Here is a 72,089-nt window from a genome sequence, read left to right on the forward strand (position 1 = left end):
AAATGTGATCAGCAGATCACTACAAGGAAGACCTGGGACATGTAGCTTTGTCGTCCCCCCTGTAAGCGTAAGTGGAGTGGGCTGGCCTGGCGTATGCCAGTCCAACGTAAGGGTGTGAACAATGACCCCGGGGCTCTGGGCGTGGTTCCGTCCTGAGCTGAATGAGGAAGTAACTGATGCAGGTGTCCCTGTTGTGGTGCTACTGCCACCCGGACCACAATCGGCAATGTGTCACCCTGTGACCCAAGTCCCACAACATGATCAACATGGACGTAAGGGGAAATCACTGACCCTACATACATCCATACTTCCACACGTCAAAGATCGTGGATATGACACATCTGTGTGAATGATTATTAATGCACATTCAGTGGAGAGTTTTAACAGGAACAGTACAGGGCCATGGAATCCCCACTTTGCATTTTTGGGCCATGGAGGGCCAGCTAGAGTCCTTCAGGGAATGACCAGTCCAACGGATGGGGAACAGCTCACTCTGCAGCCTGAATGCTCTGTCATTGGTGACCAATCGGAATACTGCAGTCCATGTCGAGGTCAAAGGTAAGTGTCACTGAGCGTATCGGGGGACAGTGGAGAGTGATGATGCAGAGGGCAGAACCAGGCAGCAACAGTGCAAATGGCGGAGATCATTGCTACTTGTTTTTTCTTACCAGGAGGTCATATTAATCCACATCTTTATCCACTGCTGTTTCATGTGCCTCACGTGCGGGCTGTGGTGTTCTGGTTCCAGCAGTCTGTGGCAGTGACACCTCAGGGGGCAGAGATGTGGATGTGGTGGTAGCAGCAGCAGTCATCAGCGCCAGGACTTGTTGAAGCAATGCCATGAGGAGGATCTTCATGTCATTTTGGAACCCAGCTACCTCTCGCTGGTGTGCACTGGGGCTGACGCTCTTTCCGCCTGCGTCAGCTCTATCTTCTCCATCAACCTCCGCATGTGTCCTAACTCCCGGGCGACATCACTGGAGCCACTCGGACTAGACAGTTGTGCTTGCCCCCAAGTCAGGACTCCAGCAATGTCGGCCATGGTTCGTTGGAGGGCATGGAGTGAACTGTGGGTGTCTGTTAGGGACTGTGAGAGGTCCCAGATGGGACACAGACACCCACGTATGGCCTCTAGTTTGTCTGCCATGCTGTCAAACCCCACCCACACCTGTTAGCCAGCTGCTCCTGGCACACCAGCACATGCCCTTGGAAGGCCATGTGGTCATTGTGTGGGTCCTGGGAGGCAGCCCTGGTGGTGGGTTCTGGCGGCTGTGTGGTGTGTGCAGGGGGTTGGGTTTCTTCGTGGCAGCTGGGTTACCTTGCATCTGGAGGAATGCAGCGGAGGTCGTCCACGAGCTGTAGGATGGCTTTGTGGTTAAATGTCTGGTGGTCCTCTTCGACATCAGAGAAGAAAGTGTCAGACAGTTCAAGAGGAGGCTTTGTATTTCCCTCTGCAATGTGATGGGGAGATGCATTTATTAGGTCTCACCTACGCAGCGCACATGCGCTGCATGCGCTGCATAGAGAGACACCTAATGCCATCAGCACAGCTTTCCCAGAAAACTCGTGCATGCTTTGCATTGCTTGCAATGGCAACGCGTGCACGTTTGGTGATTTCCTAGCGGGAGCGCGCGGTGCGATATGGTTGCACGCTCCCGCTAGGAAATCGCGCATGCCCTCTCCCCTGCTGCTGAGGCGCGCGCTTGTTTTTTTTTGCCAAGGACCTAACATGGACGACCCAAGCCTCTGTGTACAAGTTTGCACCAGACGTGAACTTTCGTGTGCAGCCACGCACTGTCTCAGTGCAAGCGCTGCAGGCAGAGAGTGCAAGTGTGGGCACCAGTGCCGTTCTTACTATGCTGCTTCGGCGCTCCTCTCCCGGCTGTGTTGTGACACTTTTAGAGGGGTTCCTCCGGTCCTTAAAGGGAAAGTTGGATCAGCCTCTCACGGCTCCGGGGGAGGTGCCAAGGCGGGCGGCTCTGTCCTGCTCTGTAGCAGCGGCTCCAGCTCATCCTTTCACGCTCCGGGGCTGAGCGTTGTTTTAAATGAAACTTTCTTCCTCTGAGGGCAGCGCTGCATACCGAAACCCAGGCCACACACCCTCTGTGACACAGGCTCGGCCCCCGCGCGATGATGGACAGGCAGTATGTTTTTAGGAAGAGCAGTACCAAGGAAGCAAGAGCGATGCTACGACCTGCGACCCTACTGCTCCCGGCTTCAGCAGTTGCGCGGGCTGACAGTGTGGCACAGGCTGCAATTATTTTTTTCCTACCTCTTTCCTAAAGTAGTATTTTTTTAAACTAAACTCACCGCTGTTAAAAGTGAGCACATAGAAATGAAAATATGTGTGTACAAACTGCAGGCGTCTTGTGCTTTTGAGGAGTGCTCTTAGGGAATAACGCTGGGCACATGGTTGCTTGGTGCAAGTCCTTTTTGTAGGGATGTTACACATAAAGGTATTTCCTCAGCATCAACCTTTGTGAGTGGTGGTCTGTGACTATCGCGAAAAACAGGCGAGAGCAGTGCAGAGCAGTTACCTCTTATCAGATTTTTTTGCGTAAAATGCCCAGCTGCACTTCAAGGGCCTTATTTATGAAGGACTTGCGCCACCGATGTGTCACTTTTAACATGGGAAAAAGTGACGCATCGGTGGCGCAAGGCCTTCATAAATAAGGCCCCAAGTTTTTTAATTTTTAACTACTGGTAACGTAACAAAAATACAAGTTGTCAAACCGGAGCCGTCCGTCTCCTCGCCCGGGGCTTCTCCCCGTCTTCAACGCCCTTGCACGCCTTCCCAGCTCTCTGCCGCAGTGGCTGGCCCGGGGGTGCGCTGAGCACTGTAAAGAAAAGCACGCCCCCTCCCGCCCCTGCACCTGACCGAGGCTGCCTGAGATCCAGAGGGGCTGAGGAGGTGCAGGGGGCCGAGGGGCATGAGACAGTAGAGCTAGCACTCCATGTCTGGGACTGCGACACCCTCCGTCTCTCCCAGACTCCCTCTCCTCCGTTCTATCTCATCCTCCCACTCTCCTCTAAACCTCACTCCATTCCTATCTCTCTTTTCACACCCTCTTTCCACATTTGCACATTTCCATTCTTCCTCTCCCCTAAACCCTTCACCCCTTTCCCTTCCCCCTCCCGCTTCCTATATCTGCTCTAATGTTTGTATCCCTCTCTCTCCTTCCCCTCTTGTGTTTCTATAGCCCTCTGCTCCCATTTTTCTACATCTCCCAAGTCACCCTCTTAGTTACTCCCTACCCCCGCCTCCTTCGACTGGTGCGGCAACCATGGTGCTGGTGTTGGTGGTGAGGGGAGTCTTCTTCCCAGGGCTATTCCTTCTCTCCTGGCGGGGGCTCCGGGAGCTGGCAGGGCTTTGATGGGACAAGCCGGACGCGGTCATTGTGTCAGCCAGGTCCGGACCTTCCTTCCCCCATCCTTGAATCCATCAGACTTCTTTTGCAATGGACCTCGACCCTTGCTGACTCCCCACATCCCTGAGACCAACCCAGCCTACCACTGAAGCACCACGCCTCCGAGCAACCCACCCGTAACACCATGTCCAGCAACCATGCACCCCACCGACAGCCTAACCGAAACCACAGCCTCTGCACCGTATCCCCTTAAAACCAAGGGTGTGGCTACCATTGGTGCAGAAGGTGCAGTGGTGCCGGGGCTCAGAGCCCCGACGGGCCCAATGTGCCTAATAATTGCTGTATTTTACTGACCTAACAGTTGTCTCATTACAAATGGCGAAGGCCTCAACTGCGTGTGCAGCATTTTGTGTGAGTCGGCCCTCCTGCTCTGATTTTGCTGCCCCTTCTCCCTTTCATGGCGTATGCCTTTGACTTCTGTGCCTATTTTATTTTATTTTTGTGTTTTATAGAGCACAAACTTGACCCGTTAGGGTATCAGAGCGCTTTACATAGTAATAGATTTGTACAAAAGGCATGGAATCACAAGAGTATACCATAGATTGGGAGGGTGGGGGATGCTGAGTACAAGGGGGATGGAAGGACAGAAAGTACAGTTAACATTACAGTTGCTGAAGACAGGCCCCAGGTTTCTTGTTGGGGCGAGAGGTCGATAGAAGGAGGCAATAGCCTCTGTGGACGTTGAAGGACAGGGTTTTAGACGGGGAATTTGCTCATAAGGAAGGATTTGGCCTCCTTTTTGAAATGTGCAAGAGAGGGGATTTTTCTGATGGCGGGTGGGACGGAGTTCCACATTCTTGGCGCAGCCCCAGCAAACTCCCAATTATATATTTTTTTTTTCGAAAGCGTGCAAGCTGGAGTAGGAGGTCTCTGGCGGACCGTGAGTTTCTGATTCCTCCAGATATCACAAGTTTCTGTGCAAGATATGCAGGGGAGTTTGAGTGTAAGGCCTTGTGCGTGATGCATGCAAGCTAAAGATGAATTCTGGCCTCGAGAGGAAGCCAGTTCAGCACTTTCTGGTGTGGAGAAATGTGATAAAATGTCCTTGTGCCGGTAAGTAGTCTGGCGGCCGCATTGAGGCAGGCTTTTAAGGGTGCGAGGGAGATCTTGGGTAAACCTGAGAGGGTGGAACAGCCATATTCCATTCTAGAAATGATTAGTGCTTGGACTGCCATTCTTAGGTCGGGAGCGTCAAGGAAGGGTTTCAGTTTCCATAGGTAGCTCAGGTGGAATCGGGCAGATTTGGCCTTCGAGTTGATGTGGTCTCGCATGTTCAAGTTGCAATCCAAGGTTATTCCCAGTGATTTGGCTGAGTCCACAATGGTCGGTGGACAATTTACGGCTGTGATGGCCTTAATCCATATATGAATCTCAGGGTCGGTTTTTGGAGGGGAAATTAGAAGAAATTCTGTTTTGTTTGCATTGAGTTTGAGTTGATTGGAGGAGAGCCATTGGACGATCTGCTTCAGGGCCTCATTCAGGGAGAGAACATCCTCGAGAGATGAGATATTGATGTAGATCTGAGTGTCATCAGCGTACATATGGTAGGATATATTTGCGGTGCGAAGGACTTTGGCAAGCGGTTCTAAATAAATGTTGAAGAAGGTGGGGGACAGCGTTGAACCTTGAGGGACTCCAACCCTGACTGAAGAGTGAGCTTACAGGTTGCCGTTGATTAGGAATTTCTGAGATCGGTTTTGGAGGAAGGATCTAAACCATTCAAGAACGGGGCCATCTAGTCCCATCCTGAGTTTGAGACGTTTGAGTAGCTTCCCATGGTGGACCGTGTTGAAGGCCAAGAATAGGATTAGGAGACAGGTTTTGACTTGGTCAATGGCTTGGAGGGCATCACCGACGTTGTGGAGCATAGTGGTTTCAGTGCTTTGTCCCGGTCTGAATCCAGATTGGAAGTCATCGAGTAGGTGGAAGTTGTTGATGTGAAGACTTAGCTGCAGTTGCACACACTTCTCCAGTACTTTAGCAAAGAGAGGGATGTTGGAAATAGGTCTGAAATTGGTAGGGGAGGCTGGATCCAGAGACTGCTTTTCCAGAATTGGGAGGACTTTGCCCACTTTCAGAGAGTCAGGAATTGATCCATGCCGGAGGGAGGCGTTAATTATCGCAGTTCAGCTAGGAATAATGGATTGGGCAACGGTAGCTAGGCAGTTAGAGGGGAGCGGGTTGTTGAAATGGTTGTTGGGGTTTAAGGTAGATAGGATTTTGGAGAGAGAGTCTTCGTCGTAGAGTGTGAAGTCGGTCCAGTGTGCTTGATTCTTAGGTGAAGCCTGTTGGGGCGGCGTAGGTAGAGGAGGCAGGTCAGGGGGGGTAGAGCATATGAGGCGGAACTAAGTTTGTTACTTAAGGTTTTAATTTTGTCTGCAAAAAACGAGGAGAATTCCGCGAATGAAATTAGCGACTTGGGGTTTTCATTCGATGTTTTGGCCAGTTTGTTGGATTGGTGTTTGAACAGTTGTGGGGCCTGTTCTGAGCGTTCCCCAGTTCCGATCTGAAGAATAATTTTTTTGAGATGAGGATGTTCTTTCTGTATGTATTTTTGGCATGGTGTAGAAGTTTTAGGTGAGCGGCAGAGGGGTGCTGTCTCCAGATTCTTTCGGATTGTCGCAGGGATCTCCTCTCAATGTTAAGGGATCCAGTGAACCAGGGGTTTCTATCTTTGATTTAAGTTCTTTTTAGTTTTAGTGGGGCTAGGTCATCCAGAATGTTGGACATAGTTGCAGAATAGTGATTGTGAGGTCACTGACCGTTGTGATATGCGAGGGGGACGTCAGATATGCATCGAGCCTCGAGTTCCTTGTGGTCTAGGTTCTTAGTGTCTCTAACCCAGCGTTTAGGAAGCACCGGCTGTGGAGCCCTTGTCTTGTGGGTGCCAGGTAGTAGGAAGGCAATGGTGTGGTGGTCAGACCAGTCACAGGGGTCTATAGAGATAAGCTTGACCGTTGCTTCCCTAGAGATGAGCCAGTCAAGAGTGGCCCCTTTCGAGTGAGTTGGGAGTAAACAAGATTGGGTCAGGGCTTGATCGGTCAGGAGGTCTTTAATGCCGTTGACATGAGGATCCTTGGGGTCATTCCAGTGTAGGTTGAAATCGCCGAGGAAAATGTCTTTAGCGTTGGAGGAACTCTTTGCTGTGGGAAGTTCCATGAGGAGGTCAGTGAAGGAGTCTGAGGGGTGGTAAAAGATATGCAGGTTGCACAGTTTGGTGGAGTTATTGCAAATTGAGAGGGCGAGGTATTCGCAGGAGTTGGTGATATCCGCCAGAAGTTCTATTATCCTCTTCCGCACTCCGACTGCATTCACCTTGTCCACAATGGACTGCCATATTCCTTTTTTAGTTGCCAATGACACAGTGGAGGTGATGAACAGTTGTTGATGGTGTTCTACCACCTCCGTTATCAGGATCATGTTTTTCTGCGGACCAAATCACTTCTTCCTACACTTCTTCTCCTTGGCCTTCCATGACCCTGATGATCTAGGCTGTTCCTCCGGGGTGCTTATGGGGGTATGGTTGTCCCCTGGACTTGCTCCTTCTGTGTCCATTGTGCTTCATTGTGGTTTGTCTTATGTTGTTTTTTTTTCACTTTTATAGTTTTTCCCGCCTGACCTGTGTAAATTGCAGGCCTGGGGAGATTTTTGCAGCCTTTTTTATCGTGGTTGGGCCCATCGCAACTTTTTCCGTGTTGGGGTTTGTTTTCTTATCATAGAATAAAAGAAAAAGTTTTCCCTTTGGTTTCAATCGATATGAAGGCCAATAGCGCCTCACAGTTACATTCACATCCAACGCACCTCTTGTGCCATTCCCAGCATATTAAAGCACTTGCAAATAAAAAAGACTATTATTTTTTTTAATTAAAAACAAATACCATAGCACAATATTTCATTGTAATTTCGAAAACTATTGCATAAAAACACATACACAAAAAGAAATCATATCATCTGGCTACAACAGTCCTCCAGGAGAAAAGACATAGACAATACATTTTGGGGCAGATTTGCAAGGACTTGCGCATCCCTGCATATCAGCAGGGATGTGCCAGGTAAGATGCGGCACGCAAGTTTACCCTTGCGCCTCCACAGATGCGCCGCATTGTAAAAAGTTCAATCGGGTCGGGGACAATCGATATTTGCCCGGCGGTATTGCCTCTGTGACCCTCTAGTTATTTAAAATCAATGAAGAGGCAGGCGCTGGAGACTGGAAAGCAGGAAACAAGGTTTTTTTTATTCTCTCCGGAGGAGAACACAACGAAACGGACAGAAGGTATCGTTCTGAGGTGCTCTAACTGTATTCCTGAGGCCTGGCCTCTTATACACACATTTATGACTTTATTGTAGATTACACATACATGTTAAAGCTTTGATGTACGGAAAAGACATTCTCGGAACTCCCCTTTGGGCCCGTTCCCACACACATTTACAGTTGAAGTCCCCACCCTAGTCACAACAGGTGATGAGCATCGCGCAGCTGGATAATCCGCCGATTCACGGAATGTGGGGGGTTTGATCGGATCTCATGGGGTGGGGGCTTTGATCAACCCGGGGATTCTTTGACGGGGGAAGCTTTCTATTGTACGGGGAGGGGCAAGGATGGTATCGGCAGAGCTGGGTGTCGGCTTGGGAACGGGGAGGACAAAACGGGCACACGGGAAAAAAGGGTTTTGCATCTAAGGGCCGGAGATCATGAAAGGAAAGCAGGGAGGTGTCGCGCTGGGAACAGGATGAGGGCCTGGGGCAGAGCAGCGCCGAAGAGGGGTTTATGACTCAAGGCAGGTGCAAGCAGGGGGTGGTCAGCGTGCAGGCTTAGCGAAGGCAAAAGGGCTGTGTCAGGGGCCAGCGGCATGCAAAAGGGTTCGTTCTGATCGGGGCATCTTAAAATGGCGGGCGCGCACGACAAAAGTGTGGCATCAGGGGAAGAGGCAAGATGGCGCAGATAATGTTCACCAAAACGTACTAATTTTCAACAGTCCTCCCTTTAACATATTCAAGACATCTTGCTGGTTCATTTTCTACTTGGTTCTACTGTGGTGGGCATGAGAAGGAAAATGGTAGGAACCCTAGATAAAAAGAGTTGTAAACGATACATTTTAACTTTTCTAGTTTTCAGGAGGCGGGCCTATTTGATAAACTTTGATAAACTTGTTCAGCAGGAAAGTCATAGGAATGTAATACAAAAAATGGTTCTGTAGTGAGCAGCAAGTACATATCATAACGTGAACTGGCAGGTTAATACATATTTCAGATTCGGATTGGAGCAGGATCAATACAATGGCGGCTGGGAGAGAAATGAGGCATAAAAAAACGGTGATTGAGGATGTCAAATGTTCGAAGTTTCACGAGTTCTCATTGTTCTTTGTGGTCTTTCGTTGGCGCTGTTGAGCACCGGCGGTGGAGCTACAAGTCCAGCTCTGTTCTAAGTTCTGCGTTGCAGGGCACGACCCTTTCCTCGCGTTTCTGGTCGGAAAGGTCCTTTTCGCCCTGTGTCCTTTGAGGTGATTGTCAGAAAGTTCGGATGGAAGAAGAGCGTACAAAATAGTCCATAGGGTAGGTCAGAGGGAAAGGGGGATGGAGCAAGGCCAAATTAGGAACAAACTAGGGGAACGAGAGACTTCAAATAGGCGGGCGTGTGACCGAATTCAGAGAGCGGGGACTTGTCGACAGGCATTGGACATCGAGCAGGGGCATCAGGTCGACCCTTTCTTCTCATGTTGTCGAAAACAGTGCCTCGTCCTGCAGCTCTTTTCAGTCGTGGTCTCGCCTTGGCTAATGTCGCAGGTGTTCCTTAGTCTGCAGTCGGGCCTCGTGCTCCCACATCCGGTCCTTTTCTCCTCCAACAGCGGTACCCTTAAACAAGTTTGAAAAGACAGTCTTTAGAAAATTTGCAGATGAAGATAATCAAAAAGTCTATTTCTCTCCCAGCTCCAGGCAAAGAATGAAAAATGCCCGTTTATATTAGTATTCACAACTGGCATATGAATGACCAGTGACGGGTTCTGTTGGATTTACTATGACTTTCCTTCATAATTATTTATTACAGGCATGGCAGTTCATCTGATGGTAACCCACCCTTGTGAGACAAATCTGGCGAAGATATGCCGTTCTCTAGAGTTTTACATTTACAAAAGGGTGCAGTGAGTCGTCAACATGGTACTACACAGGTATTTTGCTGAGAGACGAACATGGCTAAACATTTCCTTTCTATCGGTGCATCCTGTTTTGCAACTACTGCGGGGTTCATTTCGATGATTTTTTTTTTTTTACCTTGAACTAGTCTGTTAACCTTGTAAAACATCATTCTGGGTCCTACGTAACCTTTTACAGCCCGATTACTTAATTAGGAAGGACAGGGGTTTTACGGGAAACAACCAGGGACATATACAGGGGAGGTAACGGGGGTGGTCATTTTTCCGGTTTGGGTATTGCGACAATTCGGGGAGGGGAGGGTCGCGTATTCTGAGGTCCTTGTCTTATACTATAGGAGCCGTTGACATGTAGTTCCCTTATTTTGGGTCAGATTAGGGAACCTCTGTCGTCTTACCTGTCCTTTCCCTTACGGCCCAACCTGGGTTCATTGACTTCTAGCGGAAAAGGAGAGGTAACGACGCGGTCTCAGGGTGATTGTATTAAAGACAAGTTTTTGTGCAAATACTGACGGTATTTGAAGCCAATTAGGTGGGGTGCTAGGGGTGGCAGTCTGCCAATTTCGGGGCTAACCACTCGGAAGAGTGGGAGTGCAGAAATAGAGAGAGAGAGAGAGAGAGAGAGAGAGAGAGAGAGAGTGAGAGAGAGAGAGAGAGAGAGAGAGAGAGAGAGAGAGAGAGAGAGAGAGAGAGAGTGAGAGTGCAACGGCAGGCTAAATAGTACACGTGCAACAGAGAGGGTGGCAGTGTATTCAAGAAAGGCTATTTAGTGCATTACACAGTAAAGGGCATTCACGGGTCTGCGTTAGGATCTTGTAATCATGCAGTTTGAGCATTAAACAGGGTAGAGGGGACATGCCTTGAGAAAAAGGAAAGAAGAAAGGAGGTACCATTTTGTCGCACTTTCTCGCATTCTCGGTCCTTCGACCAGTTGGGTCAACATCTCAGTCACACACACACATTCCCTCATAGTTTCGCATCATACGTGACATGGGTTCATTCGTCCGGTCTGGTTTAAGGGTGATCACTTTTTTATATCAGGTTGTGCTAATTTTTCGGGTTTGTTCGGTACGTGAGCAGTTTGCAGGCGTGCTTAAACACCACCTTGCGGCGCTAGTCCGCTTCGTGTATTAGACATGGCAAGACTTCAGATCTTCGCCACACCTCGGCTGTAATTTCTGATGTAACCTGCAGAGGGAGAAAAAAGGGGGGTGGGGGAGACAGCATTCGCGCGCATTCAAATACATGGATTCATAAGTCCTTTACTTACCTCTTACTCGTCTTTCCTCCTCGGGGCAGGGTCCCCGGGGATATGGTTTCTGGAGTCGGGGGGGGGTAGTGTGTTCATGTAGGGCGTGTGCGGGGAAACATAAAAAAGGAAACCAGAGGTGCCTAGTGCGAGGTATCTAGTCAAAGGATGTATCTCACTATCGGGGTCCTTAAACCTCTTTCAACGCTGTGGCGTTCTAAGGTTCTTCGGTTCTTGGGTCCCTGCTACTTTGGAACGTTGTACTTTATAATATTTACATTATTTCATTTCACCCTCCTTTTACATTCCCTCATTTACACCATTCGTTTTACCCATCCTTGGAAGTCAAGGTCTTCCTCTACGCGAGAGTTCATGGGTCAGTTGCGTACTTTGAAGGCGGAGTGTCGTGTTGTTGATCCGATCCGTCCTCCAGGGCTGGGTAACCATCTTCTTTTAACCTTAAAGAGAGAGCAGAGTAGGGTGCACAGAAAAGAACTTTCCCACCCATCCCATATTTTTTTAAAATAAAGCATGCAATACCCGTCCATAGTTTCAAAGACTTTATTTTGCAAAATCATTTCAGCATATGGATTATGAGGGTGCGGTCGTATTTGGCCGGTCGTGGCAATGGCTAAAGGGCATACAGTGGGGGGTTTCGCTTGCAGCAATAAAAACATCGGAAAGTTTTACTCGTTCATTTGTAAGTAACTAAAACGTCTATTAATTGGCTGGGGGTTCGGGGGCATTTAATTTCATAATTCAGAAGCATAATCACAATAGTTGTAATCAGATTTCCTATATGCATACCGTACGTGTGCGTCGTAAATGAGGTTTACATCGGTTATAAAAATATAATACATTGTACATTCGTAATCAACATTTGTAACGGGGATCTTTTCATACTGTTCGTCGAGTAAGTTCTCCTTGTCTTTTCTAGCCAAGTGTACAAAGGATCATATAAAATCTCAGAACATCAAGTTTATATTAGTGCGAAGGAACACCACGAGGTGTTCGTAAGTTCCGATTGATACCAGCGCCATTTTGGGCGGGGCCGGCTCAGTCCGGAAGCAGCATCAGGGGGAAATGTTTCCATTACTGGCAGTTTGGACCAGAGTCCCTTTCGGCAGTTCTAGAATTCACGCTAACAGAAGGAGTGGCAATGTCATGTTTGTTTCGTTGGCGATCAAGGCAGCCGTCCCTTACCGGAAACCTGCAAAGGCCGAAGGTTCCGCCGGGGACCCTTGTAGGATCTTCAAGGCTGTGGAGATGCTGTCGGAGATGGGGGCTCGTGCTCCAGAGGGCAAATGTTCGAGTTATATTGCTGGTCAAAGTTACTCTAGTGGCCGGGGCCCACCTTCCAGCGGACCCAGACGCCATTTTGAGGCCCTACCGGGGCCACTCTCGTCGAGTTTGCAAGAGTGGAAGAGACCCTTCGGAGTGAAAGGAAGAGGTCCCTGTTTTGTGAAAGCGGGACGTTCGGCTGGGGTGCGGCTGTGATGCCCCCACCTGGGGGGGCGAGGGAGACTCGTTCACATCGTCTCCTTCTCCCGGTGCACTCCATGCCGCTCCTTTTCATCGCCCCGCATGAAGGTCTCTCCACATCCGGTGTTCCCCAGGTGCCACCATTGTACGTTCGGTGCTGCGCAAGTACTGGGGTGCCACCATTGTACGTTCGGTGCTGCGCAAGTACTGGGGTGCCACCATTGTACGTTCGGTGCTGTGGAAGTATTGGCACCATCGCCTGACTGGGGGTGTTCGGCGTCGGGCGGGGGGCTGGGAAACCTCCTATCGGTGGAGGTGGGAGAGGCTCGTCCGCGTCGCCTCTCCCTCCCAGCCCAACTTGGACAAATTGTTGTGGAGGTACGTGCAGGACATCCCGCCGTCCAGGACTGCTGCGGCTGTGACGGAAGAGAAAAGGAAGAGGTGCCTTGTTCTCCTCTTGACATGTGGCGGGACTACCTTAGTCTTTCCAGGCCCGTTGCGGCCGGCCAAGGAGACATGTGGCGGGACTACCTGCAAATGCCCAGACTGCGGGCTCCTGCCTCTCCTCCGGCTCCCCCATACGTTAAGATTTCCTGACCAAGAGTTGGCGGCCGGGCTCGCCTTATATGGGTTGCCGTTGGTTGGGCGTAGCCGTAACCCTGCCCTACTTTGGAAGGTTCCAGAATGGGGGGGGGCGAATGTTCTGTTTGACTTTCATTTTCTACAGTTTATCGTTATTATTCCTTGTTTGTTGTGTTAAATTAAAAGTTCAAGTTCATTAATGGTCTACGGATTTTGTTTTACCATTTCTTTCTTTCCAGGTTGCTTTTATGCTAAGTTTCTGCTAACAGAGGTCGAGTAACACGGAAACACGTGTAGAGGGATGACGCAGATTTGCACATTACATACACACAAACTCAGACAGGGGACAGTACAAGTACGACATACAAAGACCCAAGACAAATATAAAAACAGTTATTGGTCATAATTATCTCTTTCCGTCTGTGAATTTTTAAACGAGGCTGGGTTCCCGTCTTGACATTGCCCGACCTAGGAGAACTTGAGCATGCCGCTGAGATTTTCCTGGCGAAATCTGTGCCATCGGGCATAATCAAACGTGGTAGTTCTGTCTGGTCTGTCTATGTAAGTCGGGTTCTTCTTTGTCTCGCGCCTTTTCTCGTACTGTCGGTCTGTCGTTCTTGTCGGCCCTTTGCCTTTACTCACGCTCAGTAGAGTCGGGCATTGGGCTTTCCAGTGTCCGACATACCTACAAAAAGCGCATTGGTCTGACCCTAAGTCTGGTCGTCCTTTGCATAGTGTCGGGGGATAAGTTGTGGGTAGCGGTGTCCTGGGGTTGTCCTGTCGGTATATTTCTCTACTTGGTTTGTCCTCGTCTTTTCTCTGTCGTTTCGTAGCCTCTCTGCGCCACATACCGAGACTGTCGAGCATAATTGGCGTTGTCTTATTATTTCGAAGGGCTATTTCTAACGTTTCTATTTTATCAAGGTCAAAGGATCCTGCCAGTGGCCACTGTTTGTCTTGACTCTCTTCGGTATACCTGTGCCATAATTTATTATAAGCTATGGTGACTAACCCATAGTTTATGAACATGTCCTTATTAGGGGTGCCTTCTAGTGGAGCTATATGGTCCACCTCTAACACCCGGTCCGGGCTAAACAGGCTATTTATCAGTGGGGAGAAGACAGACATGACGGCTCGTAACGAGGGACTAAAAAAAGTCAGCACTGCCTATCTTATCACTAGGTGCAAAGACTAGACAGAATATTTCTATTCTACGTTGTTTGCAGGTAGTGAATACCTCATGGATCAAAAACCAAAAGACCAATAAATAACAATGGGGAGAATGAGTAGGTCCGCAAAGATCTGCGTTACCTACCCTTTTCACTATCTGCAAAAAGGGTGGTCACTTCCCTGTTTGCAGACAGGGAATCTCCAGGAAACAATATTTTTGCGAACAACAGTTCAGTTTCAAGCAATTATTAAGTGGGGGAGAAAGAAAACAAGCACGGCTGCTACCCTACCTATCCTCCACTGCTTGCAAAGAGAGAGAGCCTGTTGTTTCTCTGTTTGCAGACAGTGAATCTCCAAATAAAAAAAATAAAAATAAAAAGGGCAATACTAGTATTTTGTACAATCAAGCAATCAAACACATTTTTTTTCGCAACTTGTCGTGGCAACACGACCTTACCCGGACCATGTGGACAGTTTCTTGTCTTCCGAATCCAGCGCCCGATCGTCCTCTTTTTCTCGTATTTCTCACGGCACTCCTGATGGTTCCCAGTCAGGACCGTAGATCACTCGAGAGAGGTCTGTTCGGAACTAGTGAAGTTCGGATGATCGGCTGCCAGACGAGGGTCTATTGGGCAAGAGCTCTCCCGATCGTTGCAGTCGTTCACTCTGTCGTCGGGACCTCTCCCACTGGATCCACGAGTCGCTGATGGGCCCCACGCTTGGGACGCCAATTGTAAAAAGTTCAATCGGGTCGGGGACAATCGATATTTGCCCGGCGGTATTGCCTCTGTGACCCTCTAGTTATTTAAAATCAATGAAGAGGCAGGCGCTGGAGACTGGAAAGCAGGAAACAAGGGTTTTTTTATTCTCTCCGGAGGAGAACACAACGAAACGGACAGAAGGTATCGTTCTGAGGTGCTCTAACTGTATTCCTGAGGCCTGGCCTCTTATACACACATTTATGACTTTATTGTAGATTACACATACATGTTAAAGCTTTGATGTACAGAAAAGACATTCTCGGAACTCCCCTTTGGGCCCGTTCCCACACACATTTACAGTTGAAGTCCCCACCCTAGTCACAACAGGTGATGAGCATCGCGCAGCTGGATAATCCGCCGATTCACGGAATGTGGGGGGTTTGATCGGATCTCATGGGGTGGGGGCTTTGATCAACCCGGGGATTCTTTGACGGGGGAAGCTTTCTATTGTACGGGGAGGGGCAAGGATGGTATCGGCAGAGCTGGGTGTCGGCTTGGGAACGGGGAGGACAAAACGGGCACACGGGAAAAAAGGGTTTTGCATCTAAGGGCCGGAGATCATGAAAGGAAAGCAGGGAGGTGTCGCGCTGGGAACAGGATGAGGGCCTGGGGCAGAGCAGCGCCGAAGAGGGGTTTATGACTCAAGGCAGGTGCAAGCAGGGGGTGGTCAGCGTGCAGGCTTAGCGAAGGCAAAAGGGCTGTGTCAGGGGCCAGCGGCATGCAAAAGGGTTCGTTCTGATCGGGGCATCTTAAAATGGCGGGCGCGCACGACAAAAGTGTGGCATCAGGGGAAGAGGCAAGATGGCGCAGATAATGTTCACCAAAACGTACTAATTTTCAACAGCATTTACAATGCGGCGCATTGTGGAGCAAGGATAAACAGATGCGTGACGCATCTGATGGAGTAAGGGCGGTGCATTGCTGGAGTTGTGTCGCAAGCGCGACTCAACTCCAGCAATGCTCAGGGGCTGCCCATAACTAACATGCTGCGTCATGCCTTACGCCTGCTTCAAACAGGCGCAGGGTTTTGACGCAGCGGCGTCGAAAAAGTGACTCAGTGAAATCTTGTAGATTTCACTGCGTCACTTTTCCGAAGCTTTTTCCAACGGAACGCCCACCCTGCATAAATTAAACCTGACGCAGGTTTAATGTGGCGCAGGGATTTACAACGTGACGCATCTCCCTAGATGCGTCACATTGTAAATCCGTCGCAGCATGGAGCTACTTTTACACCGCCACTGCGTCACAGAAGTGATGCAACGGCGGCGCAAAAGTGGTGCACGGGCTTGTAAATCTGCCCCTATGTTTTGTGGATGTTAATTTGGATTTTCTTAGCACAGCAGAGGGCATAGATCTTAATTCCCTGTCATCAGAACACTGTTGAACCTTCCAAATTTAACAGAAAGTGAAGCGTTGACGCGTTTCTTCTTAAAAACGGTTTTAGTCTCACCTAATACAAGATAAAAGCGAAACATTCTTTTTATTTACTATCTTTTCTACAAATTTTTTTTGTGCAAAACTGCATCTCAATTTAAATTCATAAAGCAATGAACAATGAAAGAATTAAAAACAATAATCAATGACATAATCAATTCAGTATGACACAATCAGTTCACTATCCGCGCATTAAACCAGTAATCACAAAACCACATAATGGTAATAAATAGATACTCAATACTATGTAAATACACGTTGTATCACAGCTATGTGATTATGACGTCATATTCTTTTGTCTTCTCAATATTCTTTGTAATGCTCCAACCATTCACTCAATCACTGTAAGAACCATCATTCTATCTTTCATCCCGCTTACAATCATATATCATTTTGTGACTCACCCGTGCAACCGCACATCTGTGAGAATCCTCCCAATCTGTTAAGGGGTATTTAATCCCAAGTTTGGAATCTGTTGAGTATAGCAGACAGGCTATTTAGGGATCCGTACATGATAATTACAGAATCTCACATCTAATTAATACTCACAAAAATGATTTTAAAGGATAATACCTATTCAGGCCGTCAAGGATTGCCTTTCACTGATCTTCACTTGGTGCCAAAGTTGAGCAATATTTAAAACTACCCTATGAGCCAAGGATAAACACCACGGGCCTCATTCATGAGAAATGACTCATCACTAAGGGGAGTAGCTAGAGCTTGTGGTGCCCGGGGCTATCCCTCAGATTGCCGCCCCTGGTGGGGGAAGGGGGTGCTGGGGAAAAAGGACGGCAAGCACTTGAAAGACGTCCGAGAGACACGTAGTATTGCCGCTAATGGTTACCTCGATCATGCAAGTTACATGCACATACATGACATTTTTAAGACAATAACTACCACCCAAAGAGCTACTGACTTCGCTTTCTCTGTTGCCCTTCTAGCTTTGGGAAAGGGGAAGGACTTTGCTTGTCACAACTTTAAATGTAGATGCGGAAAATTCAGGCTGAAGCATGGGTCAAATTATGTAGCAATGTTGACTAAATTGTGCAACAAGAAAAAGCAAACTATGCAGCATAATGTATCACATTCTGGGATAGTATTAGTTCATTATTTTGATATTTTTACGCTTGCTAACACTAGACAGAGATTATGTGGCAAATGCGGCAAATCCAGAGCTATGCGAAAAATGCCACGCCTGCACAATCACATTTTTCCAGTGGCCCTGCCCATAGGTCCCTGCTCAAGGAATCCTTCTATCACTTGTAACAATCGACATACAAATTATTGTGGTGTGAATTAATGATGAGTAGAATGTCTTTTCATTTAGCCAATGGAAAGATAAAACTTTTTTTGTTTTACTTTTTCCATTAATTAATTTATTTTTATGTAATACTGCCAGTTAGTAATGGTCTCAGAGTACGAAGACATTTTTTAAAAACCTGAGTAAATCTATATGCTAATTATAAACACATTTTCACTAACTTTATTGGGAAAAGGAAATCCTTTGCAAAGCGTTTCTGTCATATCACTCTTTGCTACTCCTAGGTACCTTGGGGCTCATTTATGAAAAGTGACGCATCGCTGTTTTCTCGCAGCGATGCGTCACTTTTCATTGCGCCCTCCTTGCGACCCCAATGATGCGTCAAAGTTACAATATGACGCATCATTGCGCAAGGACTTACAGATACGTCAGATATTTCTGACGTATCTGGAAGCGCAAAAGTGAAGCATTGCTGGAGTGTGTCACAAAAGTGACACAACTCCAGAAAGCCCCATGTGAAAGGGCTTGCGTCAGTCTTACGCCTGCTGTGAGGCAGGCGCAAGATTTTGACGCAACAGCGTCCTAAAAGTGACGCAGTGAAATCTCATAGATTTCACTGCGTCACTATTACGAGGATTTTTGCGGGGGAACGCCCCCTCTGGATACATTATACCTGGCACAGGTATAATGTAGCGCAGGGGTTTACAAAGTGACGCATCTGCTTAGATGCGTCACTTTGTAAATAGTGCGCAACAGGAGGCATGGTATATGCTGCCGATGCGTCACAAAAAGTGACGCACCGGCGGCGTAAAAGTGACGGACGGCCTCATAAATGAGGCCCCTTGTGATTGGAGCCTGCAGCCTCTTTAGTGTGAGTGAAAGTGTTCAGGATGGCTGTGCGGTTCATTTGCACATCATAGCAGTTATTATCCCTGCTGATTTCACGCCTGTCCCCAGGCCTGAAACTAAAGCATGGCAATGGGTAATAATTAAATAAAACAACACAGCAGGGCACACTGGGGCTTCAAGGCACTGTGAGACATTAGGATGAAAAACGCACATTTTCCAGTTCACAATGGCCTAGGGTGGGCCAGGGCAATCCTTGGGTGGGCCTGGCCCACCCTCTAGAACCAGGCCTGGTTGTATGTATGATGTTACTTGCTGTATCACATATCTGGATGTAATGACAGAAACAGCAAAATACAAGTCAGGCGGCACACAATGCTAAACACAGATTTTTAGCGTTAGTGTTTTAAATCCACACCATTAACTAAACTGGTAACCCCCCTTTGAGAGACCCCCCAGTTTTTTCATTCCACTTAAAGCCCTGTTGGCAGCTATGCTGCCACTCTGCCACTCACTAAATATCCCCACCTCACTCGTGACTCGCTCCAGGGTCTCTACGCCAGGCAGGGGTGGTTGGTTCGAACTTAAATCAACAGCCACACCAGTCTCCAGAGCCAGCAAATCGCCCAGAGAGCAGCACTGCAACGACTGCTTCAGGCCAAAATGTGTGCGAGAACGCGTTGCGGTGAAGCGCGTGACTGCTACGTCGTTCTCATAGCGAGGGCAGGGCTGGCCAAAATATTTAAACCATTTAATGTCGCAAGGGCCGTCATTGGTAGCGCTCACGCGCTACAAGATTGATTGATGGCCCTGGAGGCTGGGACGGACCTGCGGGCCAACAGTTAAGAGCTGAGCTCAGCAAATACAAACGCGGGACGTCGTGGCTGTAATTTTGGAAGCACTGGGTGACTGCCGCTGGCCGCTGGCACACTAGCAGTAAACAACAGTCAGCAGGTCAGGTGCACGCAGCGTGCAGCACGCACTTTCAAACTAGGCCACGCACAGCATTGGTGCCCCGTTGCGGGCGTGGCTGCCTTTACAGTTTATTTGTGGACACAGTGTTCCCAAATAAATGATGAAGGGGTCCGCGACGGGCCACCAGTGCTGCGCGGATGCCACCAAAATTGTGCCGCTTGGGGCGGACCGCCCCCCCTAGCTACGCCACTGTATTACACTGAGACTCCTGCAAGTACAAAGTCTCACACCTCTTAAATACAGTGTAACACAAGTTAAGTGCCTCATACAAGAGTCACCTTCAGGTAAAGCCTGTCTCTACCTCCAGAACACACAATCATACTCACAGAGACAGATATATATGAATAGTGTTGTACTCATACACACGATTCTCACGCAGGCAGAGTCCCAGACTGACAACGAATCCCATAAAGGCAGATAACAGCATCACGATTTAAGAGTCTCAAACTGGAAGCATCTCAGAGAGGGGAAGTATCATAGAGAATTTCACAAAGACAGAGTCTCACGTTAGCCATTTCTATTCACACAGGAGTCTTTTACAGATATAATCACTATCTTGGAGGTTTACATTAAGTGTCACAAATGTTGAGAGTTTAGTTTTAAGAAACAATGCTCTAGCCCTGGTCTTTTATCATCCATACATTTGAGAAATTGTTGTCCTGTTTGGCTCAAGATAATACATCGCAAAATCTATAGGTTAGGATAGGAGTATTGTGTCGTGGTGGCTTAGAGTCAAGCAGCATCTGGTGACCTGCTTTCCATAGACACATAAAAAAAACTGGAAAACATGAGAGGCAAAGACACTGATTTCACTTGTGACAAATGTGCTCTCTATGTTTTAATGTTTGAAAAATTCCAAAATGTCCCAGCCAGCTCTCATTTGTCTCATTAAAGTTTACGTGTTAGGACAAGTCATTAGTTAACTCACCGACATGCATGGTGAACGGTAACTCACCTACAGTCAGCGTATACAAAATAGCAAAGTGACAGATATGTATCCCTCATATACACTGCCACACCCACACCTATATGTATGGTGAATACACACACAGGGTCAAAACTCTGACATTCAAACACAGAACTATGCAGACCCCAATGTCCACATACACATATAGAGGCAGGGTGAGCATTATTGCACTTACAAATATGAAGAGGTAACACTAACAGACTCACAGGGGGACAGGAGGAAACATAGCACACACACTTACAGTTACACAGGGAGTGAGCATTCCAAAGGGCTCTCTTTCCACTTCTACCCTCTGTTCTTTGTGGGTCCAACAGGTTTTCTACATTGCAAGTTTTGTAATAGACTGCAAATTGTAACATTAGGCACTACTGTGTCATACTGCACAAGGTTGTGTGATAATAGGCAGCACAGTGCATTAAAAGCTCTTACTGTGTCATATTGTGTAGCGCTGTATTATATTGGGCTGTAGGGCGTCATACTGGCCAACATTAAGCCACATTGGGCAGAACTACATCATATATGGCAGCCTAGTCATATTGTAAACATTTTGTGATACCAAGCAGCACTGTGTAGTACTATTTGTAATTTATGGCCTAATTAGTAAAGGTATGACTACGCACCTTGAGTAATTTGGGCTCAGCAAATACAAACGCGGGACGTCGTGGCCGCAATTTTAGAGGAAGTGGGTTACTGCTGCTGGCCACTGGCGCACTAGCAGTAAGCAACAGTCAGCAGGTCAGGTCCGCGCAGCACGCACTTTCAAACTGGGCCTGTGCGGCACTGGTGGCCCGTTGCGGCCGTGGCTGCCTTTATAATTTATTTGTGGACACAGTGTCCCCAAATAAATGATAAAGGCCACTGATGCCGCAACGATCGACCAGTGCTGTGACCGCCCCCCCTACCTACGCCACCGGCATCGCTGCGTGAATGCAGCGATGCGTCATTTCTCAGTGCGCCCTCCTTGCGACACGATTGATGCTATGACGCATCATATCGCAAGGAGTTACAGATACGTCAGTATTCCTGACGTATCTGTAGGTGCAGAAGTGACACATTGCTGGAGTGTGTCACAAAAGTGACGCAACTCCAGCAATGTGTCCTTTCACATGGGGCAAGCCCCATGTGAAAGGGCCTGCGTCAGTTTTACGCCTGCAGTGAGGCACTCGTAAGATATTGACGCATTTTCACCCTAGAAGTGGCGCACTGAAATCTCGTAAATTTCACTGCGTCACTTCTACGATGCTTACTTACATGGAAACGCCCACCCTGCATACATTATACCTGACGCAGGTATAATGTAGCGCAGGAGTTTACAAAGTGATGCATTTACCTAAATGCATCACTTTGTAAATATGTTGCAACAAGCCTCATTTTTTACGCCGCTGGTGCGTCACAAAAAGGGACGCACCGGCGGCGCAAAAGTGACGAAAGGGCTCATAAATAAGCCCCCACATGAGGGCCATTACCAGGAAATATTTTTAACCTGGAGTACATTTTATCATCATGACACTGCAATTCATTTAGTTCTGTTCCCCATTGGGCGTAAGACTTCTTATCAAGTTTCTTCTGATTAAAACCACCTATTGAAAAGGGTTCAGTATTATTTCCATGCTCAAATCCCCAGTCTAATAAACAATTGGTCTTTTAAAAGTTCACAACTACTTTAAGATTCCTCACCGTGTTAATATCACCATGCGCTTATAAATGGGTTTTTTTCTTGGATCACGGGGTATTGTTTAGTCGTGGCTGCGTCCGTAGTGCCATATATACGGGAAAAGGAAGAAAGAAAGGGGAGTAGTAACTCTCGAAGGCTATCTGATGCCTATGTATTTAAGCCGTCTAGATTATACCTCAGATGCCACATAGTCCAAAAACCTCCCCCGAGACCGCCATTCACTCTCGGTCCAGTCTCGAGTGGGAAGGAAAATAATTCTACGTGCACTACGCTTAACCAAATAACAGTGCATCGCAGCTCACTTATACTAAATTAGGCAAGATCCAATGAGCTCGGGCTCAGTGGTCATACAGTCGTGAGCTCATCTACATCGTGCTCCTGATGGAGCGAGGTGGCAAACACAACATTTTGTGTACCCCTCTTGAAGTCATGGTCCCATAACAATAATGTTTACTAATTGCATGTTTTTTTTAAATAATCAACCATAGAGTAAGATGCACACATTATTTTAATTTTTTATTTTTAAATTACACACGGGGAATACTAATTCTGCTTATATGTCGCAATAATGCTAGCTAATATGTATTGTTGTTGTGTTGTGGATTAATGCATAGCCTCATTCTGCCAGCGCAAGTGAGCTGACTGTCCTTGAGGGAGAAGTTCAAGGTTGCCTCACCCGGAACCTAGGATGGGTGCCAAGCATGAATGATTCAATATCCGAGCCATGGGAAAGAAGGGCAATGTTGCTAAAATGCAATGTGCCTAGGCCACGGACTGCCTAAACAATAGACTTTTATAATATTAGCTGAATCATGTGAATAACAAATGCTGTAATGGTGAGGAAGTGCACATCCACCCGAATTTGTCCAATCAGAACACAAGATGGTGATGTCAGTTACTTTTCTAGATAGATTACGTTGAGAAATAAGGTATAAAAACCCCTGGACTTGTAAGGTTGGGGTTGTTTCTTCCATTTCTATCGGAGATGCTGCCTGTTTGCTGACCGATTCCTGGATGTAAGAACTCTTATGTTTTTTCTTATTTGTTTGCTTTGCAGGACTGTTAGGATAAGATGAGGGTGATAGTCAGGGATGTTAGGAGAGATTGAATTTGGAACTATCTGTTCTTTGCTAAACTTTACTGAATTCTATAATAAAGCGATTTTTCTGAGCTCTTAATAAAATGATCATGTTTTTGAAATAAAGTTTAAGAATTATTGAATAAAGAATAAATAAATGCATAATGTCGGACATACTAAAAGTTTGCTTTGAATAAAAATTAGATAAATGAAGAATTAAAAGCTGGTCTTTATTTCTTCCTATGCCTAATTTTCGATCTAGCAGATCCATTGCCATTATGGTGGTGTGTCTGAATATAAATGTTTAATATGAAACCATGGTAAACTGTTTTTGAACTTTTAGTGTAAATATTAAATAGGTTTTAGACACTCCACCAAATGTTACAGCATTTCTCCATTGCGATTCACCAGTAGCCTTGAAGCCGAGTGTAAGTGAACAGGGTAAATGCGCAGTCTTATGGGCCCCACTGGTGCATGTTTTGAGTGTTTAAAGGTTTCAGGGAAATGGTGAGTGATGATTAGAAATAATTTTTGGAGCCGCGCTGTAGCACCCCCACTTTCACAGTGTTTCTATCCGGCCTAGTGTAAAACCGACTTTCGGTCTCCCGCTTCTCATGGCTTTGCCAAGAGTCCATGGCGGTAGTCACTGAACTCCATTTAGACATCACAACGGTTGTATGAGGCTCCGTTATATTTCTTAGCCTCTCTCTCCTGGAATACGACCCCGATAATCCCCGGTCGTCCCCCTTAATACACATCTGATTACGCTCACCTTTTGAATCCGACGACCGGCTTCCCCCGCTCTCGTCTCCCTCGCGTCTTGTAGGCACGGTGCAAGCAATTAATTGATCGCCCGCCACAGGTGTCCCTGTTTTATTGCGTGTCTGAGCTGCATCGGGAACGTCAACGCGCCCAGTCCTGTGCCTGTAACTCTCCCAAAACTTTATCGAAAGCACATTCAACCACTTATACGAGAGCCGCGATACCATAGTTTGTATAAAGGCCGCGTATGGTAGCTCAAAGCAGTACTGCGGGGCATCTGCAGTATTCTCAGCCCGCATTACTGTTAAATTTACGCGACACCTATGGCTCTACAAAAACCTTTATTGAAACCATCTCTAACCCTTTATAAGAGAGCCTTATTACAATAGTTTGTATAAAAGCCACCTATTGCTGCTCACAACGGTACTGCGAGGGCATCTACAACATTGTCCGCCCCCAATAATACAATATATGCGCAACGCCGTGTCTAACGCAAGAAGAAAAGGGGATTAATATCCAGGGGTTATTTAAAAAAAAAAAAAAAAGGTAAGTGCTCCACTATCTATGACGTCCTGTCTTACAGGTGACTTTGTTTACAAAATAAATGTGAAGTTCAATACTTAGCACTAACGCCCCCTGATGGGAATCAGGCCACTATCTCTTGTCACAGTTTTTTTTCAGCACCTACATCTATCACGTGAAGTAAAGTCTAAAAAGGATCATTCCTATACTCTAACTAAGATATAAATCATATAGAGCCTATTATAGTACAATTCTTATCCAGTCTTCTTTAGTATTTAACCACTTGGTGACGGCATCCATGGTTGAAATATACCACTGCTCTCTGTTCTTTCTCTTCGTTTCCACATTGCCCCCTCTGCTTGGGCACATGATTTTTTCAATGATGAACCAAGTAAATTCCATGTGTTTGTGGTTCATCCTCACATAATGATCAACCAGGGGGGCATTAACCTTCCTGGTCATCAGAGCTGACCTATGTTCCAGTCGTCTCAGCCTAAGATCCCTTCCCGTCTCCCCCACATATGCGAGACCGCAGGGACATAGTAGCAAATATATTAAATTGCAACTCCTACAATTGTTGAGGCTCCTAACTGTCATGATGTAATCATTATAGGTCAGTGTCTTGGTTACAGGCAGTTTTCACATATTGAGCAATTTCCACATTTGTGGTTTCCCACTGCCCTGTCTCCTGTTGAGGTACTTTGGTCGTGCTGGCCCACTTCTCGATAGGTATGCGCAAGATTTTTACGTAAATTGTCATTACGTTTGAAGGCAAAGATTGGTTTTGGAATTATAATCTCATTGCCCTCATTCAGAATATTCCAATTGGAATTGATGACGTTCTTCAGTCTATTACTGATATTCTATAATTGACTCACAAACACGTTTTTATTCAGTTTCTTTCCTTTGTTTCCTGGCATTGGGGTCAGGGTTCTGCATACTCTCGCGGTTGTAGAAACATTCACGTTTAAAAGCAAGTTTGATCATTTGTTTGGTGTAACCCCTATCCCTCAACTTGCTATTTAGGCACTCCCCATGTTTGTAATAATCCTCAATATTTGTGCAGTTCCTTCTTAACTGGAGGAACTGCCCAAACGGTATATTATCACGTTGTGACCGGGGGTGATAACTCTTATAATGTAAGAGAGTATTCTTATCAGTAGACTTAGTAAAAAGTTCTACTTCCAATGTTCCCTCAACATCTTTAATAGTTATGTCCAAAGAATGGACAGCATGGTTATCATATACTGCTGTGAACTTAAGGTTGGAGTCACCGAGATTCAACCATTCCAGAAACTCTTCCAAAATGGTGACCTCTACTTCCCAAATAAAAATGATGTCATTGTTTTTTTATCGCCTTCCTGGTGACTTTTACGCAGACATTTTACGCTTTATCGTGGGACTATCACATGGTCCCGCAGTGTTGTGAATTGTACATTAACAAAGCGTTATTTTCCCGAGATAAAGTGCGATATGCAAAGTTGCGATAAGTAAAGCTAAGTAAAACTAGTGATTATTAACACCCATTCTTGAGAAAATACCACACAGTTTTATTGTTTCAATTCAGCACCTCTATATTAGCACATATTTTAAACATCTCGAGCAAGTGAAATAAATGGTACTTGACTCTAGTGATTGGTAACATTTGTTTGGCTAGTATTTTAATAGACTGAGCACAATTGCCTTTTACAAATACCTAAAACAAAGTCTGTTTTCCCCATTTTATTACCCTCCCCACAGTTTTCGGTCTTGGCAGTATATTGTTCTTCTATGTCAAGGGGATTTGCTAGAGCACTATTGTTAGACATGGCACCATTGGCGTGGGTCTCCCTTCCATTTTTGCTGTTGCCTCAATTATTTTTGCTGGTGTTACATGCCTTGGGCACTGTGCCACTGCTACCCAGTGCCACAGTGCTCCCTACTGTAAATGAATGTATTGATTGGTGATTCCATGTTTGGCTATTTGGTTTACTTGTCAGACCCTAGTCAAATGCACTGAGTGTGCCAGATCGTGTAAATCCAAATGCCGCTGGTGGGCCTGCAGCACTGGTTGTGCCACCCACAGAAGCGGCCTTGTAAAGTGTGTCTAAGGTCTGCCATTGTAGAGCCTGCGTGCAGTCTGGTACTGTCATGCTGACTGGACAAGTGCACCCACTTGCCAGTCCCTAAACCTTCCCTTTTCTTCATATTAGTCACCGCTATGGTAGACCCAATGGCAGGGTGCATTGTAAGTATAAGTTAGGACAAGCCCTGATGTGTGTGGCATGTCCTAATAGTGAATTACAGCCATTTTCGCTTTTCACTATTGCAAGGATACCTGTTCTCCATAGGCCAGACTGGGCTGTTAGAATTGTTACATGTTATAATCCTAACTTTTCTTTCCAATCTTTATTTCGACCATTCGGTCATAAAAGATATACATACAATAAAATCACATGAATTCAATCAAATTTGGTAAAACATCAAAACATGATTTTAAAATCAACACACACAATAGAAACAGTTATTTTTAAGAATTGAAGCGATTCTAAAGACTACCCAGCATTTTTTAAAAGACACTTACGCTTATACCAAACATTCGTAAAGAATTTGGAAAGTGCAAAAACGGTTGGGCCAGAGACATCGGATTTTAAAATCCTGTACATAGGTGTGTATTCCCTGCCACCCAGATTCTTGATCAAGGGAAGCAGCCAATACTTTCTGGCTGCCTTATAGGCTGGGCAGAAAAAAACCACATGTAAATCATTTTCCTCTTTGTCAACGCAAAGAGGGCAGTACTTGGTGGAAGGGACTTGTGACCAAGTGCTTGAAAAGGACCGGAAAGGCAATGTGCCGTATCTCCACTGGAGAAATAACTTTCTTGTAAGTATGGGATATATGGGATCGAAAGCCTTCTCAAATCTGTAGAGATCCTTGGTTTGCAGGAATATGGAAGAAAGGGACCCCTCTGTCTGGGTAGCTAAGGCCCTTATCCTTTTGTGTTCGTGATACAGATTCGCCAGGGATCTCTTAGAGATTCCTGGTGCTGCATTTGCTGGTTCGGACCACAATTCAGGGAGCCCCAGATCAGTGCAAATTGACTGGATGTTTTGGACCCAGGGAATACTGAGCGCCTTAGGGTGCTTTAATAGTTCGGCCAGTTCCGCCCTATAGTCGGCGAGATCATCGCCACTCCATAGCCTACGCCAGAAGGCAATGGGTCTTAGACTTATCTCGTCGGCAAGTGGCCGTATCCCTAGATCAAGCCTCAGAGGAAGGAGTGGGGTGCTAGGGGGAAGTGCGGTTATTTGTCTTATAAACCTATTTTCCGTAGAAGACAGGTTCCGACATGGGATGTGGCCCCACAATTCCGCCCCATACAAAATCGCCCCCCTGGCCTGGGCCTTATATATCTGGATTAAGGCCCCCAGTGGGCGATAAGTCGAACCGGTCATCATCCGGGATATACCCCCGGTAATTTGAACTAATTTAAGGTTAGCCCTGCTCTGATGAGTCCCCCAGGTCATATTTTCGTTAAGCGTGACGCCGAGATATTCAAACGTGGCTACTCTTTCCAGCCGCACTGCTCCCAATTGGGGATTCGGGCGCTGTTTGGGGCTCGGATTCAATACCATATATTTGGTTTTTGTGGCGTTGATTTCCAGCCCTCTATCCTGACAGAAGGCCACAAAGGCATCGAGTATCCTTTGGATGCCCATGGGTGTTTTAGAGATCAACAGTGTGTCGTCCGCAAACATTATTGCGGGCACACTGTTGCCATTTAATTTGGGGGCATCTGTATTATCGGTAGCGTTAAGATGGGCGATCACCCCGTTGACGAAGAGGCAAAACAGGGTCGGCGCCAGCACACAGCCCTGTCTTACCCCTCTGCCAACGGGGAATCTATCAGTCAGTTCCCCCAACCTCCCACACCTCACCTGGGCATAATTATTATGGTGGAGCCTCTGCAAGGTCAATAAAATATCTGGTGGTACGCCCATCCCTGCCAAGATGATCCAAAGTTTTCCCCTGGGCACGAGGTCGAAGGCGGCCCGTAGGTCCACGAAAATCGTGTACAAACTACCGCCCTCAAACCTCACTGTCCTCCAATAGACCAGATTCAGTCTGAAGACCTGATCCACAGTCGATACCCCTTTCCTAAATCCTGCCTGATAGGGACTCAGGGCGCCCACCTCTTCTATCCATTCCTGAAGCCTATTCAGGAGAACCCTGCCGAACAGCTTCTGTGCTACGTCTATCAGGCTAATTGGTCTGTAGTTGGCTGGGAGGAGAGGGGATCCCTTTTTGAAAATCGGGACCACCTCAGCCCCCAGCCAAGTACTAGGGATTTCCATCCCACCGAGAATACCGTTGAAAAGAGCAGCGAGGTAAGGCGCCCAGACGGTGGGCTCCTGCTTGAACAGGTCTCCCGGTAGCCCATCCAGTCCAGGCGCCTTCCCCGAAGCCAAGCCTGAAATAGCAGCAGTGACCTCACTCAGTGTTATTAGGTCCGCCTGAGGGCCCAGCCTCTCAGGTTCAATTGACGCAAGGAGTTCTCCGGACTCAGCACTATATAGGGACTGGAAATGGTCCTGCCACACTCCAGGAGCTATATTAGGCTCCACTGCCGAATGTAGACTCCCTGATCCCCCATTCACAATCCTCCAGAACAGGCGTTGATCTTGTATTGCTAAGGCCTTTGTGAGTTCTTCCCACTGGTTTTCCTCCCATTCTATTTTGGCCGGAGCGAGAAGCTTCTTGTACGCGTGCCTGCATTGCTTAAGGCGTTCCCCTCCTGTGCCCTCCTTAATTACTCCAAGGAGTTCTGTTTTGGCCCGTCTACAGGCTGCGTTGTACCATTGTGTTTTACCTTGGCACCTCACCCTTGGCTTTCGTAAGTTACGAGTGAAGTGGGGTGCCGCAACTTTTATGAGCTCCTCGTGGGCATCAAACAGTTTGCTCCTTATATCTATTTTATTTGCCACACTGTCAAGATCCCCAACAATTTCCAGAATAGGAGTAATCTCTGCGTAAAACAGTGGGAGTTTATCCTTGTTTGTGACCATTTGCTCCCACCTGTTCTCCATAGGCCAGACTGGGCTGTTAGAATTGTTACATGTTATAATCCTAACAGACTCAGAGAACATGGTAGAAATTCGAGTTTAGTATGCCTGGACTCAGAATAATAAAATACTTCTTTTAGTAAAGTTTATTTTAATATTCTGTGTTTGCAAATACCACTTTTAGAAAGTAGGTATTTGCTTGTCTAACCATTCAAACCTGCCTCTGCTAGGTTGTGTATTCCTATGTCTGGTTTCTGTGAGTGACAGGGCTGGGGAATTCCAGGAGACAGGCTGAGTCACCCAATGGTGAATAGAGAGATCTGCATCTTGATGGGAGGGAGGAGTGCACCTGAACTCTGACTAGGGCTGTGCCTGCCTTCCACAATGCTGGCTCCACCTCCTGGGGAGCGGTGATGTCTCTGCCCTGCACACTGAAAGAAGAGAAGGAAGACTGTCAACAGAGTACTCCAGGACTGTACTTGCCTTCCAAAATGCTGGCTCCACCTCCAGTGGGGCATCTGATGTTGCTGCCTTGCACTATGAAAGGAGAGGAGAAGTCTGGTAAACAAAGTGCCTAGGAACTGATTTTGACTAGGCAAAGGCCCCTCTCCCCTCCAAGAACAAAGGATTTCTGGGTATAAATATTGGGACCCTGCGCCCATGAAATTAGATCACTCAGAACAACAACAAGAAACCTTGACTAAGGAGAGGAACCTGAAGAAACTGAGGAGAGACTATTCCCAAGCTGAAGTGCTGCTTGGGGTATTGTCCTGCAGTGGCTGCCTTACTGCCAAAGGAAGGAGAAAGGAACTTTTGAGTAACTTTGCTTTCAACTTGTAAAGGATCTCCAAGGGCTTGGAAAAGAGCTTGCCTCCTGCTGAAGTCTCAGGGACAACAAACTTCACCCCCCAGCTCCCTAGAATTCTTGTGGAAGTGCCTGCTGCTGTTTTGGGCCTTCTGAGGAACTGCGTGTCGCAAGGAACTGGAAGCGCGACTCAACGAGAAGAAGCGTGTCGCCGTCGCTGTGCAAGCAATTAATTGATCGCCCGCCACAGGTGTCCCTGTTTTATTGCGTGTCTGAGCTGCATCGGGAACGTCAACGCGCCCAGTCCTGTGCCTGTAACTCTCCCAAAACTTTATCGAAAGCACATTCAACCACTTATACGAGAGCCGCGATACCATAGTTTGTATAAAGGCCGCGTATGGTAGCTCAAAGCAGTACTGCGGGGCATCTGCAGTATTCTCAGCCCGCATTACTGTTAAATTTACGCGACACCTATGGCTCTACAAAAACCTTTATTGAAACCATCTCTAACCCTTTATAAGAGAGCCTTATTACAATAGTTTGTATAAAAGCCACCTATTGCTGCTCACAACGGTACTGCGAGGGCATCTACAACATTGTCCGCCCCCAATAATACAATATATGCGCAACGCCGTGTCTAACGCAAGAAGAAAAGGGGATTAATATCCAGGGGTTATTTAAAAAAAAAAAAAAAGGTAAGTGCTCCACTATCTATGACGTCCTGTCTTACAGGTGACTTTGTTTACAAAATAAATGTGAAGTTCAATACTTAGCACTAACGCCCCCTGATGGGAATCAGGCCACTATCTCTTGTCACAGTTTTTTTTCAGCACCTACATCTATCACGTGAAGTAAAGTCTAAAAAGGATCATTCCTATACTCTAACTAAGATATAAATCATATAGAGCCTATTATAGTACAATTCTTATCCAGTCTTCTTTAGTATTTAACCACTTGGTGACGGCATCCATGGTTGAAATATACCACTGCTCTCTGTTCTTTCTCTTCGTTTCCACATTGCCCCCTCTGCTTGGGCACATGATTTTTTCAATGATGAACCAAGTAAATTCCATGTGTTTGTGGTTCATCCTCACATAATGATCAACCAGGGGGGCATTAACCTTCCTGGTCATCAGAGCTGACCTATGTTCCAGTCGTCTCAGCCTAAGATCCCTTCCCGTCTCCCCCACATATGCGAGACCGCAGGGACATAGTAGCAAATATATTAAATTGCAACTCCTACAATTGTTGAGGCTCCTAACTGTCATGATGTAATCATTATAGGTCAGTGTCTTGGTTACAGGCAGTTTTCACATATTGAGCAATTTCCACATTTGTGGTTTCCCACTGCCCTGTCTCCTGTTGAGGTACTTTGGTCGTGCTGGCCCACTTCTCGATAGGTATGCGCAAGATTTTTACGTAAATTGTCATTACGTTTGAAGGCAAAGATTGGTTTTGGAATTATAATCTCATTGCCCTCATTCAGAATATTCCAATTGGAATTGATGACGTTCTTCAGTCTATTACTGATATTCTATAATTGACTCACAAACACGTTTTTATTCAGTTTCTTTCCTTTGTTTCCTGGCATTGGGGTCAGGGTTCTGCATACTCTCGCGGTTGTAGAAACATTCACGTTTAAAAGCAAGTTTGATCATTTGTTTGGTGTAACCCCTATCCCTCAACTTGCTATTTAGGCACTCCCCATGTTTGTAATAATCCTCAATATTTGTGCAGTTCCTTCTTAACTGGAGGAACTGCCCAAACGGTATATTATCACGTTGTGACCGGGGGTGATAACTCTTATAATGTAAGAGAGTATTCTTATCAGTAGACTTAGTAAAAAGTTCTACTTCCAATGTTCCCTCAACATCTTTAATAGTTATGTCCAAAGAATGGACAGCATGGTTATCATATACTGCTGTGAACTTAAGGTTGGAGTCACCGAGATTCAACCATTCCAGAAACTCTTCCAAAATGGTGACCTCTACTTCCCAAATAAAAATGATGTCATTGTTTTTTTATCGCCTTCCTGGTGACTTTTACGCAGACATTTTACGCTTTATCGTGGGACTATCACATGGTCCCGCAGTGTTGTGAATTGTACATTAACAAAGCGTTATTTTCCCGAGATAAAGTGCGATATGCAAAGTTGCGATAAGTAAAGCTAAGTAAAACTAGTGATTATTAACACCCATTCTTGAGAAAATACCACACAGTTTTATTGTTTCAATTCAGCACCTCTATATTAGCACATATTTTAAACATCTCGAGCAAGTGAAATAAATGGTACTTGACTCTAGTGATTGGTAACATTTGTTTGGCTAGTATTTTAATAGACTGAGCACAATTGCCTTTTACAAATACCTAAAACAAAGTCTGTTTTCCCCATTTTATTACCCTCCCCACAGTTTTCGGTCTTGGCAGTATATTGTTCTTCTATGTCAAGGGGATTTGCTAGAGCACTATTGTTAGACATGGCACCATTGGCGTGGGTCTCCCTTCCATTTTTGCTGTTGCCTCAATTATTTTTGCTGGTGTTACATGCCTTGGGCACTGTGCCACTGCTACCCAGTGCCACAGTGCTCCCTACTGTAAATGAATGTATTGATTGGTGATTCCATGTTTGGCTATTTGGTTTACTTGTCAGACCCTAGTCAAATGCACTGAGTGTGCCAGATCGTGTAAATCCAAATGCCGCTGGTGGGCCTGCAGCACTGGTTGTGCCACCCACAGAAGCGGCCTTGTAAAGTGTGTCTAAGGTCTGCCATTGTAGAGCCTGCGTGCAGTCTGGTACTGTCATGCTGACTGGACAAGTGCACCCACTTGCCAGTCCCTAAACCTTCCCTTTTCTTCATATTAGTCACCGCTATGGTAGACCCAATGGCAGGGTGCATTGTAAGTATAAGTTAGGACAAGCCCTGATGTGTGTGGCATGTCCTAATAGTGAATTACAGCCATTTTCGCTTTTCACTATTGCAAGGATACCTGTTCTCCATAGGCCAGACTGGGCTGTTAGAATTGTTACATGTTATAATCCTAACTTTTCTTTCCAATCTTTATTTCGACCATTCGGTCATAAAAGATATACATACAATAAAATCACATGAATTCAATCAAATTTGGTAAAACATCAAAACATGATTTTAAAATCAACACACACAATAGAAACAGTTATTTTTAAGAATTGAAGCGATTCTAAAGACTACCCAGCATTTTTTAAAAGACACTTACGCTTATACCAAACATTCGTAAAGAATTTGGAAAGTGCAAAAACGGTTGGGCCAGAGACATCGGATTTTAAAATCCTGTACATAGGTGTGTATTCCCTGCCACCCAGATTCTTGATCAAGGGAAGCAGCCAATACTTTCTGGCTGCCTTATAGGCTGGGCAGAAAAAAACCACATGTAAATCATTTTCCTCTTTGTCAACGCAAAGAGGGCAGTACTTGGTGGAAGGGACTTGTGACCAAGTGCTTGAAAAGGACCGGAAAGGCAATGTGCCGTATCTCCACTGGAGAAATAACTTTCTTGTAAGTATGGGATATATGGGATCGAAAGCCTTCTCAAATCTGTAGAGATCCTTGGTTTGCAGGAATATGGAAGAAAGGGACCCCTCTGTCTGGGTAGCTAAGGCCCTTATCCTTTTGTGTTCGTGATACAGATTCGCCAGGGATCTCTTAGAGATTCCTGGTGCTGCATTTGCTGGTTCGGACCACAATTCAGGGAGCCCCAGATCAGTGCAAATTGACTGGATGTTTTGGACCCAGGGAATACTGAGCGCCTTAGGGTGCTTTAATAGTTCGGCCAGTTCCGCCCTATAGTCGGCGAGATCATCGCCACTCCATAGCCTACGCCAGAAGGCAATGGGTCTTAGACTTATCTCGTCGGCAAGTGGCCGTATCCCTAGATCAAGCCTCAGAGGAAGGAGTGGGGTGCTAGGGGGAAGTGCGGTTATTTGTCTTATAAACCTATTTTCCGTAGAAGACAGGTTCCGACATGGGATGTGGCCCCACAATTCCGCCCCATACAAAATCGCCCCCCTGGCCTGGGCCTTATATATCTGGATTAAGGCCCCCAGTGGGCGATAAGTCGAACCGGTCATCATCCGGGATATACCCCCGGTAATTTGAACTAATTTAAGGTTAGCCCTGCTCTGATGAGTCCCCCAGGTCATATTTTCGTTAAGCGTGACGCCGAGATATTCAAACGTGGCTACTCTTTCCAGCCGCACTGCTCCCAATTGGGGATTCGGGCGCTGTTTGGGGCTCGGATTCAATACCATATATTTGGTTTTTGTGGCGTTGATTTCCAGCCCTCTATCCTGACAGAAGGCCACAAAGGCATCGAGTATCCTTTGGATGCCCATGGGTGTTTTAGAGATCAACAGTGTGTCGTCCGCAAACATTATTGCGGGCACACTGTTGCCATTTAATTTGGGGGCATCTGTATTATCGGTAGCGTTAAGATGGGCGATCACCCCGTTGACGAAGAGGCAAAACAGGGTCGGCGCCAGCACACAGCCCTGTCTTACCCCTCTGCCAACGGGGAATCTATCAGTCAGTTCCCCCAACCTCCCACACCTCACCTGGGCATAATTATTATGGTGGAGCCTCTGCAAGGTCAATAAAATATCTGGTGGTACGCCCATCCCTGCCAAGATGATCCAAAGTTTTCCCCTGGGCACGAGGTCGAAGGCGGCCCGTAGGTCCACGAAAATCGTGTACAAACTACCGCCCTCAAACCTCACTGTCCTCCAATAGACCAGATTCAGTCTGAAGACCTGATCCACAGTCGATACCCCTTTCCTAAATCCTGCCTGATAGGGACTCAGGGCGCCCACCTCTTCTATCCATTCCTGAAGCCTATTCAGGAGAACCCTGCCGAACAGCTTCTGTGCTACGTCTATCAGGCTAATTGGTCTGTAGTTGGCTGGGAGGAGAGGGGATCCCTTTTTGAAAATCGGGACCACCTCAGCCCCCAGCCAAGTACTAGGGATTTCCATCCCACCGAGAATACCGTTGAAAAGAGCAGCGAGGTAAGGCGCCCAGACGGTGGGCACCTGCTTGAACAGGTCTCCCGGTAGCCCATCCAGTCCAGGCGCCTTCCCCAAAGCCAAGCCTGAAATAGCAGCAGTGACCTCACTCAGTGTTATTAGGTCCGCCTGAGGGCCCAGCCTCTCAGGTTCAATTGACGCAAGGAGTTCTCCGGACTCAGCACTATATAGGGACTGGAAATGGTCCTGCCACACTCCAGGAGCTATATTAGGCTCCACTGCCGAATGTAGACTCCCTGATCCCCCATTCACAATCCTCCAGAACAGGCGTTGATCTTGTATTGCTAAGGCCTTTGTGAGTTCTTCCCACTGGTTTTCCTCCCATTCTATTTTGGCCTGAGCGAGAAGCTTCTTGTACGCGTGCCTGCATTGCTTAAGGCGTTCCCCTCCTGTGCCCTCCTTAATTACTCCAAGGAGTTCTGTTTTGGCCCGTCTACAGGCTGCGTTGTACCATTGTGTTTTACCTTGGCACCTCACCCTTGGCTTTCGTAAGTTACGAGTGAAGTGGGGTGCCGCAACTTTTATGAGCTCCTCGTGGGCATCAAACAGTTTGCTCCTTATATCTATTTTATTTGCCACACTGTCAAGATCCCCAACAATTTCCAGAATAGGAGTAATCTCTGCGTAAAACAGTGGGAGTTTATCCTTGTTTGTGACCATTTGCTCCCACCTGTTCTCCATAGGCCAGACTGGGCTGTTAGAATTGTTACATGTTATAATCCTAACAGACTCAGAGAACATGGTAGAAATTCGAGTTTAGTATGCCTGGACTCAGAATAATAAAATACTTCTTTTAGTAAAGTTTATTTTAATATTCTGTGTTTGCAAATACCACTTTTAGAAAGTAGGTATTTGCTTGTCTAACCATTCAAACCTGCCTCTGCTAGGTTGTGTATTCCTATGTCTGGTTTCTGTGAGTGACAGGGCTGGGGAATTCCAGGAGACAGGCTGAGTCACCCAATGGTGAATAGAGAGATCTGCATCTTGATGGGAGGGAGGAGTGCACCTGAACTCTGACTAGGGCTGTGCCTGCCTTCCACAATGCTGGCTCCACCTCCTGGGGAGCGGTGATGTCTCTGCCCTGCACACTGAAAGAAGAGAAGGAAGACTGTCAACAGAGTACTCCAGGACTGTACTTGCCTTCCAAAATGCTGGCTCCACCTCCAGTGGGGCATCTGATGTTGCTGCCTTGCACTATGAAAGGAGAGGAGAAGTCTGGTAAACAACGTGCCTAGGAACTGATTTTGACTAGGCAAAGGCCCCTCTCCCCTCCAAGAACAAAGGATTTCTGGGTATAAATATTGGGACCCTGCGCCCATGAAATTAGATCACTCAGAACAACAACAAGAAACCTTGACTAAGGAGAGGAACCTGAAGAAACTGAGGAGAGACTATTCCCAAGCTGAAGTGCTGCTTGGGGTATTGTCCTGCAGTGGCTGCCTTACTGCCAAAGGAAGGAGAAAGAAACTTTTGAGTAACTTTGCTTTCAACTTGTAAAGGATCTCCAAGGGCTTGGAAAAGAGCTTGCCTCCTGCTGAAGTCTCAGGGACAACAAACTTCACCCCCCAGCTCCCTAGAATTCTTGTGGAAGTGCCTGCTGCTGTTTTGGGCCTTCTGAGGAACTGCGTGTCGCAAGGAACTGGAAGCGCGACTCAACGAGAAGAAGCGTGTCGCCGTCGCTGTGCCTGCCGTCGCAACTCTGGAGAAAGGAGGGTGTCGCCATTGAAACTGTCGCACTGCACAGCATTGGAGAGAAGCGTGCCGCAACGAAGAGGAAGCATGTCGCCGTCGCTGCTGCTACCGTGGCAACTCCGAAGAAGGAGGGTGTCGCCGCTGGAGCTGTCGCACTGCACCGCATCAGGAGAAGAATCTGGCAATGAGGTTGGAGCGTGTCGCCGTCGCAACTCCGGAGAAAGGAGGGTGTCGCCGCTGGAACTGCTGCACTGCACCGCATCGACCAAGAGCATCTCGCATCCCCGAGAAGCGCGCCACAGTCGGAGCTTATTGTCGCATATTGGATGTCGCTGCTGTAGTTGTCGCATCGGGCGGGAGCTTCACGCATCGTGGAGAAGAGCGTCGCCGCTGGAGCTGTTGCCGTCGCATTGTAAGGGAGTCGCCACTGCAGTCCACGCATCAAACCGAAAGCTTCTCGCATCCCCGAGAAGCTTGCCGCATCTGGAAGATCTTCACGTCTTTATTTCTTTGCACCTGAACTTTGCCGCATTTCCCATCGCTGCAACATTGCTTGTCGTGGAAGCGCAACACAACTTAAGGTACATTGACGCAGAGTGTTGCATCTAAGAACTGAACTGAACTAAGCTTAAATCTACCATCTTAAAGTTACCATAGTGTGTATTTTTGTCGTTTATTGGTCTTGTGGTAACTCTATATAAAGTTTACTTATTTTTTATATAAACCCTTTGTGGTGTCCAGTTGTAGTGTTGTCACTGGGTTACTGTATGGGGTCACAACTGCTTAACTTACAACACCTCCGAAATAAGCCTTGACTGCTCATGCCACGCAGCCTAGAGGGAGAGCCGGGGTTATTTTGCGAGTGTAAGCCCCCTTTTCCTGACTAGAGGAGAGGGTCCCTACTTGTCACAAGTACCTACCTGTGCCAAATAGAGACCCCCAAATCTAACAACTATTGTTTCCAGTTGATGGCATCCGTTCGTGTCCCAGCTGAGTTCGATGGTGAATAGGAATGTCTTTAACCCCTTGCATGCGGGGCTCATTCCCCCGCTGTGCTGCGGGGAGGGGGGCGTGCACAGCGCCCCCGTGCTCATGGCGAGCTCAGGTTGTCATGAGCAAAGGTGGTCGTGTGCTCATGATGAGCTCAGCTCGTCATGACAACACCTGTTCTTGTAGAACGCTAGCACAGCAGGGGAATTAGCCCAGCGTGTGAGCGATCTAACGGTCATGACGAGCTCAGCTCGTCATGAGCACACGAGCACCGCTTGTCATGAGCGTCCAAGGGGTTAAAGCCTTGTGAACTTGACATGTTCATTCATTCTTTCATTTTACCAACGTAGCACTGCAGGAATTTGTAGGCATTGCTTGAAGACGGGGCTTTCTGTTGTGATTGCACCATGCATATTTCTGCCCCAGGTGTGGAGTGCGATATCAGCTGGCAATAAAATTGTTTTAGAATTAATTCTTCCAGCAAAGTGCTGCTAGTGGAAAAATGTAGTTTGTGTTTAAGCCATATGCCTAATCACATAGGGGCAGATTTACAATTACTGGCGCATCCCTGCATATCAGCAGGGATGCACCAGTAACTGTCCACCGCAGCTCCGCCACCCTGGATGCGCCGCATTTACAATGCAGCGCACCATGGGGCAAAAACGGCAGAGATGCGTCACGCATTTGTTCCCGTAAAAGTGGCGCATTGCTGGAGTTGCGTCGCAAGCGCGAGGCAGCTCCATCAAGGCTTGGTGGGCTCTAACTCCACAATGCTGCGTCAATCCTTACACCTGCTTCAAGCAGGTGCAGGGTTTTGACGCAGCATGGGCCCAAAAGTGACTGAGTGAAATCTTGTAGATTTCACTCAGCCACTTTTGCGAGGCGTTCCTGCGCCGGAACGCCCCCCTGCCCCTGCGATGGAACTCCTCGTTCTGGCGCAGGGCTTTACAACGTGACGCATCTGGGAGATGCGTCACGTTGTAAATACCCCGCACCATGGGGCATCTTTTGCGCCACAGCTGCGTCACAAAAGTGATGCAACGGCGGCGTAAAAAAGGCGCACGGGGCTTGTAAATCTGCCCCATAGGTTATGCGTGCCCCTTTTAGAGACCCCACTTTTTTTCATTCCACTTAAAACTCCAATGTCAAGCTCTTCCATTTCTGGTGCTTTGCAGCAGTTTTAAGACGTTCTTAGAGTTCTCCGTTGCTCATATGGGCGTAAGTTCTAATATTTATATGTTTCCCTCATCTTCATTGCTTGATTTCGCATTAGAGAAAGTGTCACTCATACTCGTTGAAATGTTACTCATAACTACACTGAAATTCTGAAAATGTCACAAATAGCAATCTGAAACCTTGGCAGCTATGCACTATGGTGAAAGGGTGCCTGTGTTGGCGCTAGGCTGCTAAGTGTAGCAATAGTATGGTGGGAAATGCAGGGCTGCTCCATATTGTTGTAAATATGATGCAGCCCTGCGTTTCTGAAGTGGCAGAGTGAGGCGTTAAGCCAGGAAGGCTAACGCCTCACTCCGCCACTTCCCTTGTAAATATGCTCCTTTTTACTTATAGTCGTTGCTTATGAGAAGCAAGGCTGGCAGTACTGGACCTCTTTTACTGCCAGCCTTGCTTCTCATAAGCAAGGATTATAAGTACAAAGGGGCTTATTTACAAGCCTTTTGCGCCCCTTTTGTGTCATTTGTAACATAGGAAAAGTGACGCAAAAGTGGCGCAAGGTGCTTGTAAATCTGCCCCACTGTCATTTACAATGCCAATATTTCAAACACTTGCGAATGTGAGGTCTATTTCATTGCAAATGCTTGTTTTTTTATGTCAGAGGTTTTGCGTGTGGTGATAGAATAGATGTCAAAATATTTGTTTTCTCGCAGCGATGCGTCCCTTTTCATAAATGAGGCCCTCATTTTTTTTAAGTACCTGTGAGTGGTACAATATTTTGTCTGTGTTTTTATCTTGAGGTCAGAGGTCGGGCTGCATTAAGAAATAGTATAGATACAGTGATGCTTTGCACAAGAAAAGTGAGGTCAAAGGCTCCCACAGGATACCAGAGTGCAGTACCGCACTTCGGCACTAGAGTGGGACATCTATCCTTTGATGGGCGCATGAGAAGTTTGCCTGGCATATGATGTCACTATTCTAGTGGGCACCTTGCACCAGTCCAAACGACCCTTATTGATGGTAGGTTTAGACAACCTAAGTGCCTAGCAGACCATGACTAACAACTCAAGAGAGGTTTAGTAGGCAACCAAGTAGTGTAGGTATGTGCACACACCACACCTCACTAGTCATGTCTTCAAAGGAGGGACCCGGTAGGTCTGTCCCAGATGTCAGTCAAGTGCAGACATCTAAGTATGACACATTCTCTTTCCAAGAGTTAAGAGGTCTGTGTTTCATGAGAAAATGGAAGCCATGACAGAATCTCAATACCCAAGACCTTATAGAGGTGTTGTTGCTTGATGACTTCTTAAAAGCATCAGATCCCACACGGATAGACACTGGTAATGGGGTGGATACATCTGAGGAAGAGAACCCTGGTGGTTTGCACCACCAGGACTCTGACAATGATGAAGACCATGAGGTAGATGAAGATTGTTGGACTTGGGCCTTCTGGCAGGTTCACCCCTGAACTTTTTGCCTTGAAGTGTAGTGATTTCTGGTCTTTGCGCACCTTGACACTGTGGCGCAGTGTAAAGTGCGTGCGCTCCCTGAGTGCGTGGAGTGAGACTGGCCTGCCCTCCCATAGGAATGCATGGGGAATGTCTGTGTCCCTGGTAGTTCCTGATGCGTGAGGCGTGCATGCTTAAGTTTGGTATGTGCGAACTCGTGAGAGTGAATGCTGCGCAACGGTATGTGCGGCGTGTATGTGTCGTGTACGGAAGCACCACTTCTAGGAGTTGGCATATTAGTGTAAAATATGCCTGGCGTGTGATTGGCTGGAGCTGGCTGGGATGCCAGGCTCCAGGAAGTCTGTGTGGGTCTGCCCCGGTGGTGAATGGAGAGATTAGCATGAGTGATGTGTGGGAGGAGTGTACCTGTGTCCTGGATGGGCTGGGTTTTCCCCACACAATGCTGGCTCCGCCCCCCTGTGGTGTGACTGATGACCCTAGCCCTGCCTGTGAATAGAATGGGTGGTTGGGCCATCAACAGTACTCCCAAACCAGCTGCGACTGGTTCTGCCCCCACCCTGCACCTAAAGACAAAGGGAAAAGGTGTATAAAAGAGGGGCTGTGACCCCATGAAAAGGTTCTTGTTTGCTGCTTGAATCTGCCAGGGGCTGCTGCTGCTTGGGCCCAGGGGGAAGGCTTGCCTACCCTGGGCCCTGCCCAGCCCCTGGACTCCTGAAGGACTCTTTCTGCCTTGCCTTGATGCCCTGGAGGACTTTTTCTCTGCTGTGCTTGTCCCTGGACTTGTGGGGCTTCTTTGCCCTGCCCAGCTCCTGGATGCCAGAGGGACTTTTGCCTAGCGCAAGGAGCGCTTTATTTGCCTTATAGCGCATGGGAGCGCTTTTATTCTGCCTCTAGCGCTTGAAAGCGCTGTGTTGTTCCCTAGCGCTCGGAGCGCTTTATTTTTGCTTTTGCCCGTATTTTCAGCATGTTTTCATTTAGAGGTGCCACCCCATTTGTCTGCCCCATTGGCGAGTGCCTACCTCGCTGCAACGTTGGTTCTGCCTACGGAGGGTGCCACCCCTCATTTGCCGACCTGGAAATCACCGCCGCGGCCCGAGCGCCGCAAAACAGGAAGCCAGGCACTACAGTGCCTGACTCAGGGCGGGACTTCCGGTTTTGCGGAGAAGTCCCGCCTGCCGCTGCCCTGTGATTGGCTGCCCGCTCCGCCGGCAGAGAAAGATGGCCGCCTGCTGCCCGGGCTCCCGTGAGCTGCTGGGAGCACCGGTAGACCAGCAGAAAGCCGTGCGGGGCTCCCAGGACCAGGAGGGAGCCCCGGAAGACGACCGCCGCCTGCAGAGAGGAGCCCCAGCAGCCCGGTGAGTGTTAAGGGCCGAGGGGGACGCTCCGGGGGCCAGTGTGAGTCCGAGTCCCCGAGGAGGGACTCTGCCAGTGACGGGGGCATCATTTCTTGGAGCCTGAGAGGCTCCTCAGAGCCCTGAGGGGCTCAAGGTGTCCCATGTGTGTGGAGATCCCTGAAGAGGCTCTTGGGGGCAGCTTCGGTTCCCGAGCCCTAGAGAGGCTCCAACGACGGGGGCATGTTTGTTGTCAGAGCCACAGAGGCTCTTGCTGCCATTTGTCTTCCTGAGTCCCCAGGAGGGGGACTCCACCGAAGCGCCGCAGTTGTGTTTTGGGCCCCGAGAGGCTCTGGGGCCATTCCTTTGATAAAAACCTGAGAGAGGCTCCCTGCGCCCCTTGATGTTTTAGAGCCCTGAGAGGCTCCCGCCTTGCCCACATTGTTCTGGCCAGAGCCTGCGAGGCTCCAGCAGTGGCCCAACAGTGTACCCAGCTGCCCAGCAATTAGTGGGCAGCTGCACCGTTTAGGTCTTTCTTTTGCTTCTAGGGACATGTTCTGGACTTTAGGAGTGAGGCGCACTCCTTCATCCCTGGCCTTTCCCCAGCTGCGCAGCACTTAGTGCCAGCTGCAGCGTTTAGGCCCCCCTGTCCTGTCCCTCAGCTGCCCAGCAAGTAGTGGGCAGCTGCTACGTTTAGGTCTTGGCGCAGTGGCGCAACCTGGACTTTGTGAGTTCTACGCTAAAGGTTTAGATGCTGTTGTGATCTATGTCCTATTGCTTTTGGGTGTTAGGAAATGTACAATGTGTAGTATGTGTTGCGCACCCTGTGTTCTGCACCTCTGAATGTGTTGTTGATACATTATGTGCCCTGTTCCCTACACCGCTGAACGTGTGTTGATGCGTCATGTGTTCCTTACACCGCTGAATGTAGGTTCTGCATCATGTGTTTTGTCCCCAGGTCTATGCCCCTACTTGTATTGTGATACTGAGGTGGTTGTTCTTGCTAGTGCAGGTGGTGCTAGTAAGGTCCTGGTTCCCTGCGTGACCTGTTCCTAGGGTGGTTAGGATTGCGTAGGGGGGACTTACCAGTTACCAGTGGGTACTGGTTTTGTGCTTTATGTCCTATTTTGTGTTACAGTGATCTTCTGTTATAAGTGATCCCAAGGGCTTGATACTAAGCTTGCCCCCTGACCAGAGTCCCAGGACCAGTGGACTCTATGGTGCCTTCCCTGCCAAATTGATGGGACTTGTCTGATCTCCCTGGGCCCCTGGGGCCTCGCTGAAGTGTGCCTCGCTCGTTCCCCTCGGCAGCTCGTGCCGGCAGCCCGTCCAAGCCTCGAGCAGCGCCGCTCTCCCCTGAGCCGCGCCGCTTCGCTGGGTCGCCCGCATCCTGCCTCCCCCTCCTCTTCTGAGCCGCACACATTGGTCGCCCCAGAGAAACGCTTGTACTGTGCCGGCAGCCCGTCCAAGCCTCGAGCAGCGCCGCTCTACCCTGAGCCGCGCCGCTTCGCTGGGTCGCCCGCTCAAGCTTACTAAGGAGGTCACTCGCATTATCCCGTGCAACCAGGACGGAAGGTACTGTCTGATAGGCTATGTTCTAAGTTCTAGGCCTACAAGTATTGTATTGTTACTTCTAAAAGTGCTGATTCCTGACAGTGGTCCAGGGGGCCCTGTCTTGTAAATAATCCCTTGTAAATTCTGCCCGTGCCTCTGGCACATTGTAAAGTGTGTTTTATCTAATGTGTTTTGGTGTAATACAAAGGCTATTTTTATATAACCTTGTGTGGAGTTTCCTTTGTGGTGGGCCTTTGGGTGTTGTTGCTGGGGTGCGTGCGCAAATACTTAACTTACATCGCCTCCAAGTTTAGCCTTGCTGCTCGCGCCACGTTACCTAGAGGGTGAGTAGGGGTTATCTTGGCGTGTAACTCCCTTGCCCTGACTTGGGTGTGGTGGTCTCTGACTGACTTTGGCGAAAGCCCTGGCCAGCCGGGGATCCCATTTCCAACATTGGCGGCAAGCGGTGGGATAAGGATTTGTGTTTGCGTTGTACCTTAGTGGCAGCTGGCTGCACCACAAAACTCTGCATTTTAGATAAAAACATTTTGGGGATTATTGTATGGAGTTTGCTAAAAATGTCATTTCTGTGGAAATGTGTTTCTTGTGCACTTTGAGTTAGGTGTCCCTAGCTCGGGAGGGTAGATCATCCCCCTAAGTGCAGTGTGTTTTCTGGATTCACCAGAAGGGTGGGATCCAGTGGTGGCAGCATAAGTGTGTCCAGTGCATGTGTCCCCCGTCCCTGCCCTAGAGTAATGGTACCTGTGTCAAGTGTGGTCAGGTTGAGAAGTCAGGGGTGGTAGAAACTGCCTTACCAGTCTGGGGAGGGGTGTGTGTGGATGAATGGTGTGTGGCACTGGATGTGTTTGTGAGTTCTCTGGATGGGGAGCTTGCTGAATGCTAGTTTTGTTCAGATACCTAAGTCCTGTGTGTTGAACTTTTCCCAAGAACGTCTGCAGATAGTGGAGCCTGCTTTTTGATTTCTGTGGTCTGTTGAGAGACAGAATTTTGGAGTTGGTAATGTTCTGGGAGGAGAGAGGCATAGGGGATGGAGTGATTCCAAAAGGAGTGTCTGAGGTGTCTTCCAGCCCAGCGTGGTGGAAGAGGTTCAGTGTAGCCCAGCTAGGTCTCGGTGTAGGGGCTCACGTCCTGTCTCAAGAGGAGAAGGAGTGGGTGGGACTGCATGTCTCCAGGTGCCCGAAACCCAGTGTCAGGGCCTGGAATGTTTCTGAAGGGAACATCAGGTCGGGGGCCTAGGCTGTACCAATAGGTCATTTGAGGAGGATCTTCCAGAGTGTCTGGAGAACGTGGAACCTCTGTAACCAGGGTTCCAGTAGTTCTGGTGTCTGGCAGTACCGCTCCAGTTGGGAGGGTGCAGAAGTCCAGATGGAGGGGTGCGAGGGGGATAGGTTCCCCAGTGGAAGAGCCAGTGGGTCAGGGGCCAGCCAGAAGGGTTGTGTCGCCAGTGAGTGACCATGGTGGTGCCACTTCTGTCCGGAGTGTCAGGCAGACTTGTACACGACACATTAGTGATGTGTCACCCTCAAGGAAGTCCTGGTGCGCCAGGCATCTGACCAAAGGGTACGTCCCTCGGTTGGGGAGCCAGTAGCCGGTGTTTCCGGATCTGGACGTAAGGACAACTGTATGTAGTGTCCTGAAGTTACAAGAGGGAACTCCTGCCTGATGAGAAGGAACCGGGTAAGCTGTATGGGGTATTGACCTGCAGTGGTTGCCTTGCTGCTGAAGGAGGAGAGAAAGTCTTAGATTTTTGTTTTCAACTTGTAGAAGTCCTGGTGCGCCAGGCATCTAACCAAAGGGTAGCGTCCCTAGGTTAGGGAGCCAGGTTCAGGTGTTGCCTGTCCTGGACGGCAGGGCGACTGTAGCCAGTGTCCTGGCCGGTTTGTCTTCTAGGGGTACCCCTGTGAACACAGGTGGGGCTCATCTTAAGTGAAGAGACCCTGTGTTTCCCAGAAGGGGTGGTACAGGCCTAGCAGGGATCTTTAGGGTTCTTGGCTGAGTGTTGTGGTACTACCCTGAGAGCAGGTGGGGCCTACCTTAAGTGGAGGGACCCTGTTCTACAGTGGGAGGGTGCAGAACTCTGGAAGGGGGTCAGATGGAGTCTGACCCCTGTGCACCCGGTGAATTTGAATCCCAGGTGGTAAACCAGTTGAGGGAGCTGTGACTCTGTCATGACCAGCCTGGTGTCCTGTAGGCACCGCACTAAGCCGCGTCTGCCTTCGGCCGCGCAGTCTATGCCGCTCGCCGTCCCCGTCTCGACGCGGTCCGCGAGCCGCCGCCTGTGCCGCATCTGGCAACCCGCAAAGTGCAACGCCTTACTACACCGATCTGGTGCTGGTCTGACTGTGGACACTGCTGCTGAGGAAGTCAGGTCCTAAACTGGTGGGAGAGTTGTGTTCTGGAGGGTGCTTCAGAAGTAGAGGTAGGGTGGGGCAATCGTGCCCGTGACCTCTGGTCAGCCTGAGGGTGCGGACCCTAGGTTGAAGGATCAGTGGTAGTTTGGAACTACACTGAGAAAGGGAGTGGAGAATGGCTATTGTAGGCCAGGGGTTACTACCCCCCACTCTGTGGATGGGCATGGACCAGTGGTATCTGGGTGGCCTAGGGCCTGGTCCTAGCCGTGGACAGCTAAGGAGTACCAGTGGGGTAGCCTAGTTGGGCCTGTGTTTTTTTTAAGGATGTGCTTGTCTTATGGATTAACTTGGCGTAGAACCGGAGGGTGTCCCTGCAGTGCGGGCCCGCGTCCGTGTTCTATCGCCCCAAGCAGGGAAGTCCATCACGGTGGTGATTGGTCTCCCCTGCGTTTTGGCTGGAAGGGGGTCGTGTTGGACTTGGGCCTTCTGGCAGGTTCACCCCTGAACTTTTTGCCTTGAAGTGTAGTGATTTCTGGTCTTTGCGCACCTTGACACTGTGGCGCAGTGTAAAGTGCGTGCGCTCCCTGAGTGCGTGGAGTGAGACTGGCCTGCCCTCCCATAGGAATGCATGGGGAATGTCTGTGTCCCTGGTAGTTCCTGATGCGTGAGGCGTGCATGCTTAAGTTTGGTATGTGCGAACTCGTGAGAGTGAATGCTGCGCAACGGTATGTGCGGCGTGTATGTGTCGTGTGCGGAAGCGCCACTTCTAGGAGTTGGCATATTAGTGTAAAATATGCCTGGCGTGTGATTGGCTGGAGCTGGCTGGGATGCCAGGCTCCAGGAAGTCTGTGTGGGTCTGCCCCGGTGGTGAATGGAGAGATTAGCATGAGTGATGTGTGGGAGGAGTGTACCTGTGTCCTGGATGGGCTGGGTTTTCCCCACACAATGCTGGCTCCGCCCCCCTGTGGTGTGACTGATGACCCTAGCCCTGCCTGTGAATAGAATGGGTGGTTGGGCCATCAACAGTACTCCCAAACCAGCTGCGACTGGTTCTGCCCCCACCCTGCACCTAAAGACAAAGGGAAAAGGTGTATAAAAGAGGGGCTGTGACCCCATGAAAAGGTTCTTGTTTGCTGCTTGAATCTGCCAGGGGCTGCTGCTGCTTGGGCCCAGGGGGAAGGCTTGCCTACCCTGGGCCCTGCCCAGCCCCTGGACTCCTGAAGGACTCTTTCTGCCTTGCCTTGATGCCCTGGAGGACTTTTTCTCTGCTGTGCTTGTCCCTGGACTTGTGGGGCTTCTTTGCCCTGCCCAGCTCCTGGATGCCAGAGGGACTTTTGCCTAGCGCAAGGAGCGCTTTATTTGCCTTATAGCGCATGGGAGCGCTTTTATTCTGCCTCTAGCGCTTGAAAGCGCTGTGTTGTTCCCTAGCGCTCGGAGCGCTTTATTTTTGCTTTTGCCCGTATTTTCAGCATGTTTTCATTTAGAGGTGCCACCCCATTTGTCTGCCCCATTGGCGAGTGCCTACCTCGCTGCAACGTTGGTTCTGCCTACGGAGGGTGCCACCCCTCATTTGCCGACCTGGAAATCACCGCCGCGGCCCGAGCGCCGCAAAACAGGAAGCCAGGCACTACAGTGCCTGACTCAGGGCGGGACTTCCGGTTTTGCGGAGAAGTCCCGCCTGCCGCTGCCCTGTGATTGGCTGCCCGCTCCGCCGGCAGAGAAAGATGGCCGCCTGCTGCCCGGGCTCCCGTGAGCTGCTGGGAGCACCGGTAGACCAGCAGAAAGCCGTGCGGGGCTCCCAGGACCAGGAGGGAGCCCCGGAAGACGACCGCCGCCTGCAGAGAGGAGCCCCAGCAGCCCGGTGAGTGTTAAGGGCCGAGGGGGACGCTCCGGGGGCCAGTGTGAGTCCGAGTCCCCGAGGAGGGACTCTGCCAGTGACGGGGGCATCATTTCTTGGAGCCTGAGAGGCTCCTCAGAGCCCTGAGGGGCTCAAGGTGTCCCATGTGTGTGGAGATCCCTGAAGAGGCTCTTGGGGGCAGCTTCGGTTCCCGAGCCCTAGAGAGGCTCCAACGACGGGGGCATGTTTGTTGTCAGAGCCACAGAGGCTCTTGCTGCCATTTGTCTTCCTGAGTCCCCAGGAGGGGGACTCCACCGAAGCGCCGCAGTTGTGTTTTGGGCCCCGAGAGGCTCTGGGGCCATTCCTTTGATAAAAACCTGAGAGAGGCTCCCTGCGCCCCTTGTTGTTTTAGAGCCCTGAGAGGCTCCCGCCTTGCCCACATTGTTCTGGCCAGAGCCTGCGAGGCTCCAGCAGTGGCCCAACAGTGTACCCAGCTGCCCAGCAATTAGTGGGCAGCTGCACCGTTTAGGTCTTTCTTTTGCTTCTAGGGACATGTTCTGGACTTTAGGAGTGAGGCGCACTCCTTCATCCCTGGCCTTTCCCCAGCTGCGCAGCACTTAGTGCCAGCTGCAGCGTTTAGGCCCCCCTGTCCTGTCCCTCAGCTGCCCAGCAAGTAGTGGGCAGCTGCTACGTTTAGGTCTTGGCGCAGTGGCGCAACCTGGACTTTGTGAGTTCTACGCTAAAGGTTTAGATGCTGTTGTGATCTATGTCCTATTGCTTTTGGGTGTTAGGAAATGTACAATGTGTAGTATGTGTTGCGCACCCTGTGTTCTGCACCTCTGAATGTGTTGTTGATACATTATGTGCCCTGTTCCCTACACCGCTGAACGTGTGTTGATGCGTCATGTGTTCCTTACACCGCTGAATGTAGGTTCTGCATCATGTGTTTTGTCCCCAGGTCTATGCCCCTACTTGTATTGTGATACTGAGGTGGTTGTTCTTGCTAGTGCAGGTGGTGCTAGTAAGGTCCTGGTTCCCTGCGTGACCTGTTCCTAGGGTGGTTAGGATTGCGTAGGGGGGACTTACCAGTTACCAGTGGGTACTGGTTTTGTGCTTTATGTCCTATTTTGTGTTACAGTGATCTTCTGTTATAAGTGATCCCAAGGGCTTGATACTAAGCTTGCCCCCTGACCAGAGTCCCAGGACCAGTGGACTCTATGGTGCCTTCCCTGCCAAATTGATGGGACTTGTCTGATCTCCCTGGGCCCCTGGGGCCTCGCTGAAGTGTGCCTCGCTCGTTCCCCTCGGCAGCTCGTGCCGGCAGCCCGTCCAAGCCTCGAGCAGCGCCGCTCTCCCCTGAGCCGCGCCGCTTCGCTGGGTCGCCCGCATCCTGCCTCCCCCTCCTCTTCTGAGCCGCACACATTGGTCGCCCCAGAGAAACGCTTGTACTGTGCCGGCAGCCCGTCCAAGCCTCGAGCAGCGCCGCTCTACCCTGAGCCGCGCCGCTTCGCTGGGTCGCCCGCTCAAGCTTACTAAGGAGGTCACTCGCATTATCCCGTGCAACCAGGACGGAAGGTACTGTCTGATAGGCTATGTTCTAAGTTCTAGGCCTACAAGTATTGTATTGTTACTTCTAAAAGTGCTGATTCCTGACAGTGGTCCAGGGGGCCCTGTCTTGTAAATAATCCCTTGTAAATTCTGCCCGTGCCTCTGGCACATTGTAAAGTGTGTTTTATCTAATGTGTTTTGGTGTAATACAAAGGCTATTTTTATATAACCTTGTGTGGAGTTTCCTTTGTGGTGGGCCTTTGGGTGTTGTTGCTGGGGTGCGTGCGCAAATACTTAACTTACATCGCCTCCAAGTTTAGCCTTGCTGCTCGCGCCACGTTACCTAGAGGGTGAGTAGGGGTTATCTTGGCGTGTAACTCCCTTGCCCTGACTTGGGTGTGGTGGTCTCTGACTGACTTTGGCGAAAGCCCTGGCCAGCCGGGGATCCCATTTCCAACAAAGATCTAGACCTGTAGAATCCAGTCTTGCCTATCGCCGGAAATTATCGCAGAGATAGAGTGCTATTAGCAACGTTTATCTCCTTTGCGATAAAATTTCAGGCGATAGTGGCTCAATGCGTGAATATTGCTGGAAATCCAGCGATATTCAGGCATTAACGCCAATGGGGACTTAACCTGATTATCCACCTCCCATTGGATAAACAGGGTAAGTCCTGGTCTGAGCAGGCATTAGGTTATAGCGATATTCGTGCTTAGCCGAATTTTTTTAGCGCTTCGCCTGCCTTGCTAATAGGCGATAGCTGTGTTAGTGACTGTTTTCAGTCACTAACAGTTTGGGTACGCCCACTTTGCATGTCATTAGCGATAAATATCGCTGACATTCAAAGCGGGCCCCAAACCTGTAGCTCTCACCTATAAGCTGTCGCTAACTGCTGTTAGTGACAGCTTGCTAATAGGGCGATAAAAATATTGCAGCTTTAGCGGGAAAAAGTCCAGCTAAAGCGGCGATATGGCCCTTGATAATATGCCCCCTAGTGAGTATGGGCAGTTGGTGTAGTGTGGATTCGCGCTTGGTTTTGTGCCCCTACATGAAGGCATTTTACCACCAGGGATTACGTTCGCCCATGTTCATTTGGTGAATTTCCTGGTGGCAGTCTTTCCAAATTTCCCCTTAGTTAAGCCATAACTAAGGTCTGGGACGTGGGCGTTTCCTAGAGTGTCTCAGTCAATCCTGTTCTCCCCTTCACACCACTTTCTTCTGCAGTCTCTCATTGTTAGACACCTGCGACCTTTATCTCACAAAATACTTCTGAAATCCTTCATCTGCATCTCTGACACATCATCTCCTTCTTCATTACAGTCTTTTCATTCTCCATACTTGACTGTATGCCCCAACACTATACGCCACTCCACTCTATGCCACTACCCTCTACTCCACTCTGTGCCATGCCACTCTACGGCACTCCAGTCTACAGCACTCCAGTTTATGCAACTCCCTCTATGCCATTCCACGTCACTTCACTCCACTCAACTCCACTGTACACCCCTACTTGGTACGCCCCTTCACTCTACTTCCCTGTACACCCCTACTTGGTACGCCCCTTCACTCTACTTCACTGTACACCCCTACTTGGTACGCCCCTTCACTCTACTCCACTGTACACCCCTACTTGGTACGCCCCTTCACTCTACGCCACTGTACACCCCTACTTGGTACGCCCCTTCACTCTACTTCACTGTACACCCCTACTTGGTACGCCCCTTCACTCTACTTCACTGTACACCCCTACTTGGTACGCCCCTTCACTCTACTCCACTACACAGCACTCTACCAAACAGCACTCTACTCGTCGACACTCCACAGCCCTCCACTCCACATCATGTCACTCCACGACACTGAGCAATACTACTGTACTCCACTTACCTGTACAACACTAACTTGTAGCCATGCTGAACAGCAGCCACGCTGGTGTACAACATGGCAAAAACACAAAGGTTAGGTCAGACCTATTGGCTTTGCCAATGCTTGTTCATGTGGTGATAAATGAGATGTCAAAATATTTGTAGAGACTTTGTCGACATGCTCAGGGGCTTATATATGAGCCCTTGCGTCACTTTTGCACTGCCGGTGCGTCAGTTTTTGCAACGCACCAGCAGGGTGAAAAATTTGCCTTTTTGCACCATATCTACAAAGTGACGCATCTCACTTTGTAAACCTGTGCGCCACATTATACCTGTGCCAGGTATAATGTATGCAAGGGGGCATTCCGAAGCAAGTAAGGGTCATAGAAGTGACGCAGTGAAATCTATAGGATTTCACTGCACCACTTCTAGGACGCAAATGCGTCAATATCTTACGCCTGCGTCATTTTTGCGTCTAAAGATACATCAGAACTCCTGACGTATCTGTAACTCCTTATGACATGATGCGTCATACTGTGAATATGACGCATCATTGGTGTCGCAAGGAGGGCGCAATGAAAAGTGACGCATCGCTGTTTTCTCGCAGCGATGCGTCACTTTTCATAAATGAGGCCCTCATTTTTTAAAGTACCTGGGAGTGGTGCAATATTTTGTCTGTGTTTTTATCTTGGGGTCAGAGGTCTGTCTGCATTATGTAAACAGTATAGATTATGATGCTTTGGTCCAGAGAAGTGAGGTCAAAGGCTCCACAGGATTCCAGGGTGCAGTACCGCACGGCTTCACTAGGTGTCCCACTCCAGCCGGCGTCCGAGCCACACAGGGACCACTAGAGACGCCTGACGGGGGAACGCGGTGACGTCACCACGCTTGCTTTGTTTATCCCGGAGCGACGCTGAGCGAAACACTTCCTGCATCGTGACAAACTCTGAACGGATATCCGGCTGCCCATAATGCATTGCAAGTATGACAAACCCTTTGCTTGTTATTAAACACATTACACTTTGCATTAATTAGACGTTAATGTCTTTACATTTTGAACAGTAGGATAATCATCCTCCTGCGTCTATCTCCTTTAACTCCGTAGAGTCGCTCTAAGATTCATAAGAGACCAATCACATCAGGTGTTTTGTAAAGCGTTGGTAATATTGAAGATTTATCTGTCTTTCCTTTGTTGGCATATTGAAATCGCGATATTCTAAATTTTAGCTGCACTTCGTGTGGCGGCTGAACACAAGAATATGCAATTTTTGGAGACCTACTTAGGTCTAAATGATGGTGAATATAAAAAGATCGACCCATAGACGAAGAAAGAAAAGCCAATTCAACATAAATTTATTTACATGATATAATAAAATTATAGTAAAGAAATTAAACGGATTGCAACTTGTAGCGCAGCAGGGATGGCCCAGGAAAGCTGCATCACACAAGTTTACCCTTGCACCACCACAGATGCACATTATTTATAATGCGGTGCATCATAGCGCACGTAAGAATGGCGCAGTGCTGGAGTTGCATCAATCAATCAATCAATCAATTTGGGGATTTGTAAAGCGCACTACTTACCTGCTAGGGTCTCAAGGCGCTGTGGGGGGGGGGGAGGGGAGCTGCAGCTAGTGGTCATCACTTTTACGCCGCAAGTGACGCACCAGTGGCGTAAAAAATGCGCCTTGTTGAGCCATATTTACAAAGTGACGCATCTAGGTAGATGCGTCACTTTGTAAACCCCTGCGCCACATTATACCTGCGGCAGGTATAATGTATGCAAGGGGGGCGTATTGGCGCAAGGAAGGGTTGTAGAAGTGACACAGTGAAATCTATGAGATTTCACTGCGTCACTTTTACGACGCCATTGCGTCAAAATCTTGCGCCTGCCTCACAGCAGGCGTAAGACTGACTCAGGCCCTTTCACAAGCCCCATGTGAAAGGACGCATTGCTGGAGATGCGTCACTTTTGTGACATACTCCAGCAATGCACCACTTTTGCACCATACAGATACGTCAGAAATACTGACGTATCTGTAACTCCTTGCGACATGATGCGTCATACATTAAATATGACGCATCAGGAATGTCGCAAGGAGTGCGCACTGAGAAGTGACGCATCGCTGCTTTCACGCAGCGATGCGTCATTTCTCATAAATGAGGCCCCCGGTCTTGAGCAGTCTTCTGAAGGCCGGGAGGTCTGCTGTCTGTCGTAGGTGGAGGGGGAGGGTGTTCCAGGTCTTGGCGGCGCAGTGGGAGAAGGATCTGCCCCCAGAAGTCGTTCTGTGGATGCGCGGGACGGCGGCCAGGGACAGGTCGGCGTAGCGGAGTTTCCTGTTGGGGGCGTAGAAGGAGAGTCGGCTGTTGAGATAGGCTGGGCCGGTCTTGTGGAGTGCTTTGTGTGCGTGGGTCATGAGTTTGAATGTGATTCTTTTGTCGACGGGAAGCCAGTGCAAGTCTCTCAGATGCGGGGTGATGTGGTCTCGGCGTGGGGCTTCTAGGATCAAGCGTGCAGGGGCGTTCTGGATTCTTTGGAGTCTTTTGATGAGTTTGGACGGGGCTCCGGCGTAGAGGGCGTTTCCGTAGTCGAGTCAGTTCAGTTCAGTTCATGAAGCTTTATTCGGTACAAAAAATTTGACCATAAAAGCACATATTAACAATACATATACAGAAACATTAAACACATTTGTAAAAAGGTGTAAAACAATACAGACCAATTTGCTAAAAAATCATACTTTTGCGTACACTGATAGAATTTTTTTTTTGGGAACAATTTTATTGATTTTATAAACACAAACAAGTTGCAAGGAACAAATAAGAAGAAAAGACATCATTACACACAGTGTTGCACAAGGTGGCGTGGGGGCGGGAGAGGTCAACCATTGAGCACACGGTTTCTTCAAATCAAGAGTCTCGTGGGGGGGGGGGGCAGAGGCAGCAAAGATAGTCCAGTACATAGTAGCAAGTGAAGGAACCAGCGGGTTATGGGGACGCAGGTTCAACATCTGGGTCTGGGAGAGGGGGGGTACATATATCGCCACGGTAAGAATTCCACTGAGACCATATCTTCCCCCATTTACGGGGCGTACCACGAGAAATATACACAGTTTTTTCCCTGAACATGCACCAATCCATGTTTTGTTTCCATTTCCGAATTCCAGGCGGTCCTGGAGCACCCCGCAGTTGCGCTATGTCTCTCTTGGCAATCATGTTACCCAAGGTCACCCATCAAAGCTGCGATACAGTATAGTCGTTCGGTTCCCACACATTCAGCAAACATCTCCTAGCCTCCGGCATCGATCGCACACCCGTAACCTCACTCATCACTTCATGCACACAAGTCCAGAAGCGCACTATCTCAGGGCATTCCCAAATAATATGCAGGAATGTACCCAGGAGACCGCAGCCATGGCGGCACAGACCATCTACAGAAAAGCCCATGCGCACCAAACGGGGACCAGCCACATATACTCTATGGAGGATCTTGAGCTGCACAAATCTAAGGCGCGCCGGGATGGCCACCTCTCTAGGGGAAGAGATCGCCGCCTGCCAATCCTCGTCGTCTAGCTCCAGCCCGTCACTAGTCCAGACCTCTCGAAGATGAAACAGGAGATCAGATCTGGAATTGATTAGCTTTTTATAAATGAGCGAAATCGTACTGTCAGGGACATGCCCGTCCAGTATCCTATCCTCAAGCGGGGATGCGTCTGGTATCTCTACCCCCGCAGGGAAGACCGAGAGTACCGCGTGGCGGACCAGGGCATAGCGAAAAAATTCGCGATCGCTCAGAGCGTACTCGGTTTGTAATTCCTCAAAAGTCTTCATTCCCCCCTTGGACCATACGTCATTAACCCTGCTGATGCCTATCAAGTCCCACTTGTCAAATCCCTTTGACTGCCAGAGAGACCCAAGCCTATCGGATGCATACAGAGGGGTGGCACGAGTCAATTTATCAATCCAGCCAAGTGCCATGGAGGCATGTCTCCACACCTGGACGTCCGTCTTGGTGGGACCCCCTAAAGTACGAGGAGCGAGTCTGGAGTAGAGGGCTCTGTTATAGTCACCCCCTGGCAATAGCCACTTGTCCATCTCGAAGGCTGGATTCGGGGATGGGCCGAACATACAGTGATTGATCGCCCCCAGTTGAGACGCCCAATAATAGCGACGAATATCAGGTAGAGCGATTCCTCCATCATACCACGGGAGCGTCAGTTTAGCAATGGCAATTCGGGACCTACCCCCCCAAACCAGTCGTCTCTGCAGGCTCTCAATCTCACGGAAATATTTAGCAGGGACTATGTCAAGTGTGTTCTGCAATGCGTAGAGAAAGCGGGGCAGCGACATCATCTTAAACAATGCCGCCCTACCCAGAGGAGAGAGAGGGAGTTTCCCCCAAGCAACATCTGCCCGAAGACGCTGAAGAGGAGGCAACAAGTTCCGGGCAAACCGCAGTTCAGACTTCAGAGTGATAAAAATGCCTAGGTATTTGAAGCCATCTCGCGCGACTGCGATGGGACAACCACTGGGCAGAAGAGGGGTGTCTCCCGACAGGACGTATATACAGGACTTCGACCAATTAATGACAAGACCCGAATTTTTACGAAAGGACGTTAAGACATCAAACAGCACAATGAGGGATTTACGAGGAGAAGTGAGATACAGCAGAATATCATCAGCATAAAGAGATACACAGTCCTCAAACTCCGAATTCCATCTAATGCCCTTCAAGGATGGTTCCCACCTCAACCAGGCCGCCAGCGCCTCCAAGGCGAGAGCAAACAACAAGGGGGACAGAGGGCAGCCCTGTCGCGTACCTCTGCCCAATGCAAAGGGAGCAGAGACCCGACCATTGACCACCACCTGAGCCATGGGACCGGCGTAAAGCAATTTGACCCACCGAACGAATTCCGGACCGAAACCAAACTTGGCAAGAACCGCCCACAAATACGGCCATTCTATTGTATCAAACGCCATCGTAGCGTCCAGGGACGCCAAGATGGCGGGTTCACGCAACGTCTCGGCTCGCGCCAAGACGCCATGCAACCGTCGGAGGTTAAGCGCCGTATTGCGGTGCGGTATAAAGCCGGATTGATCGGGGTGAACTAGGTCCCCAATGACAGTAGCCAAACGCGTCGCCAGCAGTTTGGCCAGGATTTTAGGCTCCGCATTAATCAGCCAAATGGGTCTAAAAGAAGCACAGCGATCTCGAGGTTTCCCATCTTTGTGGATGACGACTATAGAAGCCAGTTTCTGGTCCGATGGGAGAGAGCCCACCTCCAAAGACTCGAGAAACATCGAGCGCAGGTGTGGGGCCAGCGTATCCGGACGTAGTTTATATAGCTCAATAGGAAGCTCATTAGGGCCCGATGCCTTGCCGGATCGGACCGAACGGATAGCAGCGGCAATCTCCTCCACAGTAGGCGGCGCATCCAGAGCATCTCTATCAATGTCAGACAATCGGGGAAGTGTAATGTCCCGCAATAGCAGGTGGGAGTCCTGCTCAGATCGATCAGACACCGGGGAATACACCTCACGGAATTAATCGGCAAAGCATGTAACAATATCAGCAGGGTCAGTATAACGCTCTCCATTCTCCGCAACAATCACAGGGACGACTCGACTTGCATTCTCTCTTTTATCCAGCCAAGCAAGCAGCTTCCCAGCTTTATCACCCACATCATACAGGCGGCCCTGCTGTTCCCTTCCCATTTCCTTAGCAGCATCCGTGACTAAAGCTCTGTATTCATGTTGTTTCAACTCCAGTAGATGTAACCCCTCTGCGGTGACCCCAGACTCCAAGCACCCCTCCAGGGCCGCGATCTCACCCTCAAGGCGAACCACCTCAGCACGGTTAGCCCACTTCACGCTACCAATCAACGAGAGGGCCTGGCCACGAATGACAGTCTTATAAGCCTCCCAAAGGGAACTTGGGGAGGAAACAGAGCCCACATTTTCGGCAAAGTAACAATCGTGTGTTTTAACCAGCTCAGCCCTGACCCTGGGATCCCGCAGATACCAGGGGTTAATCGGAGCCACTCGGCCCGCCGAACCCCGTCGTGCGTCAACCACCAGCCAAAGCGGAGAATGGTCCGAGATACCCCTCGCCAGATGTTTAACTTCCCGTATGATGGAAGCATGGGCTGAAGGCAGTAGTATATGATCCAACCTCGAGAGACTACCATGAGCACCAGAATGATAGGTATATTGCGACAGCCCCGGGTGAAGCAAGCGCCAGCAGTCAATTAGCCCCAGCGTCGCTAAAAAGTCACTCAACCAAGTCTGGGCTTTCGGTAGTTCCCGGGGAGGGTGACGGTCACACAACCCCGAGACCACCGCATTAAAATCACCCCCAACTAAAAGCAAACCCTCGGGGAGACCCAGGATAAGTCTACTCAAATCAGCGAATGTGGTGGCTTGGAGGCCCGGGGGCACATACATGGAAATCAATATAACAACCCTCCCTTCCCAACGCCCCACAATGGCGGCGTAGCGTCCCTTATCATCCAGTATAACATCATCAATGGCCAAGGGGAGGGAGGTCCGAACCAGAATGCCCGCCTCTCTGGACCCCGAAGTGAAACCTGAGTGCGCCACAAGGCGATAACCACGCCTATTCAGAGCGTAGCACTTGTTGCCGAGCAAATGTGTCTCCTGCAGCAAGACAACATCAGGAGACAAACGTTTCAGCAATTGCAACACCACCCTCCTCTTAATCCCATCTCCCAACCCATTTACGTTCCAACACAGTATCCGAAGTCCCCTACCCCCCATCCCCGAATTCAGCCCCCCCCGCCCCACACTCGAAGCAACTTCAAAAAACAGGAGTTCGTCTTTCCTGTGCCTTGCAAAAAACAATAAAATTCAAACCAACATCCCCGTTTCCCCAATAGTGCCCAAACAACTACACCCCCCACCCCGCACCCCTGCTGAAGACCAAAGAGCCCCATAAACATGCAGTGTGCCTGTCGCCCAACCACCCAACTAGTCTACGAAAAGAAAACCCAGGAGGAGAAAGGACCCGCTTACCCCCCACCCACCCCCAAAAGGACTATTACGTGTAAACATCAGTGTCACGGCATTAGCACAGATCGAAGCCAACTGTAAGGGAACGGGGTCAAAGTCGACATCTACTCCTGCTCCATTGGGCCACCCTCCGCCCGATCCGATTTTCCAGAGTCCTCAGAATGTTCTTGATCCGTAGGTAGCGAGTCAAGCCAGTCATTCACGACTCCAGGATGATCGAAGAAAAAAGTACGATCATTATGAACCACACGCAGACGGGCCGGGAAGAGCATGGCATACTTCATAGATCTGTCCCTGAGTCTCTTCTTGACCCCTTGAAACCCCAGCCTCTGTTTCTGGACCTGTTGTGTAAAGTCTGGATAGAAGCTGACTGTAGAGTTCTCAAAGGCAATGGGACCAGACTGTCTCGAAGCCTGCAGGATAGCGTCTCTGTCCCGAAAATGAAAGATCCTCGCTATGATGGGTCGTGGGTTAGCACCCGATTTAGGCGTTCCGCCAGGGATCCTATGTGCACGCTCGACAGCGAAAAACTTACTAAGACCCTTGGGCGCCAAGTGATTCAGCACCAGGTCTTCCACCAATAAGTCCGTCGAGGCAGCAGTCGATGATTCCGGAACCCCAATCAGGCGAATGTTATTGCGCCTGGCACGGCTTTCATAGTCCTCCAGGCGCCCAGCGAAATAGTCGTTAGCTTTCCGCAAGTTCCCGACTTCAGCTTGCAAGTCGGAGACGTCAGTGACCAGGCTAGAGGTCTTGAGATCCAGGGATTTGACCCTTTCGTTCGTCTTCGCCAAGTCCGCCTTGATCAAATTGACGTCTATCGACACAGTGTCCAGTTTGAGAGTCAAGGCCTCATATTGTTGCCCCAAGGAAGCCTTCATTCCAGTAATGGCGCCCATGACATCCCGCAACGAGAGCTCTTCCTCAATCGATGAGTCCTCCGGAATTGTCATCGAGGGTTTAGATGCTGCACCCGGCGATCCCTTTGTAAGGGTGTACCGGTCCATAACGTTCGATTGCAAAGCACTGCCTCGAACGCCTGGTTTGGTCCTGCGCCTCTCACTCTCTGGCTTGGTGGCCATCTTAGATCCTGGACCCGTAAGGGTCGCCCGTTGTCGGGTAAAAATGGGCACTGCGGTGGCAAATGCGAGACCAGAAGGAACGAAGGTGGTGCCAGTCTCAGAAGTGAAAGCCACAACAAAACGGCATCAGAAGCGGAGAGACCAAAAAGTATAGGTACTCCTGGCTTGCTGCGTAGCTGACAAAGTCAGGCCGGCCTCTGGACAGGAATCGAAACCAAAAGCGTTTGCCAAGCCCATGCGAATACAGCAATCCGTTGTTGTTCACTTACTGAACGGCCAGCCAGACAAGACAGCCCGGGGCGTCACCATGGAGCAGGCCAGAAAACTGCGGCGACCTGTAGCTCTGGACCCCGAAGTCCGAATAAAGTTTTTAGAACAGATAAATGATCAGCATGACTCCGCCAATAAACACCCGTCGTCCAAACCAGGATAAAGTACAGGATAGTCGGTGGAGGTGGCGAGGGTCCGGGAGCCCTGTGCTCACGCGACCATCTTGGGTGCGCGCGAAGCTCCTCCTACACTGATAGATTTGATTAAGAACGTTGCTGTATAAAAACAGATGTCAGCAGAATTCATATTAAAAATAAGACTCATTGCTGCATCCACTGTACATACCCCATATTTGACAAATAGAGGCTTTAAATATAGAATTCGATAATTCTGATACAGTTTACATAAAAGTAAAAAGTGCAGGGTGCGCTGTTTCGATATGCCATCACACTGACACGGTCCTGTGGGGTGTTGCTTGATGTTAGGCAGTGCCACTAACTCATGCACAATTCCAAACCTGAGTCTGGTAAGAACAAATTTGTGCGAGGGCCTTGTTACCCACACAAGGTAAGATGGAAAACCTTCGATGTAAGAATATTTGTTGTAAAAGGAGACTGTTGACATAGACCGGCTAAAAGAAGACCTCTTGGTTGCCATGTTCTCCATGAAGATTGCTTTCAGTTCTGATTTCGGTATATCCAATGCAGCCTTCGGATTAGTCAGAACATCAAGTTTAAAGATTTGTGAGTAACAATCTACAACATATCTTATCCACGGGATCTTCCTATACATGTCTAATGAGAGACAGTCTTCAATATTAGATCTGTTTAAAGTCTTTTCGTCCTGGAGCCAGATCGAACGCCATAACATTAGTGGTCTTAAGGCTAAGAAATCACTCAAATAATTGATGTTTAGTTCCCAATGGGTCAATACAGTAGTGGCTGAGGAGAGCAGACATAAGAGTTTTTTTAAAAAGGAGTTCTCCTCGAGCTGCAATTTATGGGCACAACTATGGCCCCAGATGGCCGCCCCATATAATGCAATACTGGCACATCTTGCGTGGTACATTTGCAGCATATCCCTTGTTCGTCTATCCCCAATTTTGGCCGCAAATTTGAAAATTCCATGGGCACTCTTTGCCATTTTATTACTAACATTATTAAATTCATTAGACCACCTTCTATCATGGGAAAAGGTTATTCCAAGATAACAGAAAGAGGTAACTGATTGCCCCTTATTACCATCGATAAAAAAAGCAGTGTGTTTCCTATTTTTTGCCCCACATGTCATGGCATGAGTCTTATCCTTATTGATGAGTAGTTTCCTGTCCTTAATAAACAGTGAAAATCTATCCATCAATTTTTGCAATCCCAGGGGGGTCCTAGAAAGAAGCACGGCGTCATCAGCATATAATAACACCGGCAATGACACACCTTTATGACTGGGAGCATCTGCTTGAACACCTTTTAAAATCACATCTATCTCATTGATGAATAAAATAAACAGTAACGGAGCTAAAACACAGCCTTGTCGTATGCCACGTCGTACACTGAATTTGGGGGTGCATTCTCCCTTGATTCCAAAGCGCACACAAGTTTGCAGTTTTTGGTACAGCCTGGCAAGGAAGAAAATAATACCCTCAGGGGTACCCATCTGCAGCAGAGTAGGCCATAAAATTCCGTGATCAACCATATCAAAGGCGCTGCTTAGATCAGCAAAACATAAATACAGAGAGCTACCTTTGGCTTCAACATATTTCCCAATTATAAGGTCAAGGTTCAAACATTGGTCCAGAGTACCCCTACCTTTCCTAAAACCAAACTGGCTTTCGGACAAAATTGTCCTATCTTCAACCCACTCCTCGAGCCTAGCCAGCATAACTCTGCTCATAACCTTTACAGAGGAGTCCAGAAGTGAGATAGGGCGATAATTCTTTGCTTCTGACCGATTGCCTTTTTTAAATATAGGGATAATGATCGATTCCCCCCATGTTATCGGAGCCTCAGTGCAGACTGCTGCATTAAACACATTCGCAAGGAGGGGGCTCCAGATCTCTGGTACTGCTTTATAAACGTCAATTGGGACCCCATTGGGTCCTTGGGCCTTTCCCCCCTTGCTTGCACGAATTCCTGATCCGACCTCGGCTACGGTAAAGTTTAAAGGTAATATGGGCCAATTACATGGGGTGGTGGCTGAACCATTATTTGAGCCAAATATATTGGAAAAATGCGTTACCTTGGAATCACTAGGAACGTTAGAGCTCAATACCGGGGAGTTGTCATCTCTTAGGAAGGGAGAATTAACCGTAGCCCAGAATAAAGTATTATTATGGATCTCAGCCGCTTGATTTAATAATTCCCACGCTTCCTGCTGTAACTCTCTTTTCCTCTTTTTTAATGCTGACTGGTATTCTGCTCTTCGTTCAATTATTAAAGCAGTGTTCCTAGGGCCTTATTTATGAAGGCCTTGCGCCACCGATGCGTCACTTTTGTTAAAAGTGACGCACCGGCGGCGCAAGGCCTTCATAAATAAGGCCCCTAGGTTTTATGGCCAGGACCTTCTTTAGCTCCGTTAGTAGCCTGGTGCAGGTATGGTCAAACCAACCATGTCCATGGCTATTATTAACTCTAATTGGTCTAGTAAACCTTGCATCTATTAATATGTCAATATTATTAAAAGCGGTTAAAACACATTCTGACCCAGTGTTATTTTCAAGGATTGATGAAATATCAGTTAAACAATCAGAGACAATGTAACCAATTAGTTCTTCTGCTCGATCCCCAACCCATTTGACTCCAACACCATTGGGTCTATGGGGTTCTACGTTGGCGATGGGATGGCCCACAGCTACAGGGCTCTTACTCCATAGGGCACAATCTAGAACAATATAGTTATGGTCACTCAAAGATGTAACTTCAATCCTGGGGGTTTCACATAATGGGGTAATAGTCGAAGACACAACGACATGGTCTATTACCGAACTTGTACTCCAGTTTTTAGAGGTAGGGATGGTCCTCCCATTAACATCTTTGGCAAAATCCAAAATTTCAAGGTCATAATTACTAATACATTTATACAGTATTTCTCCATAGCTATTATGTCTGAAATGGAGGTCCACATCACCAGCATTATTAACAACCCCACATGCTTTCTGAAAGGTCAATTCGCATAAAGAAATATTAAAATCTCCTAGCCATATAAAATCAAAAGAAACATCACATTGGTCCATTAATTCATCAATAGCACTGGCTAAATGTTTTACAACGGATATCCTACTATCGTCAAAATTATTATTGTAGTAGTTAATTAAGAGGACTTGTCGTCCTTGATCATTCTGGAGCCACAGTAACTGCGCGTGAGGTCCCACATTTAAGTATTTCACACTCCTAATATTTTTGCTAATCGAAACCAAGATTACAAGACCACCTTTTGCTCTCCCTGATCTAGAGCTAACTGCCCGTAGGTTGAACGTTACAAACCCCTCAAAATATACGTCTTCCTGGCACCAAGTTTCCTGGAAACACAAAATATCATGGGCGTTAATAAAGTCCTTCCAACACAAGGTGTCCTGTTTGGCCTTGAGTCCGGCAACATTCCAGCTTACAATAGAGATGCCGGTCAATATATTCACGCTGAGATCAATCATAGGGACAGTATTACCTGCAGATACCTCAGATACCTCATTGATACAGTCCTCTAAAACTCCAGCGCCAATACATCTTTCTTCACTCTGGTTCTCCACCGTATTGGGTTCGGAGTCAGGTGGTAGAACACACGTGACGGGAGCCTGGGCAATAGTCGGCTGGCACGAGACCCTAACCCCTGTCCAAGTAAGTCAATCGTTAGAGTCCAGGGAGCTTAGTGCCTGGAATCTGTTCTGGACAGGGATCCCAACCCCGAGAAATGATTTGGCGGGGGAATTCTATTTCCTAATTTATGAGGAGGGTTTTTGATTAGGTGGCTATAGAAAAAACCAAGAGGACGTACATTTATTCTGTCTTCCCCGGGAATTAAGGATCCAGCCATTAATAATGCCGTGGCCGCATGTTGGGGGTGTTTAAAGTTAATGATGACACAATCACCCCTACATGTTTTACTAGACGTACCTATCCAGTCAACCCTTCTAGTAGTTAGAATTTGGTCTGCATAGGTAATTGGAAAGCCACAGTTATTATGTAGCCATGAGACCGTTCTGTTTTTTAATGAATCATGGGATTCAAGTTGGGGTCTAACTGGATCGGTCTCATAGATAGGGATATTAGTCAAAACGGCCACATAAGGGGCACAGGCAGGTGGTAAATTCACAGGGCGTTGCCGTCTGGTTGGTTTCGGTGGACCCTGCTCACTAACATTAGGCTTACACTGAAGGGGGATGGAGGGTGGATTTGTAGGTAATGGGGCCGGCAATACTGCTTCTTTAAATATTCTGCCCCCAGTTATAGGGTTTACAGATAATATAGGGGAAGCTAGGTCAGCATTGATGGGCCTCGACTCTCCGGCCAAAGCTATGTGCGCATCAAGTAACCCACCTAATCTATTTACTTCCAATGATAGCTGATCTAGTTTGTCCACCAAAGGTTTGATAATCTTATCAACCTTAGAAACAAAAGTACTCATTAGAAGATCAAACTGGTCCGAACTCATAAAGGATGCGGCGTTCTTAGCAGTCGATTCCTCTGCCCAAGAAGAGATTTTTGATGCAGTCTCTCCTCTTTTTTTGTTACGGGTACGGTAAACCCCTCGTGTGATGGGAGCTTTCCTGCAGGCTCTTATTTGTCTAGGGGCCGGTGGACTGTGGGCAGGCGAAACACTGGGGGATATAGATGAAAGAACAGAGATATTAGAACCATTTTCGGGGTGAGCTATAGTTCCATCAGAAATATCAAGGGTGACAAGATCTGGATGATCATCCGTAGGTGCTATAATATTAGGATCAGGGAGGGTAGGGCAATCAATAGGAGGGTTCTCCTTCCCTAACGACATCCTTCGCTTCTTATTGATTTGACTAACCACTTTCACTAGGTAGTTATCCATAGTGGCTGTTGTAGAAGGGTGTTTAGGAGCCTTTTGTTTAGACATTATATATTAGGATGCTCAAAAGACCGACTAAAAATACAATCAAATGCAATATAAAATATAAAAAACGGTTATCTAGGAGATAAAGCTTTCATGTATTACAACCGAACTGGGTTAAAATAGTTAACAGTAATGAATTAATAAAAAGACCTTAGTATAAAAGGAAAAATAAAAACGTCACAGTTCCTGAGCAGTGTTAAATTGTTATTTACACTTAGTGCAACAAAGTACCTCGGGCTGGAGATCAAATCAAGGAGGGATGGCCCAGCCCAGCCTCGGACAGTCCCGGACTGTCGCAGACTGTCGCAGACTGTCCCGCCCTTGTCCCGGGCTTGTCCCGCGCGCGTCCCGCGTGGGCGGAAGGTAGACCCGGTGCTTTGAAGCGCCGCCGGGCGCAGAGCTCGCATCACTGGAGGAGCGCTGGTCTCCGGGGCAGCTGGGATATGTAGTCTTCCCACTACCTGCTTCCCGGTCTGGCGTGGGATGGAGACAGCCGCCGCTGCCCACGCGGCGCTGTGGAAGAGCTGGCGTCCCAGGATAAGGAGCAGGTAAGGTTATAGCTGGCCGTTGCCCTCACGGCATCTGTCCGCTTAGTTCCGGCCCCCGAGGCTCTCTCAGCAGACCCGGTGCTTTGAAGCGCCTCCGGGCCCAGAGCTCGCGTCACTGGAGGAGCGCCGGTCCCCGGGGCAGCTGGGATATGTAGTCTTCCCACTACCTGCTTCCCGGTCTGGCGTGGGATGGAGACAGCCGCCGCTGCCCACGCGGCGCTGTGGAAGAGCTGGCGTCCCAGGATAAGGAGCAGGTAAGGTTAGAGCTGGCCATTACCCTCACGGCGTCTGTCCGCTTAGTTCCGGCCCTCCGTAGTCGAGTCGACTTCTGACGAGGGCGTGGGTGACGGTTTTTCATGTGCCCGCCGGGATCCATCTGTAGATCTTGCTGAGCATACGGAGGGTGTGGAAGCAGGAGGAGCAGACTGCGTTGACTTGGTTGGTCATGCTGAGCTTTGAGTCGAGGATGACTCCTAGGTTGCCTGCGTGGTTGGTGGGTGCCGGGGGGGTTCCCAGTGATGTTGGCCACCAGGAATCGCCCCACGCTGAGGGGTTGGGCCCAAGGATGAGGATATCCATCTTGTTCCTGTTCAGCTTGAGCCGGCTAGCCTCCATCCAATCGGCGACGGCCTTCATACCCTGGTGCAGGTTGGATTTGGCGGTTAAGGGTCCTTGGTGAGAGAGAGGATCAGCTGGGTCTCGTCAGCGTAGGAGATTATGTTAAGGTCGTGTAGTCTGGCGATGCGAGCGAGGGGAGCCATGTAGACGTTGAACAGCGTCGGGCTGAGGGAGGATCCCTGCGGGACGCCGCAGATGGTTTTGGTGGTTCCGGATTGGAACGGGGGAGGCGGACTCTCTGGGTTCTGTCAGAGAGGAGGGAGGTGGTCCAATCCAGGGCCTTGTCTTGGATCCCTGCGTCGTGGAGGCGTGTGCATAGTGTGTGGTGGCAGACGGTGTCGAAGGCGGCAGGGAGGTCCAGGAGGATGAGGGCTGCTGTCTCGCCGTTGTCGAGTAGGATTCTGATGTCGCCTGTGGCGGCGATGAGGGCGGTCTCTGTGCTGTGGTTGCTGCGGAAGCCTGACTGGGAGGGGTCCAGGATGCTGTTGTCTTCTAGGTAGCGGGTGAGCTGGGTGTTGACGATCTTTTCGATGACTTTCGCTGAGAACGGGAGCAGGGAGATGGGCCGGAAGTTCTTGAGGTCGCTCCGGTCCGCCTTGGGTTTCTTTAGTAGGGCGTTGATCTCGGCGTGCTTCCAGCTCTCAGGGAAGGTAGCGGTTTCGAAGGAGAGGTTAATGATGTTACGCAGGTGGGGTGCGATGAGGCTTTCGGCTTTGTTGACGATGTGGTGGGGAGAGGATCAGACGGGGAGCCTGAGTGGATGGTGCTCATGGTCTTGATTATGTATTTGGTGCTCACGTTGGTCCATGTGGTCAGAAGGTCGTGGTCAGTGGGGTTCGTCGTGGGGGGGTCCATAGGGTTCAGCTGGGGGTTGAAGCTGTTGTGGATGTCGGTGATCTTGCGGTGGAAGAAGGCAGCGAGGGTGTCGCACAGGGCTTGTGAAGGCGGAATGTCGTTGGTACAGGAGCTAGGATTGGAGAGTTCTTTCACGATGTTGAAGAGCTCTTTGCTGTTGTGGGCGTTGTTGTCGAGGCGGTCTATGAATAAGGCTCTTTTGGTGGTCCTGATGAGGTGGTGATGGTTGCGAATGGTGTCTTTGTGGGCTGCGCGGTTGGCGGGCATTCTATAACTGAGCCAGATGTTTTCAAGTTTCCGGCAGGTGCGCTTGGAGGCCAGGACTACCGGGGTGAACCGGCTGTCTCTCTGGCTGGTGTCTCTGTCGGTGGGTTGTCTCACTGGTGCTAAGGTGTTGGCGCAGTCTTCCATCCAGAGTCTGAGGGTGCGGGCCCCATCCTCGTGGTCGGTGGGTTGAGTGCGAGGTGTGTTTCTAGTAGGTACTTGGTGACTTTGCCCCAGCGTCGGCGGGGGATCTGTGGGGTGCGGTGGTGTGTGACGCGTTTCTGGAAGCTGAAGTGGACGCAGTGCTAGTCGGTCCAGGTGAGCTCGGAAGCGTGGCTGAAGGCAGAAGATGGCATCGCGCGCGTGGCCGGCGATGTGGGTCGGGATTGTGACGATCTGTTTCAGTCCGAGGGTGGCGAGGTTGTCGACCAGGGTGGAGGAGTTGCTGTCGTTGTTGTTTTCCAGATGGTAGTTCAGATCGCCGAGCAGGATGTAGTGGGTGCAGGTCAGTGCGTGCGTGCTGATGAAATCGGCGATGGAGTTGCAGAATTGGGGACGTGGGCCGGGTGGTCTGTAGACGAGGGAGCCTCTGAGGGTGGTCTTGGGGTCCGTGTGGATCTTGAAGTGCATGTGTTCGGCGGTGGTAAGGGTGTCGTCGGTGTTTGTGGAGACCTTGATGGTGTTCTTGTAGATTATGGCGATACCTCCTCCGACTCCGTTGGTGCGGCTGGAGTTGCGTCAGGGGCGTGACGCAACTCCAGTACTGTTCCACCCCTTCCTATGTTCATCATGGTGCATCAAGCCTTACGCTTACTTCTAGCAGGCGCATGGTTTTGACGCAGCAGGGTCGGAGAAGTGACAAAGTGAAATGCCACTTTTGCGAGGTGTTCCTGCACCGTAACAACTCCCCACTTCTCCGGAACGCCCACTTGAAACCTGACACAGGTTTCATGTGGCGCAGGGCTTTATAAAGTGACACTTCTCCCTAGATGTGTCACATTGTAAATACCCCGTAGCATAGCGCTGGCTTTATGCCGCTGTTAATTCACAGAAGTGACGCAAATGCGATGCAAAGTGGCTTATCAGTCTTGTAAATCTGCCCCTGTGTTTATGGATGGATTCAGGCCCCTACATGGCCTTTCTCTGTGCTACACTGGATGTTAACAAACGAGGAGACATTTCTTTATTTCTCCCCGTTCTTAGGTCCAGACTGGGCATGGCGCGCATGCGTTGCTGGAAGACCTGTTGTAATAGGGCTGTTGAAATGTAATTGAATTAAAACAGCATTTCTAGAGCGCCTGCTTACCCGATGGCATCCTAGTGGTAGTAATTAGTAGCAGGAGAGTAGTCCAACCTGATGATTGCCATTGGCTAACTACTCCCATGCTCTTGTTTCCTGGCTTCTAAGTGGTTCATGCAGCCTTGAAACCTAAGTGCAGTCTCCCTACGCTTTCAGTGTTTATCTGCTGATTAGCAGAACTCTTTTCGTGCAGCTGCCTTCCTTACACTACAAGCCCAGCTATATCTTAGGTTCCCCTGCTTTCGCTACCTAATCTCCCCTTGCGGTGCCCCCCTCATGCCACGCGGCTCACCCACCTCTGTTAGCGATTTTCTTTGTGTTAATATATCTTTGCCGCTTTCATGCGACCACGCACATCAAAAAGGGTATCCATTTTTCTCGGCCAAACAAAATGTATCAAAGAGTGATATCAAAGAGTGATAGAAATCCAGGGGCAGATTTACAAGCTCCCTGCACCACCAGTACTTATACTTATACACTTTTTGTGACATACTGGTGGTGTAACTTACTGCTCCATATTTACGAGGACAGGAAAAGCCACCCTGCGTGTCCTCCTGTCCTTGTAAATATGGCCCCTTTACACGCAGCACTTTGGTGAAAGGGGAATTCCATGAGTGTTGCTGTGGGTGTTCCCACGCAACACCCATGGAACGAGACACATTTACAAATTTACCAGGAATCATCAATCTGGAAATGCTTGTGAATGCTACGCCTCCAGAGGAGACATTTTTTCAATTTTCCTTGTTATTATCTCTTGCGATGCGTGCTGCATTCTACAGCACGCATTGAAAGAGGAAAATGGCTGTAGTGATTGTTTTTGTGCAGGAAGGTGCCACTTCCTACACAAAAACAATCTCACCACGACGCAGGCCACCTTGCACCATGCTGCAAAGGATGCCTACGTCTGCGCTTTGCTGCAGTTTGTGCGCCAGCGCAGAGGGAAGCAAAGAGATGCGACATATTGTTGTAAATATGTCGCATCCCAGTGCTTTAAAAATGACTCAGTGCTGTGCAGCCAAATGGCTAGCGGAATGCACTGAGTCACTTTCATTGTAAATCTGTATGTAACAACACACAAAACTTCTACACAAACGTAAAATCCGGCACCCTAAGTTCCCATGGCCAACGCTATTTCCTTTGCTCAAAAGTATCAGAAAAAATCACTGCTCGTGCACACATCCTCTTCTTAAATATCAAGGCACCATCACTTACCTTGCCCACGGGCTGTTCTGCGGGTGCCTCCTACTGGTGAAGCCCCCTCTGCAGTGCCAGAGACCTCCAGTACCCAAGTGCACCCGGCCACTACAGGCAGCATAAACCGGCAGTATGTAGTGATTTGTATCCTGGACAGCTTGGGGGTCGAGCGGCCCACCTGTAGCTGGACCACAACTTCCATCCGAGGCATATGTGTTTACTTCTGGAGAGAATAGAGGCTTTTAAAGGGCAGGTCATATAACTAACCAATCACTGGACACTGGGGGGTATATTCTCAAGCACTTATCACTGAGTTAACAGCACTTTATCTCAGCCAAAGTGGCGATAAATCTATCGCACCATTCACAAGCTGGTGCAAATAGCACATATCACCAGTTTACTCGCGAAAGCCGCCAGAAAAAACATTGCCATGGATGACCCCGGCAACTAACACTAATGAGATGCAGAGTAGGCATTCCCGTGCAAAAAACAGCGAACACACCACTTCACAACACTCACAACGACCAGAAAGATCGGCGAAGAGATCAAAAAACAGGCGATAAGGAGCATTAGCACCAGGAAGTTAACACCTGATCTGACCTGACACTGCGGACCAAGACCTCACTGCTCACCTTTCCGCCACCGGTGTGTCTCCATCCACGTGCCGGTACACAGTGCAGTCCACCAGCTCCCTCATCTGAAATAGCCTAGAATTAGGAATGGCAGAGTACATACAACTGCACACACCTTCATCACTTGTCCGCCCCTCTGCACCCAGGCTGCTGCACCGAAGCCCCTCCCGTCACCCAGCAGTGTTTGCCCGCCCCTGCGCACCCAGGTCTCACTGCTCACCTTCCGCCACAGGCGTGTCTCCAAGAGGGCTCACCACATGCCGGTGCAAGTTCCAAGGCCGGGGCACGCGACCGTGGCAACCACAAGGTCACACACTTGATTCTTGGTCTGGATTTTGCAATGGCCGAGTACATATCAGTGCACAGGGTATCATCGCAGGCTGCGCACCCGCTCAGCCCTTTAGGTGTCACTAACTCTATGAACCACAAGGCAAAGCCACGTGGCGGTACGTACAAGCTGGCCTCTACACTGCCGTCCAGCAGGGCTTACACAAACCCTTACCAGTCCGGACCACCAGAATGGGGCATCATCGCAGGCTGCAAACCCGCTCAGCACTTAAGGTGCCCCTACCTCAGTGCACAGTAAGTCACCGTCCTGTGAATGTGTTGCAGCAGTTTGTTTGCTTGTCACCAGGATTCATTGCCTGCATCACCGGACAGCCAAGGGAGTGAGGGAGCATACGGGACTCAGTCATCCAGCAGCCCCGTAGTGACCATCATCGCGCTCCTCCCCCAGTCACCTGGATTATTTGCCTGCATCGCCGGACAGCCAAGGGAGTGAGGGAGCATACGGGACTCAATCACGCAGCAGCCCCGTAGTGACCATCTTCGCGCTCCTCCCCCAACCGCCCACGGCCTCTATCTGTAGCCAAGTTTACCGCTTCGCGGGACGCGCGCCGGGCGAAGCCCGGGCAAAGGGCGGGCCCGTCCTTGCCCGTCTGTGCCTGAATGAGGCTGGGCCCTTTCTCTTTCTCCTGGTCCTCCAACTACGCCGTCTGGTAAGACTATAAACCCATCGGTACCTTCAAATTGTTTTACATTTACTAAATAGCGATATTTCTACCATCACTCCTAACTGTTTTTGCCCAGTTTCGCCAAAGTATAAAGAACGCTTAACAAATCCTTCCCGAAACGAGACTCTTGACACGAGAAATTATTAAACGCAGTGAAATGTACCGATTTTTCATCTGCAGGAATCGATTGAAATATCTGATTTTTGATTAATATTTGATTATAATTTGTTGTCACTTACTCACCTTATCTGGGAGCAATCTTTGATTCCTTAATAAACTGTGGGGCATATTACCAAGCAATAGCGATAATTATCACTATTGCTTGGTTAGAGAGAAAATTTTACCGCTAAGCTGCGGCGATTTTTACCGCAGATAAACCTTGGTATTACCAAGGTTTATCGCAAATGCGATAAAAAACGGCCGCAATGCATGAATATCGCTGAAAAGTCCGCGATATTCATGCATTACCGAGCTAATGCTCTTAGCCATGTTATCCACCTCCCATTGGATAACATGGCTAAGAACTGCTCAGGGACAGGTGTTAGCTTTTGGAGATATTCGCGCTTAGCGCAAATATCTTCAAAAGTTGGTAATAAGAGATAGCGATGTTAGCGACTGTTTCCAGTCGCTAACATCTTGGCACGCCCACTTTGCATGTCATTGGTGATAAATATCACTGACATGCAAAGTGGGGCCCTAGATGGTCGCTATCTCCTACTAGCTCTCGCTAACTGGTGTTAGCGACAGCTAGGTAATAGGGATATAATTTTATCTCCGCTTTCTTGGCTTTTAAAGCCAAAAAAGCGGAGATAAACCCCCTTGATAATATGCCCCTGTGTCACTCGAAGTTACTATGAGGAAGAGAAAACTACCTAGCCCAAACCTCAATACAGGAAAAAGGGCCCATGTTGAGACTCAACAAACCTTATTGAGCTATCTTACTGGAGCTATGGGGGCACTAGACAAACAAATCAGTTCAGTAGTGGAATCTCTTGAAGCAAGCTCATCTCGATCAAATGACGATGTGGCTCAATCGGAGGCTTTAGACTCCCAAGGGCAGACTAAAAATTCAACATATTACTGATAACATTGAGTTGAACGACCCAGATCAAGCATCAAAACCTCCCCAAGAGAAGCAA

This window comes from Lissotriton helveticus, chromosome 8 (assembly GCF_964261635.1).
Source record: "Lissotriton helveticus chromosome 8, aLisHel1.1, whole genome shotgun sequence".
NCBI lineage: Eukaryota > Metazoa > Chordata > Amphibia > Caudata > Salamandridae > Lissotriton > Lissotriton helveticus.